The following is a 72,089-nucleotide window of genomic DNA, read 5'->3' as shown; positions in this document are numbered from 1 at the left end:
AGCTAGGATATATAGGAGATTTACAGCAAAGATCAGGTAGTTGGAACATTAAAAGATTACTTGTTAACTAAAGAAAACCAGGGGGGGTGGCAGCAGCCACTGATGACTTGATGGTTTCAGCATTCTTTGTTGACTGATATGGCTTGCAGTATTTTTCATTCACATCCACGCCCACTCCACCAGAAAACCTAAAACAATGGGCTTCTTTAAGCTACATTAACCAAGAAGCACCAGGCAGTTAAATCTTCATAGGAGTTTAAGTTCTTTAAAAGTAAAAGATGCTTTTTGACTTTGGGTTTTCAAACTTTGCTTTATTAGTGTCTTTAATGAAATGAATGCCAACATTAGTTTGTTTCTGTTCTGGATGTTCTCACAAAACACTCAGTGGACTGCTCTTCTCAAGCCATAATGCTGCTCTTTCCATGAGTGCACAACCCAACTGGCCAGCCAGAAGACAGACAAGGTATCCCCTATAGAGGTCCAGTTACCCTGAGATTTTATGCCTCCAGCACATGCAATAACCACATTCTAATAAAAACTAATTCACTACAGGACAGAAAGAGACAGAGAGGGGGAAAAAGACTTTTACACTACTTAGAATGTTTGTTTCCTCCTTGAGGAAGAAAATATTAAAGTTATTTCTGTTGCTGATCAGTCATACACAGATATTTGTGTGTGTACACACATACACACACACACTTACCCAATCTACTTCCTCATAAAAATAATCTCATTAGTCTCAGTCAGGGTAACCTCCCTATCACTTGTTTTTTGAAGATCAACTCAAATAACTAACTCTAACATAATTCTACCTAAAGTAAAAAATTATAAGAATAATGAAAATGTCTACCATGCCATGGTATCTGGAAATTCTTGAGTTTGTTATATTTTGTTGGTTGTAAGAGTTTATACAAGTGGGGAGGGTATAGCTCAGTGGTAGAGGGCATGCCTAGCATGTATGAGGTCCTGGATTCAAGCCCCAGTATCTCCATTAAGATAAACAAACAAACAAACAAACAAGCCTAACTATCCAACCCCCCAAAAAAATAAATAAACAAACTAAAATAATTTTAAAAATAAGAGTTTATACATCCCCAACATAAAAAAACTACAGAGATGTTATTATTTTTAATTATCTTCTCTTTAGAAATGAAATGCTTCCCTGTCTTTCAACAGATGAATAAAATGATCCATATTAAACTCACATTAGCTTTGCATTCTCACAGATTTTTCTTCCTTTTTGCTTCTTCGCTTGCCTTGTGGCTGTACTTTAAAAACACTTTATTAAATTCAAGGAACAGTTTGGGAAATTAGATCTTATACATCCAAGGAGCCCTCATATTGAACCCATGCAAAGAATTTAAGAAATGACATTCCTAAGGTTTTGCAAGTCTTTGGCCATCTTCATGATTACACTTGACAGCATTATGTAAACCAAAATGCTCAGGATAATGAGAAGCTCTTTTGGCTTGTAATGTTTTAACAGATATTTTAAATGGGAATGTGACACATACTATGTATAGTACAGGTACTATATCAGTATACATGTATACTTCTCTCTCTATATATATATCTAAATATGCACATTTTAAAGATTCTTTTCAGAAGGATCTTCTCTTTGTTATTTCCTTGATCATACAGAAAATACAATTTTATTGTGAACATAATAAAATCTCCAACATAGTATATCTGTGAAAATATTTTGAAAGGTTTTAGATAACATAGAACATATCAAAAATTTATTAATATCATTTCTCCTAAGTAACAGCTAGAAAGCTAATTTTCTTTCTATTTATTCAAAATCCCTTTGCCTTAGTTTCTAACCTACCTAGAGTTTTGAAGGTCTAAAATTTTAGTCCTGGGTTTTCACCTAGCAACTTCTGAGGTTTTCATGGGCTCAAGATTGTAAAGAGAAAACCTATAGGTAGATTCTCCAAGAACTGACTTCACAGGTGCATGATAATTATACAGCAGAATTTCTGCCATGGAATAAGGAAGAATATATATTAAAAACATAGCCTAGCTCTAGACAGCAACCATTGTGGAAAGTCCGCAAGCAGAAACAGGGACACTTAAACATCTCTTTTGCTCCCTCTGCTGGCTGGTTTCATAAAATAAAAGAATGGGTACTTTGATTTCTTTACAGAAATGGTGATGCATTATAAATTTCCCAGGCTTTCAGAATCTGGGTGTCAAGACTTGTCTGTTTGGTTTGCTATGAGTGAGTTTTTGTGATTGAGTTGTTATGACTGAGTTGAGTCTTTGCTTGTCTCAATTATAAATGAATGTGAAATATTGGATAAAAAGAGGTATTATGAAAACAGAAGTTCCATTAGATTAACAGTTCAGAGGTTACTGAGCATGGCACAAAAGGGAATGTACGACACCCTCATTTCAAAACAGTATGATATCAAGGAGGGTAAAGGCACTTATATATAAAATTACTTAAGGATAAGACAGTATGTAATTACAGACTAAATTGTATGGTATTGACTGCAGGATGTAGACTTCAGTGAGTGAAAACATTTCATAAACAAGAAACAAGAGTTACACTGAGACTCAAAAATGACTGATACAGAAAACAAGCTAGAGCATGATGGAGTGGTTGCTGAGGGAGCAAGATACATTACCATCAGTAATTCAATCTATTCTCCACTCAAAGACAACTTTTATTCCTATATATATAATTGCAAACAACAGCGCTAGCAATGGCAACGTGCTCATACCTGACCTAAAGAAATTACATATATTCCAAATTATAGCATGTGCATTCTCTCCCCAAAAGTGAATACCCGCAATATTCAGTCACCGCAGCCATCTCTGAGGGACTCTCAGCCTTTCTTCATCAAGCTCAGTCACAGGCCCGTTTTGATACCCTGATATCTACAGATCAAATAATAAAGTTAACTGCCAGTGATACACTCTGTGGGACAGGGTGAGCTATGAGCATCCTTCTACTCCGCCATCTTCTCCGTGGATCTTGATACACTCTTTATAAAACGCTAGAAAATGATTGGAAGGAAGATAGACTTAAGATTACCGCAGGGTTCTTCCTCAATGAGACAAATCTAGTCCTTCATTTAAGGAGCTCTGAGTCTCTGATCTGATTCAGGTCAGGCAAGTGTGGAAGGGTGCATGAATTTCCCACCACAATTGGTGGGTCACTCAGGTGACTGCCAATTTAGAGAAGTTTTTAAAGTAGGACCTTAGTAGGATATCATCAATTTCAGTTCTAGAATTCCCTCTGATCAATTAGCCACGTTCAAAGTTTTCTGCATGTCAAACTTTATTAATATCACCCTGGTGACTATTACAGGAACCGCACCACCTTGCATGGCTAATAAGTGGTACTACTTGTCCTCAGTCAATACAGGCTGCCCATGAGGGTGGTGCTTCCATCCCCACCTAGAGATGACAGCCACTGCAGCCTTCTACAAAGCTGCTGCATGCCCCTCGCCAGCGAATTTCCTAATTGTCTTGAAGGAAGTGTTTTCTATATGCTCTTAAGAAACGAAGTTGGGAAATACTAAATCTCCTTAAATTCTTCAGATTTATCTTTCTACAAGATACCAATTTATTTTGGGCATTTTAACTACTTCAGGCATATTTCATTGATGAGTCCAGGTCTGAGGCAATCAACCAAGTAATCAATTAGAACCATTTCCAGGTGCGCAGGCTAGTACACTGAATCTACATCTTTATTTATTAATACATATATTTATTCATGCATTCAACAAATATTTATTCAGTTTTCACTAGGTGTCTGACCATATTCTAAGCACTGGAAAGACAGCATTGGATAAAGCGAATAAAACTCCTTGGCTTCCAAGACTCTACGTTTGATGGGAGAGAGGGGAAAACAACAAACAAATAACTAGTTTAAAATACACAGTGCATCAAAGGTGATTAGATTAGCACTCAACAAAAAAAGCAGGGCAGACTAACTAAGGGAGACTGGGAGCACTGGGGTGTATAATTTTAACTAGGGGGATCAGAGGAGGCAACTCTGAGAAAATGACATTGAGTAGACTTGAAGGACATGAAGAAATAAGCAATGCAAATATCAGTGAGGAGAGCATGCCAGGTGAAGGCTACAGCAAGTGCAAAGGCTCTGAGGCTTGTTTAAGAACAGAGAGGAGGCCAGTGGTGCCAGAACAGAGTGCACAGGCAGAAGAATAATTCTTAGCGTTATACTGCAGATAAATGCAGAGTTTTGGAAATAAAAGTGAATACAAGTCAAATTTTCCTCACACTCCCAACTCAGCTGCAGGTTTGTTAACACCATGTGCTAAAATTTATCATTTTATATTAGCAAATACTTCGTAGCAACCAGCTTGTCACCAGTTGTGTAAAGTACATGCGTTAAATAAACAAGAATAATTCAAAGCAGTGATTTCCATCTTGGTCATCTCACAGCAAGTATATCAATTGTCTGTTGTGATTCTCCCTAATCTCCACAACTGTGGGGGAATTATCATTGTGAGTAAGGTGTGTATTACAAAGTAGGAACATAATGCTAAGACTTAAGCATCTTGATCAAGGGCAATTAAAAATCTCCTTCCAAATAAAGCAATAATCTTCAGAGAGTTTCAAAAAACCTTGCAACATCTTCTGTCTTGTCAATAAACATACACTTTTTTGGCTTTTCTATTTTTAACTGGCATGCTTTAAGGGAAACACTCAAGTCATAGCTTTTGAGTGGGGAAATTAATTATTGATTTGCCTCTAGGCAAATAAAGTAATTAAAGCTGCTTGCTAAGTGCTTGGTTAGTTTAAGAAATTGAATGGAGAAACTCATTTCCTGTTTAAAAATTTTGTGATTCTCTTCGGCTATCAAAACAGATTACATTTTGTAGAATCGATATATAGGTTATAATATAGAAAAAGCATACACTAATAATCAATAACTCCAAGAATTCCTTTTTTTTTTAACAGAGCAAAGCCTTATTGGAAAAGCCAGAGCTGCAGCCTCATGTTAATGCATGATGTCACAGAGAAATGACTTTTCCATCGACGGTTTTCACTGAGGCCACAGCTAAGCTTTTGATTTAGGACTAATCATTTATATAAAGAGGTTCCGCCACTTGCTGTGTGTATGATCTTGGAAAGGTCTGACTACCTTGGAGCCTCAATTTCCTCATGTCTTAGAGTGAGGATAATAATACCTACGTCATAGGGTTGTTAGGATGCTATCATATTGCATTTGTAAATAATTTAATACAGTGATAGGGACAGGTACACACAGTAGATTCAACCAATAAAGTGAAAAATAACTTTTTAATTAATTCTCAAACCCACTGAAATAGGGTATAAGAAGCTCTATTATTTCCATCTTGATTTATTTAATCTCTTTATATAAATGTGCATCCTCTCCCCAAAAGTGAATACCCACAATCATTCAGCTTTGTAATTATATTTGCTTTAAATAATTAAAAGTGTTTTAAAAAACATTTTAGTCTTCTTTATTTACCATATATTTATCTCTTCCGGCATACTTTATTCTTTCTTACAGATCTGACACATATGACAGACTGTTTGATTTTGTCCTACAACTCAGATGCTTTTCTGTTGTTTTTTAAATTCTTTTTTTCTGTCTGCACTTCATTTTGAATAATTTCTACTGATGTGTTTTTTTAGTTCACGAATTCTTTGTTCTGCTCTGTCCAGTCTGCTATTAAACCCACTGAATATTTTTTCAATTCAGATATTGTAATTTTCAGTTCAAAAATTTGCATTTGATTCTTTTTTAGTTTCCTTTTCTCTATTGACATCCTTCATATTGTCATTTTGTCCTTCTTTCCCTCTGAATTTTTAAATATATTTAAAAGAGTTATTTTAAAGTCCTCTTCTACTAATTCCAACATCTCTTGAGTGTGCTTGTATTTTTATTTTTATTATGAGCCATATTTTTCTACCTCTTTTCATGTTCCTTCGTGTTTACTGTGACATCAGTCACAATAGTTGAGACTGAAATTTGGTGGTATTTTCCATAGAAACAGCTCTGGTTTTCTTTGCCAGACATCTAGATTGATCTCGTCAATCTAATAAGGAGTTGAACAGGATTCGGGCTGTTTTTAGTGCACGTTTAGTTTCAAGTGTCTTAAGGGTAAAATCAAGTCTGTCCTTCCACAGGGGTTTGGGATCTAAGTACCTCATGAAATCTCCTTTTTCCCAGCCTAGCTCCTAGGTTCCCAAGCAACTATTTATTCAGCATATGCCCTGTAGAGGATTACTGGAAGGTGGGTGGATAAACTCTGTATTTGTATTGGCACCAGATTCTAATCTGCCACGACACCACATGCAATGCCATTAAAAGTTCAATTGGATTAACAGTTCCTCGATGGCTTTAAAGAAATACATTTCTTTTTAGTTCACCCAGTTTAGTTTTCTCCTCATTGTTACGTCAAAAGCAGTGATCTTTTGTGACCTCCTACATTTTAACCGGCAGCAGAACCACTAGGAAGAAATGTAAAGGACATTCAGCCAGGCCTGAGTCAACTGCAAAAGATTTATAACTTCCGTAGGAATTGTTATATAGCTAAGAGTAAGCACTTTCCTTTTAAATGAATTGATTGAACAAAGAGTAACCTAGTCTACACATAAAGAATATCTTACATATTACCAAAAGAGTTCATAACTATTCTATTCTTCAAATTATGCAAAGTGAAAAACCCCTTTAGTCTTCAACCTTCCAGATATTTTGTTGTTTTGAAACAGAGATGGATTCAATGGCCAATTAATGTCTTTTTCTGTCCTGTGGCTCTATAAATAAGAAATCTATTTCATCCAAAGCCCTGCTAAATGGTATGTGAAAGACAAGAAAGAGGTCTCAAGAGAACAGAATGAAAAAGTGAAAGATGAGAATTACTAATTATTTTTAAATAACACAAGAGGAAAAACACAGAATGATAATAGTTATCATAATATAAACATTAATAAACAGTTACCATACAGATGGAACTGTGTATGCTTCACACACATTATATGCTTTTTACTGATAGGAAATGAATGTACAAGGAAATTAAGTAACGGGCCAAAAGTTACATAGATATAGAATGACTAAATCAGAATTTGAACTGAAGCCTGTCTGATGCTGAATTATATCCTTTTACCACTGCAATGTACTGCCTTCCTAAAACCGTAATGAATCCTTATAGATAGCCTTAGCTCTACCAGTTACAATCAATGGTGTAGATTTAGAAGGCAGTGTACACACATGATATCATTTCAGTAAAAGCAAAGAGCCAGTTGATGTCTGGTACATGTATTTACACTAGCTTCACAATATTAGATTACATTTTTGTATTTGGGGAAAAAAACTATCAACTTGTCTAAGATGTAACAGTTTGTTTCATTATTTATTTTTTATCAATAACTAGACACTTTAAAGGAAGTGTTGTATAAAGTTCAAGCTTCATACAGAAAACATAACCTAGATTATATGAATTTTCCATACAAATGAAGGATAATTTTTCTAAAAAAAAAAACAAGAAAAAAATTTGGTCTAAATATTAGGGTGAAAAATCCCATAAGAAGTCAAACTTCATTGTTACTAATACCAAGGACCAGTTTAGGCCAATTAGGCAACTAAGGTAAGAAAACTCTCTTTCTCTCCTTATCCTTCACCTCCATCCACCCATGCATGACAATTCCTTTGCATCTCACCCTTCCTGCAATTCTTTCTCTCTGTACATGGTAACAATATTTCTTTAATCTGATGTCTCTTCCTCTTATCTATTCTTTATGTCAAGTTCATTATTTTTGCATGACTTTATGATTTCCTAAGTCTCCTCCAAGTCATGCTCACTCCTTGTTCAGACCTTTGATCTTTGAGATGTCTGTTAATCTCTGCGTTTGGCAGTATGCAGCTCTTAGATCAAGCAAGACTTGGTAACCATACACACTTTGAAATCTGTGCATGCAATCAGGTGAACTGGAGAGAGAAAGAAATAGATGTGTAGAAATCTAGGAGGAGGTGTGACCCTGGGGAAAATGAAATGTTCATGTGCCAATCTGTTACTCACAGCAACTTCTCCACATAACCTGGAAATTACTGCCAAAGGGTTTTACTTTATTTTCCTTGGAGATAACACTTTTGAAATTGTTCAGACATGATTTAGACTACTTATAAGTTTTATCTGACACCATATAAATGAAGAACTAATGAGTCAAATCATCATTATCATTTCTTTCCATCATCATCACAATGAGAGCTGGTAGTTTCCTGGATAAGAGGGTGGAGGTTAGGAAAAAAATATCAGGCAGTATTAGCCTGACAACAGTGTAGAGTAAAACAAAATAGTTTTATTATATTAATGACACTTAAATACTTTCCTTAAATCTCTTCTTAGCATCATTTTTCTTCAGAAAAAAAAAATCAACCTTCCCAAAACTGACTACACAGACATCAGTAACTATCCATAGTCAAGTATTCAAAGAGGCAGTGGAACAAGACAGCCAAGATAAACAGTAGTACTTACATAAATGACCAGTTTACATCTAAGTAAGGAAAGAGAAAGGTGTTTGTATTCTATTTTAATGTGGTAGTTATAAGGAAGCACAAAGAAAGGAAAATGCATTACCCTAAGCCCCAAAGTAACATTTATCACAACTTAGACACATCTTAGGTAGATGTGAGGGAAGCCAGTGCTTAAAAGGTGAGAATAACTCTTCTATTAGATCTGGCAAGTGGGTTGTTAATTTAAGAGTGCAACCCAGGATCTGTAATTGCTTCTGAAAAGAACAGGTAGCAACTGAGTACATTAACCATCAACAAACATCTGCCAGAAGTGGTAATGAACATCATAAGACTCATGGAACTCAAAACAGACATCAGACCAGCCATGCAGCATCACAGCAAATGTTTGCTGGGACATCAGATCATCTGAGCCTTGTCTAAAACTTTCTCTAATTAAATTCCCCTGGTTTATGAATTGACTGCTTCATAAAAGTATGAGGTGTCAAAAGTCCCCCCTAGTGGCTGTTTTTAAAAACTAAGGTCATTGAAATATTTGCAATCAATACCAGATGTCATGTGTCCAAAAATAACCTAGTAACAAGAAGAGTGAAATAACTGAACAGGCAGAACAGCCATAGCATAATCCATCTCCGAAAGCCCTAGTGTAATTTTACCAAGGAAACCACTCAGCATCTATTTGCTATTATTTTAAACACCTTTTGAACAGATTTTTAGAACACAGCTTCAGGGCTTGTACGTGAAAGTGAACAGTTACACTCAGAACAGAAAGAAAAGTCAGGTGACAGTCGATACTCAATCAGGAACAGAAGAAAGAGAAAAACCATAAAGAGAAGACAAAGAATACAAGTATAGGAGTTGGAGTCCACTTGGTACAAGCAGCAAACTAAACAATTTCACTAAGCCTGGTGTTTTTGTTCTTGTTTCAATTACAACACATTGGATTACATTCACATTAACATGGAGAGAATAGTAATAAGATTCTTTTAAAAGAGTGAATTTGGAAAGAAGAAACCTAGAGAAACCAGGGACACTAGATGCCGGAGGATTAGAAGGGGGAGAAAGGAGCCCTGCAGAGGAGAAAAGTGGCTCATGATCACAAGGGAGTGACTGAAGGCAATCATCCATCCCACTCCTTATGTGTAGGACACATCTTATGTTGTTTACTCTGATGGCTTCTAACAATTCCTGAAAAATCTACTTCTTCTCAGAAAGTCACTCAACTCTGTGTCACCGTCACCTGAGAATCTCAGAAACTAAGGCCCTATGCAACTTCCATGAGACTGTTTTCACATGTGCCTGTGCACATATGTAATAGAAGGTCTATAGGAAACACACAAACAAGTGTTACAGACTAGAAACTGCAGCACATTGACATGATGGCTGCATCATAATGTTCATTTATGTGTATACACTGCTTGAGTTCTCTGTTCAATTACATTTGTTACTTCATTTAGCATAATGTGTAGATTAAAAATTAGTAAAAACTCAACATCATTAGTAATCAGGGAAGTGACATCAAAACTACAATGAGGGGAAAGTATAGCTCAAGAGGTAGAGAGCATGCTTAGCATGCATGGGGTCGTGGGTTCAATCCCCAGTACCTCCTCCAAAAATAAGTAAATAAACCTAATTACCTTCCCCGCCAAAGAAATAAAAATTTTTTTAAAAACTACAATGAAGTGTTCTCCAGGATGGCTATAATTTAACTAAAATAAAATAAAGTAAAACAAAATAAGTATTGGGGAGAAATTGGATCCTTCATCCTCATACATCACTGGTGAGGATGTAAAATGGTTTTGCGACTGTGGACTTTGACAGTTCCTCAAAAAGTTAAAAATAGAATTACCATATGACTCAGCAATTCTACTCCTAAGTATATATCCAAGAAAGCTGAAAACATATGTTCATACAAAAACTTGTATGTGAATGTTCACGGTAACATTAATCATAACAGCAAAAAGTAGAAACAACTCAAATGTTCATCAACTGATGAATGAATAAATGAAATGTACATACAACAGAATATTATTCAGCCATAAAAAAGTACTGAAAGTATTGATACATGCTACACATGGATAAATCTTGAAAACATTTTGCTAAGTTAAAGAAGCCAGACACAAAAGGCTACATATTGTATGATTCTATTTGTATGAAATGTCCAGATCAGGCAAATCCACAGAGACAGAAAGTAAATTGTGGTTGCCAGGGGCAGGGGAGGGAAGCACTGGGTACAGGGTTTATTTTTCAGATGATAGAAGTGTTCTAGAATTACTGGCAATAGTTATACAATATTGTGAACATACAAAAAAACCACAGTAGGGTACACTTTAAAATGGTGAATTTTATGTTATGTGAATTTCATCTCAATAAAAAAAGAAGAAATCAGTACATGTCCATTTTGTTCCCATGCTATCATTTTCTAAGTCCACTGTGTTTAAATGCTTCCACAGATAATTAAATGCATTCAAAAAGTGAATAAATGTTCAACCCTCTCATCTGACCAGCAAGATTTCTTCTGGATACTTCAGAGCGTTTCAATTTCCAAATGAATAGATTTTACTTTACTGAACCTTATAAAGCATTTAAAGGGATATAAACCTTTAATGTTGAATGTGTTACCTACACTATAATCTACTATGTCATTTAGATTCCTTTTGGCAGAAAGCAAACTTCTCTAATATTTCATATAGTCTTAAAAATAGAGGAGAAGAAGGTAAAAATTGTGGTCTGTTTTCACACTGGTCTAATATAGTTGGTCCTTCTGTGCAATACGTTTTAAAGGAGAACAACACAGAGTTTCCAAGAATTTTCTAAGCAGGACAGTCCAGTTCCCCTTCATTAAACAGGCATTTTGTTTCCTTTAAATTTTAAATTGTCTTCAAATTTTTTTAAAAAAGGATTTTATCATTAGATTTTCTAAATCTTACCAAGACAAAGAATTAAGCATTAAAACACATCACCTTACGGTTAATAGGTATGTTTTGCTAAGAGTTTAAATTTTAGTGAAACAAAAATAGTGATCATTTAACAATTCACCAACAAGAGCCAAAACATTACCTTAGTCTGTGCTTTTGAGAGTCATGGATGAATAGTTATTCATTTCATCAAATGTATAGGAATCCAGTGTTACAAATTTATCACATGCTGGTAGTGTTTCTTCAGGATCACGAAGCTAAGTAACTTGTCCCCGTCATTGAAGCGTGACCTGCCTACATGACCCACGGGTCCGCTGGGGATGTGCTGTGTGCCATCACTTAAGCGAGGTCTCTTTTTGCTGTACACCTTCAAAATTGCTCCTCAACTCAAGTGGCAACAGAGTGACAAAAGAGTCCCTGTGTCTGACTCTCCATGTGCTATTCTGAAGGGTCTGAACAAAGAGAGAGGCAGGGGAAGAGGAGGGGACGCAGGCACTCAACAAGGCAGGAATCTACGGAGGCCAGCCCATCACTGTGCTTTTCACTTTTAAAAGAATAATCCATAATTGCCCGGGACACATTCCCAACCCTCCTCTTCAACCATCTTCTATGGGATGCACTGTATGGGTAATGCGGGAAGGAGAGGGGGCACCTTGCTCTGTATCCACAGAGTCTGAGGAGGACGAGTGAGGAGGAGCAGTGTGGAGAAGGGAAGGGAAGGAAGGAGCAGAAGAGAGGGCCACCACAGAGTGCTGTGGCCTAGAAGCCATCTCCCTCAGGGTCCCCTCCAATGCCACGTGTCTAAGTGTCAGCAGGACACAGTTCTTGGTTCAATCCCCCCAGCGTTCCATCCTCACCTTTGGGCACCAGCAGACAGTCCCTCACTCCAACCCTCATCCAGCCAAAAATGATCCTCCCCCGTGTCACATGGTTCTGGTGGGGTTGTCAATCCTAGAAAATCACATTCTTCACGCTCACAAAATAAAAGTACAATGTTCTCTTTCTCTCCTATACAAACACACATGTGGAGGTGGGCACATGAGCTGAGATCAGCTAATTAGATGCTCTTTGGACATTTCATCTCTAAAGAGGAAACCCACAAGAGTGAAAAGCAGCACCCAGAGGTTTGGGCTTCAAACCTCTGAGGCTGGAGTCCCTGCAGCCTCTGAAGGTTTGTTTCTCCTAAGGCCTGAGTTTTCAAATCTTCATTTAATTCTCTAAGCAATCCATTACATCCCCCAGATATGTCTCTTCCCTTGTTTGTTTTAGAGTCATTTTCCTTTGCTTACTGCAAAGAACCTTAACTGATGGGGCAGGGCTCACCGTTCAGAGCATTTTAAGACAGTACACCTTGAAGAAATGGCCTTGGCCTTGATTGGCTTTGGGGTTAGGAGACGTGAGGGTGGTAAAAAGCTTCTAGCCTTGGTCGAACCCCGATTCATTATGTAACACCAAGCAATCAGGACACCTCTCTGAGGCCCACGTTTCACAGCTACAAAAGAAGGACTTGCACTTAGAGACAGTTTTTCTCCAGCTCAAAAATTGGACAGTTTTATGAATGAAGGGGAATTGAGCAGGAGGACAGCAGTGTAGTATGCAACATAGACTTGCTTTGCCAATACAGCTTCATAGGACTTGGAGGAGTTTTTTGGAGGAATTGTGGGGCACTTAGCACTCGAGCCTTCTACCACTGAGAGATTCAGCTATGAGCTAAACTGTTGAAAGCAGCTGCCAAAAGGAGCTTCTGCCAATAGGACCAGCTGCCATAGTTCAAGGCCACATCCATGCTGACTGAAGTTGCTGCCAACAAGGGGCTGCTGCCTCCAATCCTTGCTGGGGTCTTGCCAACAGTTACCATTTCGAGAAAGGTGTCAGCCCATGGTGACCTTATCCAGCCCTCGCCACCATAGTGTGAATCACTCTTAAAATCTGAGGTAGAGAAGAGACGGCCAGCTTTTGCATATATTTCTTGAGGAGAATGAACAGGAGTTTCCCACCAGTAATACTTTGTGGGTTCTATTCCCAGAAAATATGTGCAAGGGAAAGCAGAGGGATCTGTGGAAGTCTCTCCAGGTCCTAAGATCCCAGGCTGTACTCAGGTGTCTCTTCTCAGGTGGCTCACAATGTGGGACCATGGGACGCTATGCCATGGGAGCACAAGAGAAAAACCAGGGATGGTATAGAAGCTGTCACATTCCCTAAAGAAGAGCCAGGAGAAATGGAAGGAGAAGTCTTCCCAGAAACTTGCTCCAACAAATAGTAAGGAACTCCTCTTGAAAATGTGTAACAGAATGGAAATAAATGGAGCAGTAATTCAGGGAACCATCTTATGTTCTGCTGACCTTGTAGCTGGAGAAACTCTGCAAGGTGAAAAGATGTTTCTGAATCTAAGACTTCTCAAGCTAACTGGGACCTCCAGAAAGTAGGTACCCAAGAAAAGGATATAGCAAATTTTGGAAATTTCTCCTGTACATTCCTCTCTTCCACTGTTAAATTACACCAAAGCCCCAACTAGGTACCACCAATGAACAGAAGGCTTATTTACAAGTCACAGATGTAGGTGTTTGTTCTCAAAGTACAGTGGGATGTTCATGTGGAATCAGGGGAATAGCCACACTTGAAGACTATCGAATCAGGTAGAAAAGACCAACTGCACAAAAAGAGACAAGGAATAATTAAACAGCAAACAACAAAGAAGAAGGACATGAGCAGATCTTTCTCTCTTCTTATTCCCAGCTACTGAAAATGGGTGCGAAGGAATAAAAGAGAGGGGTATTTGTAAATATAACCTATACATCAACACTAAGGGACGTCTAAATGTTGAGGGGAAAGCTAGATGTCATTCACCCTGGATATTCTATTTTACCACCTCAATTCAAGTTACAGGAGTTCCTTCAAATTGAGGCAGCACAGGAAAAAAGGTATTCTGCTGTAAGCGATAACCAGAATGCCATCTCACTGAGGCATAGTAAACCCCCTGCTTTGAATGCAGCTGGCAAGGAGCTCATAGGAACTGAAATAGCTAAAGCATCACTTGGAAAGCTGTGTTCTATATAAACTAGCTCACTGAGACATGAATAGCTTGTTTCACAACAACCATTCCATGATACAATAATTTGAAGACATACACTTTCTGGAGCTGTTCAATGCGCATTAGCATTTTAAAGACTTTAAGAAGCCCTGCATTCAAATGGCTTATTTATCTTTATATAAACTAGTGTTTCTATAAGTTATTTGGCCATGGGACTAGCTTTTCATATAAAAATTATTTAAAAACTCTGCAATAGTTTTCCAAAGAATATAATTCAGAAAACATACCTACAGAAAATAACAAAGTTTACCTAAAGGCTAATTTTTTAACAACTGTAGACATGAAGGTATCTTTTTTAGTTTGTACATGATACTAACTACAAGAAAATTACAAGTTCAGTCTGAGCTTTAGTAAATTTGTTTGCAAAGTGGCATCACTCAAGAAACAGAGTCTAATTCTGTTTTAGCCACTCATTGGCTTTGATACTAGACAACTTAACCTTGATGAATCTCAGCCTTTAAGACTGAAAAAAATCATTAAGTAAGATACGTGTACACGTAACTTAGCACTATATTCAGTACATGATAAGTCCTCAAAAACAGTTCGCGTTATAAGAAAATCAGTGGGTAACAAAGAACTAGGCCCATGAATAAATAAGACCTATATAGAACCAGGGCAGAATTTCTCCAAGAAAGCCCATTTCTCTAGTGCCCTAATAAAGAATTCATGTTTAACCACAGGCCTATAGGAAGGCATGCCTATGCATAATGTATGCATGTTCATTAATTTATGTTACATTCCATGCATCAAAGATTTTTGAAATGACAACGTTTTCCTTAAACAGGCCATGTTTTTTCTTGACAAAGTCTTCATACCCCAGCAACACCATGCCATGGATGGACCTGAGGACACTATGCTAAGTAAGGTAAGTAAGATAGAGAAAGACAAATACTATATGATATCGCTTATATGGGGGATCTAAAAATGCCAAACTCTTATAAAAACAGAGTAAAATAGTGGTTACTGGAGGATGGGAGGTGGAGTATGTGACAGATATGGTTTAAGGGTACAAACTTGCAACAAGTAGAAAATAAGTCCAAGAGAGCTAGTACACAACATAGTGAACACAGACAACAATATTGTACTATAGTCATCAAACTGCTAAGAGAGTAGAACTTAATTACTCCAACCACTGAAAAGAAATGATAATTATGTAATGTGACTGAAGTGCTAATTATGACCACAATGACAAAATAAAATTAAAACTAAAATTAAAAACACAGTGACAATCAACTTACAAAACATAGATGCATCAAGTTGTTTTGAATTGCAATGTGGCACACTCACTTCCCTTTGTACAGAATGGCTTCTCCTGCCTGTGCATTTGGCTTGTGCCCTCAGCTCCTTCAGAACCCTCATCTGTGAGGCACCTAACCTCTGAGGGCTTCCATGATCACCTTATATGAAATGGCAATAGTCCCTACCCACCTACCCACCCAAAACGGCAATGTCTGCTATTCTCCTCCACAGACATCTAACACCCTCTGACATACTCCATACGTACCTGCCATTTGCTTATTGTTGGTTTCCCCCACAAAAATGTAAGATCTATGGGGGCCTTGTCTGTTTTGCTCATTCTTATGTCTTCATCTCCTTGAATAGTTCCCAACCCAGAGAAGTGTCTTTCTCTTCACCCCCTCTTGTTAGCCTTCCAGGGGCCAGAGTAAAACTAGATGCCATTTTTAAAGTCATCATTATTATTCCTATGTTGCCTTTTTTTCTAAAAACATTCTCAAGTGTCAAGATTAAATTTAAAACCTTAACTTTAAAATTTCAACCTACAACATTAATATAGTATTTATGCCTTATAAATCACAAATTTATCCTCTATGCTTTTTCTTCATACATTGCACAAAGGACACACCATTAGTTAACTCAGAAACAGTTTCCTGGATCAACATACTTACCCTCACAAATTCCCCTAAATTTCTTAAACTTTAAACAGAAGCGTGGTGTGGGGCTTTGTCTTTAAAATCATTAAGCTCTTCATTCCATATAAATTCTTAATCCTGTGAATTAAGCAAGTGAATATCTATAAACAAAATGCCCAATGGACACGTTTTATTGCATTTCCCTTATCTATAGAACAGTTTGGCCTTCAACCAGGTTAATGTCTCATCTGACCTTCCTCCAACATTTCTACCCAGCTGCATCTCGCTTGGAATTTCCCTTTTATATTCTCACATCCATTGCTCACAAAACCCCACAGTGCTGGGCGCCCCAGCTCATCTCTCCAAAACTACAGCCCCAGAGGCAATAAACACAGGAAACAACCTAGACTTTCACTGTCCCTTGCAAACATAAAGGCAACTTTTTCACTATGCTGGTTTTAGAATGTATACACTTATGATGGTATAGTTTATCTGCATCTACATTGGCACACAAGGCAATTCTATTTCATGTTTCTGCAACCTAAGTCAGAATTTCCTCTAAAAAAAGACCATGTTCTGTGTGTGTGTGTGTGTGTGTAGCAAAGGGATTCTTAAAATAGCTTCAGCCTTCGTAACATCTATAGCACTCATTTATCTTCCAGTCTTGAGGCTAAATCTCTGTGATCCATGCACTCATGTGATCAATGGCTTCAACAGCTACTTTTATTAATAGAATATTTTTGTTTGTGCATTTACCAAGTGTGGATTTTAATGTTTGCCTTACTGGCAGGAAGGAAGACTTATCCAATGTATTCAGAAAAATGCAAGTGTTGGATCAGTTTCTGCTCTTAATTTTCTTGAGTAAATATTCATTGAATACTTATTAGGTATATATGTAGGACACAGCAAAACACTCATTTCTGGTACATGAAATTACTATGTCCGTAGAATTCTGCTATTAAGGAATGTTACTGTTCTTTACGACATATTAATAATGCTGCTTTATTAAAAATGCCCCTCTGCTATGGCTGAAAGGCAGAGTTTATGTGTGACACAGGAAATTCACACACAATGAGTGCAACTGGTGTGAGTCCTTAGTTACCCATTCCACAGCCAATCCTGACTCCCACGTCAGAGAGTCTATGAAATGACAAAAATTCTTCCCCAAGCTCTTTGCAGCTCCAGGTGGCCATGAGACATAATTCTGGAAAATACAACGTAAAAAAGTCTGAGCTGCTTCTGGGAAATATTTCGGCCTTAAAAAAAGAGACATGCACGTGGAATGATCCCTTTTCACCTCTTCTCCCTCTTTCTCCTCTAGATGTCATCATATTCAGACTGATGCCAGCAGCTACAGTAGCCCCCTGTGACATAAATGAGGCAAAGGACAAGGCCAACATCCTAGGCAAAAACCGAAGTGCCTGGTTTCCTGCTGGCATCACCAAGTCAGTGAACCACCTCCTACTGTCTACCTCTGGGCTTCTTATTCATCAAATTAAATATCCTAATGGTATCAGACAGCCTTGGTTTTTCTGTTACCTGTGATCAAAAGCAGTCCTTCTGATTTATTGGGCATTCATTTTCAGCTTGGAAGTCAAACAAAAATCCTTTTTGCCACGGAGGAGAATGAATTATAAAATCTACCTTCACATAATGGACTATGGAAAGCAGACAACAAAAAATACATAGACATAGATATATAAACCAAAATAGTGTTCAGAGAACTACCAGCTCAAAAAAGATATACAAAATGATTCATTAGGTTAAGCAGTCAGGGTTTCTACAGAGTATACAGGACTGAAGCAAAGTGCCCATATAAACCAAGTGACAAAGACTGTAATTTGATTAAGTTTATAACCACCACCAAAACCTTAGAATAAAGACCTGAAACTGAAAAGGGGCAATCCCAAGGTAGATTCCCAAGGGACTCCCAGGAAAAGATCAGTAGGACTGGGACAACAGAAAGAAAATGCGAGTCCTAACTGATCAGAACAGTCTCCCTTTTGACCTCTCTAGCTAAGGGTTGCTTCCGGTCCCTAGTAACATCATTGGTCTATGGAGAAGTATTTACAAAAAAAAAATTTATCTTTAAGTTCATTTATAATAAAATTAATGTAGTTATTACTCAGCTTTCAGACTCAGGGATATTAAATCCCTTAACTAACCCCAAATTCACTGTTACTGTTTCACATGGCATGGATTATATTCTACCTAATAGAGGCTGCCCAAATTTTGCTGAATGTAGTAAATATCCTTCCTCTACTTAAGTTAATGCATAAATATTAAATATATACCTCTGTTATAAATATATTTAAAATATATAAATAAGGCTAGGTTATTTCTCTTACATGTGACCACTTAGAATATCTCTACCTGGACCAAAAAGCAGGTAGTTCTCATATAACTAATTGGGAACTTCATGAAATGTCTGTTAAGTGAAGTTTGAGTAACTGTTCTCATCCCATAAAACTATATAGTTCTAGTCCTTTACCACTAGACTCAGAAAAAAAAAATGGAGAAGACATTTGGAAACATTCCATGTGATAGAGAGAGAACTGCTAATATTCAATGCTCTAACCTGTAGTGTGTCTACTTCCTTAGTGTACCAAAGCCTTAAAAAAGAGCAATTCTAGACTTTGTCAAATGAAGCTAGCTAGCTCTTCTGTGGTATTAGCTTTGTGTGCCAGTGTCCCCAATGTCCTCTCGCTCTCTTTCCCACTGCATCTCTGAGTTTGAATGTTCACATGGCAAAGCCCAGTCCACACAATCACTGTATGCACACTGGAGAATATTAGAGAGACCAAGAAAGGGTCTGACTTCTAAAATGTCTTACTGACATTTTTAACTGGAAATGAATAGTGTCTATTCAGTTAGAGACTATACAATATCCTACCCTGGGCATAATGGGCTAATTGATAACACATACTAGCCTGGTCCAGAGAAACAAGACTACAGACAAAATTTCATTCTTTCAAAGGTCTGAGGGTTTTCCATGCCAAATGTAAAATATCTTGTAAGTTCAGGGCATTGTGTATGATGTTTCTATTTCTTACATGCTCAATTTCAATATGTAATTTTGAAGTCTGAAAAATAGGCTAGGGTCTTTTGTTCTGACTCTTTTGTGTTCAGAGTAATTCAAGTTATTGAAGTCATATTTGCCACTGCTTGGTGAATTGTCCATTGTTAAAGGCGGGTTATCTTTTCCTTCTCTAGGTTCTTCTGGTCTACAATTGATGTACTAAGAAAATAAAATGTCAGCATTTTTACTAGTAAATTTGATCAAATCTAAGTTCTAAATATGTAAATTTGAGAGTATTTGATTGAATGACAAACCACAGTACATGAATACTCTGCACACCAATAATAAATAGCACATATTGTAACTGGCCTAGTGCCAGGCACTTGCCAGACCACTTCACATAAAATAAACTTATATTTTATACAGGGCCTTTCCCTCCAGACATGTCTGCAAATATTCACTTCATTTGTATTTCCACATGATAACTAGAAGACAAATATTACTTCTCTTTCATACTTGTAGAAAAATGGTGACAAAGTTCATGTTTTATTTAGATGAAAATTAAAGTAAAACTAATTACAAAAATTAAAGTAAAATTAAGTAAAAATTAGAGCTTAATGTTTCAAGGAAGTCAGGAGACAGAAGGATATCCAGTGTCTTCATATACTTCTAATTTTCCCTCCTAAAATATTTTCTCTGAAATGACAATATATTTGCCGAGCATTAGACTTCTCAAGTGCTTTTTCATAGTTTCCCATTTGAACCTCACAATCACTCTCTGATGTGTGTACCAGTATGGTTTTCACTTTGGACAGCAATATTTTGGCCCATCTTCCAAAAGTAAACATAACCCCATTTTTAAGATAGAAAACAGATACTAAAAGATGTTTAGTGACTGATCCAAGTTCACAGCCTCAACGTTGGCTTTCTGACAGGTTTAATAGTCTTTTCTCTACAGCACACCACACAAAAACTTGACTATCTTTCTATAAAAATTTAACTATATACAGGTCCCATGTCTTAAAATCACCAAGAAATTTTCACTAGACATCAGTACCCCTTTACTTCTCTCTCTTTATAAGTTAAAACTATAAACACCATGACTGGCTTTTTAGCCAGAAGACTGGAACTCATTCCAAAATGATCCTGCGAAACAGTCACCTTGAGAATCTTTTCCCTGTTACGACTATACCTCGCCGATCAAAATATTTTCAAAATGCTTTGGGAATTACTTTGAAAACCAGGGTACAAACCACAAAAGAATACCACTTTCTTTACTTAATAGTTACACCTCACTTTTTTAAAAAAAATTAGTAACAGTTTAATCACTCGCTTTCTTTACCAGACGAGACTCTGATTTCCTTGGACCTTTCCCAAATATAATATTTTCACTCAAAGTATGAAAATTTTTCACTGTTAAATGTAAGTTTGAAAGTTTGCCGTGGTCTTGCAGGACGATTCCACAAGAGAAATTCCAGGAATGACGTGTCCAAGGCAGCATTCCTGAGATGAGCATGGAGCTTGTCAAGGCGATGTCTTTGATAGGACTACCTTTCCCTTAGTTTTAAAATTTTATTTAAAAACAAGTTTTTCAAACTTTGTCGCACATCACGTATACATACGTCTGCCGCATATACACACAGCGCTTATGGAGGGATTTAAATAGATGTCTGGTGGGACAGGGGGCTGTTCCCATTACTGCCAAAATAAAGTACTCTAGAGACAGACAGTGATGTTCTGAACTAGCAATGCTCCAATTGACAAATAACTTCTATTTCTTCCAATTTAGCAAGTTGCAGTTCAATCTACCAATTCTCCCATTACGCCACTTTTAAGACAAGGGATCATTTTAACCCCAGTAAAGCATTTCGATAAATTGCTCACTATCAAAATGCAAAAGGATGTGTTATAACACCTCTTTCCTTCCGCAGAAATCATACCCTTCTGACATTTTTGACAAGTTAATGAAGCATCTCTTTCCTGTCTGAAAAAGTCAGTTGGCATTCTTTCATCAAGCAAGTAAGCTTCCAAGTGTTTTTTCATTTGACCCTCAAAACACCTTTTAACACTTTTCTTATGAGTGATGTCAACTGGTATGCAAGCCACTTGGTACATTCCTAGACCCTTTAAAAATAGTTCCATCATACTGGCTAATCCTAGGGGGTCTCTCCAGAACTAAGTGCACTTGTAAAACTATTCATAAAAAGGTTCTCTTATTTCTATCTCCACTTCCTTTAACACCCTGGTTTTATTTTACTTGGACTGAGAAACACATCAAATCTCAAAGCTTAGAATATTGGTCCATTTTTCAACAGCTTCAAGGAGTCTGTTCTCTGTACCCTCATCCTTCTTACTAATAAATTTGATTAAAGCAAATTCCCCTTTGTGAAACCAGACACCAAATTTTTCTGCTATACTCCCAATGCTTGCATTTGGCTTCAGTCTTCATTAATTAACCACTTGGATCTTTAAAAGTCCTCACTTCTTTTTCCCAGGATGTATATATTCTTCAAAAGTATCTCAGCAGTTGGTTGAAATGTTTAGTCTTGCTTGAAATTAATTTTCCACTTTTATTGTTGCAATTATTTGGCAGGTTTTATGTCTTTATAATAATTCCCCAGAACTCTTTGAACCTGTTATGCTTTTAATGTTTGTGCTTGATATGTTTCCTCAGCAACACATTAATTCTGCCAACTCTGTTCCATGAGCTTTAGAGAGTGAACATGTCCAAGATATGAACAGGAAGATGACTGTCATAGGTTTTGATGATCCTGAAAATAGTTTTTAAATAATGGTTTTGCAATCAGAACAGATACCTTTTATTTCAATCCTAGTCTTTTCAACCAATGTGCTTCCTGTATTTCTTTGATTCATTTCTACTTCCATTACTAAAACAAGTTTTTAAGACTTGGTTAATTAATAAGGTCATGGAAACATTACAATAGAAAGATTTAATCAATTCTAGGAAAACCAATAGTTTCCACAAATCCCACTACTTTAGTCAACAAGCTTTTGATACACGTAAATTAATCACTCTAAAACCTCATTATATTACCATTTAACTACAGAAATACCATCCATCCATTTATTTAACAAATACTAATGTGGCAGTGTTGAATACATATTTTTGAAATTACAGAATATGCTTTACAGAAAATGTTTCATAATTTCTTGTAGGTCTTTATACTATGCTAGTCTTTGTGGCTCCTATAGAATGGGCACTTCACTAAAAATAAATGGGATCATTTTTAGTAGTTCTCTAAGGCAAAGTGGTTAACCAGCAAATGGCTTTCCCTTCCTATACAACCTCTTTGCTGATTTAGAGGATGACTATCACTTACACTGAGACCAAAATCACTGTTAGTTTAAAAAAAAATTATTTAAGCCCCCAGGTGGTAGAAATATCATGAGCTTAGTGGCAAAAAGACCTGAGTTCAAATTTTGGCCATGCTCCTTACTGTGTGACCTTGGGCAAGTGTGTAATCTCATTCAGTCTCGGTTTTCTTATGTGCAGTCTGGATGATTACGCTAATTAAATAACGTATATAAAGTGCTCAGTGTGTAGTTAGTATTTCTTAAGTAAATATTTTAATTAATACTTCTTAATATATTAATGTTGGAAATTGGAGTTTTAGCTTCACAAAAATAGTACATATGTTAATGTTTAAAATATTATACAGTAAATCCTTCTCACCCATGAAATTTAGATGCTTGAAAATTCTAGTAGTAAAAGAATAACTGTTAAGGAGCTTAGAAGCTGACAGTAAAAAAGTGTTCAGTTTTATCCATTTTTGCTTTATGTTGAAGCTGAGCTGTTAGTTGCATAAATATTTAGTGTTATATTCTTTTGGTAAATCAATCTCATTATCAATATGTAAATATCTCTATTCCCAATAATATTTCCTATTCCAACATCAACTCTGACACTAAAATAAAGTCTTCTGGTTTCTTCTGATCAGTGTTTTCATGATATGTCTTTTCTCATCCTTTTACTTTAATTCATCTGTGACTTTATATTTCAAGTGGTCCTCTTGTAAGTGGGATAGAGTTGGGTCTTACTTTTTTGTTTGTTTGTTTGTTTTGTTTGTTTTTTCTTTGTTTTTAGATGTGATACAATTATATATACATTTATATGTTAACATGTAAATATCAGTATGATTTGGTTTTTAAAAATCTACCATCTTTCTAATAGTTTTCTATGTCCCATCTGTTCTTTGCACCTTGTTCCTCTATTTTTATTCCATTTTGTCTTTTCTGTTGGCTTATTGGCCACACCTCTTTGTTTTATCCTTTTTGATGGTTGATCAGGGTTTACATCAGGCCTCTTTAACCTTTCACATGCTAACCTTACATCATTCATCACTATACGTCCTGTAGAAAAGCTTAGGGCAGTACACTTGCATTTCTCCCTCCCTCCTATCTTCATGTTGTTACTGTCATGTGTTTTACTTCTACATGTGTCATAAAACCCACAATTCACTGTTATTATTTTGACTTTGAATAATTAATTATTTTTAAGGATTTTTTAAATAAAAAAAGTCTTTTGTGTGTATCAACCTTTTACCACTTCTAAAACTCTCAATTCTTTTTGCCCTTCCATACACAATCCTATGAACAAAAATTAAAATTATAGAATTTGTATTCAGACTCAGAATAAGTCAAAATCTCATCAAAATATAATAAGGTATAACATTGACAGTTGTTCGAAATTTTCAGGCTATTTCCAGCCTTTAAAGTAAAATCAGTCAAAACAAGAAATTTGCTCACTTTAAGTTTAAATTAGTTCAAAACAAGCAACCATGTATTTAGGACTATTTGGTCAAATCTCGCATTACAGGATCGCTCATCTACTTTATCTCTGAAAGAGCAATGGGAAGCAGGGCCCTTTTCATCTCCAAGGGAATTCAGTTTGCTTATTCATCTCTACTGTTTAGAACAGCATTACACCCCATAATTTCTAATTCTAAACTCACAGCTCATTGACAATTTTTTTTATTATCTTCATAGAGGGACAAGGATGAGTCTGACTTCCTGTGTCCATCCTCTTTTCTAAAGTTTAAGAAGTCAAAAATAAAAGAAAAATTTTTTTGGTTTTTCTTTGGTTAGCCAAACTATGAAATGAAGCAGAGATTTCTGGGAAATAGTATCTTGATCAGCCAAATATATTGACAAAATTAACATCTGTTAATTGGTCAGAGATTAATGTATAATATACATTTTCATTCAAGTCCAGATATTATTTAAACATTCACTGCCAAGACCAATTTTGCTTTCTGCCCAGAACTTAGGGTGTTAAAAATAGTCACACAGATTTCGCTAAATAATCAATGAAATAATAGTAACTTAGTTATATCCTGGTGAAGTCTGATCATGTTATGGTAGAAAATAAGTTGGAGGTTCGGGTGAGGAGAATCAGTTGATAAATACAGAAACAGCGCACAGTATTTCTGGTGCCTAATTCTACTGCAAAGACAAGACATATGGTGTCTGATGTTTTTCAGTCAATAATTATTGACTCAGAGCCCACAGTGTTCTGGGTGCTGACCTACACCAGTGAACAAAACAGACCAAATCCCTGCCCTTATGGAGATATTAATTCTAATTTTTATAAAACACAAATGCAAATCCTTCTCTCTTTGCCGTCTCACAATATGTAATGGAATATCACCAGGGTAACCATGTCCTAGTCTGAAATTTCATTTGGTGTCACTTAGGAATCTTGACATAATGAAGAGGAATAAATCTTTTTAGACCAGTGCTTAGATACATGGACAAACTAGATACCCAACATAGTAACCTCCTTTTTAAACCATTCACAAATCATAGGCCCAATTAATGTTATTTTTTTCTATTCCACTGCATGGGAAAATAATAGGAAAGCTGTTTCCATTACTGAAAGCTCAGCACATGGATTAGATTTAGGGCCAATGGGAGTGTGTAAGTGTATAGAAGTGTGCTAGGGGGTTGGTATCTGAACAGGTGGGCATCTAATATTTTGATGTGGTGAAATGGAAATATCATGGTACTGGGAACCAGAAGATCTGACACATCTCAGGAAAGTCTCAAATCTTTGAGTTTGCATTAACTCATTCCTTTAAAAAAAAGTCCCGAACTATAGTCACGTTCGGCTCTAAAACTGTTCCTTCGTGATTCCCCAGGCAAAGCCTAAAGCTACAGCTCCTGAACTTTACCTACAGTGTCCAGTCTTATATACGCTAAGAAAGGAGTAAACAGTGAAGTATAAAGATCTACAGTCTCAGACATACTTTTCTTTCCACCACTTAGTTCTGGAGTCTGATCAAAAAACACATTGTAGGAATAGAATGCGTAGGGAGGATGAAATGAGGAAGTAAGGGAATTAATGAAGGGGACGTCGTGACAGGGAATCCTTAGAACTTTGGTGACGTAAGTGGAAGACTTCAGGGTACAATGAGGGTGGGGACAATGACACTATGAGAAAGACAGACCCACAGAGCAATGATATGAAATAAGAAAATGATTGCTCTTATCACAGCTTCCTCACCTCACTCCTTTCTTATTCTCCACCTGTTGAGGCTCTGTAAGCCCTCTTGCCATGCTTCCGGGCTCCAAGGCTTCCTTCCAGTGACTATTCACTTGTTGTCTTCCAACTGCTATTAATTCTAGTACCTGCCCTTCCCTAAAAGGTTTATCTGGGGAAGAACCTAATTAGTTAATTCTCACTAGGTATTACATATTAATTTTATTATCAATCCTAAGAGGTTGTGCATTTTAACAGGCATTACCTTCACACAAGGGGTTGTCAGAGATGGGAAGGACCTTAATTTACAAAAAGCTGAAACCAGACCCATCTTCCTCCCTCTCCACCTCATTGGCCAACATGCTACCCCCAGCCACATTGGTGCTAATACTGTCTGTATCAGTCCCCTTGTACTACATTGCCTCCAGTGGACAAGTTCCCAGCACCAGGAGAGGTGTTATAGGGATATTTTTGAAGCAATAAAGTCTTTCCAGTACCCTGAAACAGCCCCTGTAGGTCATCATCTTCTTGATTCACACGTTAGGCTTCTCTGAGAAAGCAAACAGCAATATTTTTAGCCCTAGACATAATCAAAGAACTAAATAAATGCAGAGAGATTCCATGTTCATGGATAGAGGGACTCAATATTGTTAACATGCCCATTCTTCCCAACTTGCCCTATAGATTCAGTGCAATGCCTGCAGATGAAGAGAAAGGACAGAGAAAGGGCTCAGGGCACTGTGGGGCATAATAAATATGCTCACCACCATCACTGTACTGATGATTTCACAGGTGTATACATATTGCAAAACCTATCAAATTTTATACTTTACGTGCAGTTTGTTATATATCAGAGATACATAAAGCTTTTTTAAAAGAAATTTACATAATTAATCTTTCAGGGTCTAGTTACAATCTAATAGAAACACCACTTAGCCTGTTTCCTATGATAATATATGCAACTTTATTAATAATAATTTAATACCAATAGGAAGTAATCTTTGGGAATTTTAGAAATAGTCATGTTACAATACCTACAAAGAAAATGTGTTTGAAAATTGACTCAGATGAAAAAGAGACCAAGGTTAGAAAGAGAATGACTGGACACATGACAAATTTCTAGTCAAAATTCTGCAACATAAAGCTTAGTTACTACAGGACAGCAAAATCAAAACAGTCCCCTAAGTCACTGAGGTCTTGGAGCACAGAACTTCTCTAGACATAAATGTCTAAGACCTTTGGTATGCATTACAGTGATCATTATAATTCTGTGATTGGGGAAAACCACCTCACTTTCACATCTCCACAGCCTTCTGGGAAATAGTTAATTAGCAAATATGTGGGAAATGCATCCTTAAATGGAATTCTTACTAAACAATTTTAGTGTAATTACTTTAAAAAGTAAGAAAAGCCAAAAAATAAGTATTTAATTCAAAAGCATAGCTTTTATTTCTTTCCTTGGCCTTACCCCTATGAAGAAAGTTAGGATGTCAGAATCAACTCCAAACACAGTTCACAGAAAAGATCTATTATCTTAAGTGGTCATTTCTAGAGACTGACAAGTAAAGTCCTGAAGATTTATGATTGATATTGTTGATCTTGGTGATTTCTTACTCAAGACATTAATCACTTAAAATATTTCCAGTCAACGGATAGGTTATATGAACATTTCTGAGTGTATCAACATCTGGTGATTAATTTCTCTTCATTTAATCCATTAGGAGAACTTTATAAAATAGTTTACATTCCTATCTATGAAGGTGATTCTAGTTTCAAGTACATGCTCCAAAATAATTTTATACAAATACATAGGAAATAAAGCACATTCATCGGAATCATGGCAGTCTTTGTGAGTACGATCTAATTAACAAAATTCCGATGTGTAAAACAACATATCTCTGTAATTGAGCTTAGTTGCTGGATGACTGAAACTTCAGAGTTTTCTTAGTCAAGTGAGGCATAAACTCAGTCAGTCATGCCACATGGGGTGTCTAGTCATGGAAAAGGGATGAAGGTGTCTGGAATTAAGTCAGTGATCAGCCTCTTGCTGGATCATCCTTCCGCTCCAGCAACCTCTGAGGTGCCTTCTGTGTCCACATGTTCTGCAGCCACCCAGCCTGACCCACTTCCTCCCAGGCATCCTCTCATCACAACTGATGGAACTCTTCAGGGACTACTGGCTTCTAAGTAAATCTTGCCTCCTTTTGAGGGCCCAGTAGTCTGGTACCTTGATTATATGACAATGTCATCAGGCAGAGTTCACAGTCATTTATTTTCCCAGACCCCAACAAAGAGGCAAGTGAAGTCCTCCAGCTTCTCATATTCCCAAATATCTTTTTATCTGGTGGGAGTACAAAGAGGCCTGGGGGATTTTATTGTCCCTCTGAGATTTCTAGCATCTGAGAACTTCTAAGAACTACTCTCATGCTTTTGAAACTTCCTCCTCCTACCCCCTTCCCTCGGCACTGAGAGTTCCCATCTAACCCATTAGATGTGATTTATAACCAAGGTTGTTTTTCTGACGTCATCTATAGGAAAGGTGTTCAATAAACAATACTTGCAAACAAAATGTGCACAGTCAGAATGATTAATGCCTTAATCAAAATACATTCAGAGCAAATACCTGACTCATTCTGCCATCGGTCTTGAAAAGCACTGTCAAAATGACTAATTGCCATTATATTTTTCTGAAAGAGTTATTACCTCTCAGTAAATTCCACCAGTTTTAACTTTCCTAGATAAAAGTATAAACACACTATGTTTCTCTCTTTTCACACAGTGCCTCACACAAGGTAACTTCTCCACAAATGATTCCTAGATGAATAGCTTTCTCTTGAAGAAATTCTTTTGAAATAATTTATCATGATGTTCCACTCGAACTTCAACAAATGATAAAGTAATTTCTGACAGTGTTGCCACTACAACATGTAACTATTTTGGTTTGTAGTCATATTGGATTCAAAACAATTTGGTCCCCCAGGTAAACAATGCCATTGGTTCTGAGGTGTGGACTCATTTTGTTTAGACCTGGAATAGAAATGAAAGACTGAGCATTTCCAAAACTTCCAGGTTTTGCCAAAAGAGGGCAAATGGAGAAGATTCTGCTGTTATCCTAAAAATATAAGACCTTTAGGAAGCACTTTTTTTTTTCATTTTACTGTAATACAAGCTATTTTGCCACATTACTCACACAGCCAGAAATTACAGGCAACATGAATTGGAATCAGCTGGGTGCCAAATGAGGTACTTATGCCCACACTCCTATTCACAGTGGTCTTGGGAACTATAATCCTTTCATTAGCTGTTTAATTGTCCTGGGAACATCCCGAGTCAATATTTTTATTTCCTGTTTTCACCTGCCAGTGGTGAGTATTCTTCTCCATTTTCTGAACATATAACTAAATTTAGCATGGCAGTTATAACAAGACATGCAGGAAGCTGCCCAGGCCAGATGAACTGAAAAACCCGAACAATTTAAAATATGCTTCTCTATTTTGAAGGAAGTCTTAAAGTTCTGAAGATCCTTCCCCCACCATGCCCTAATTTCACCGTGATGTCACAATTTATCTGTAAATATTTCCAAACATCTACAAAGTTAAAAGCTAAATCATTTCAATTGTGTATTATATGATTAAGACAAAACATTTTATGGATTTATTTATTTATAAACTATTATAAAACATCTGTGGTATCAGTCCCTTTTTGTGTTAGCTTACTGAAAGCAACACAGGCCAGCTAAACTCTAAATGAAATCATTTTGTTATGCAATCCTGAAATTTATTTTTATATAAAGAATCTTTGAAACTTTTAGTTTGTTTCAGCATGTTTTTATGACCTAAAGCTCATTATATTCAGGAAGAGATATTATGCCATTATACATATATTAGCTCTAAGAAAATTATTTTTATCAATTCAACAACACTTGATTCTTTTTATCTGAAAATAAAACTTTGTTAATATAAGAACGACATGAAATATATTGGTTTTCATAATCCATTTTGCATTTCTTTGTTCTTCTTTTCGAACGAATAGATTTCATAAAATGCATGCACAAAAGTGAGTCAGAATATCAACCAGAAAGTGTACCTGCTGCAGACTGAAGACCGAAGCTTGTCAGAACTGAGTGCAGTGTAAGAGTAAAGAGGTCTCCATTTTAATGCTTTTAAAAACATCCATAATGTAAATGAGCTTGCTGCCCCAGTCAGAGTAGATAGAAGAAAAGAAATAGCAATGAAGAGCTGGTTCAACAGGAGATGGAGGTTTGGGAGGGATGATGTCTGAGGGTTCCTCTGGGAATAGACAAGCACATGGCAGTGAAGGAGAAAATACAGGTGTAACTTGGGCAGATCCAGGGCCAAGATGGCAGAGTATGAAGACCTTGAGCTCACCTCCTCCCAGGGCCACACCAAAATTACAACCACTTACAGAGCAACTACCTATGAGAACAACATAAAGACTAGCAGAAAAGATTTCCCACAACTAAAGACGTAAAGGAACCACAATGAGATGGGTAGGAGGAGTGGAGATGCTGTACAGACAAGACCCAGACCCCTGGATTGGTGACCCACAAGTGGGAGGAATATCATAATCACAGATGTCTTCCCCAAGCAGTAAGGGGTAAAACCCCATGCTGGGCTCCCCAGCCCAGGGGTCCTACATCGAAAACCTGCAGGGCTTACATTCAGGAGAGTCAGAGGGCTTTGGGATACAAGACTCCACTCTAAAGGGTATTCACAGAAGCTCACAAGCTCCAAGTCCCAGTACAGAAGCACTAGTTTGAAAGGGGCCTGGATCAGACCTATTTGCTGATCATGGAGAGCCTCCCAGAGAGGCAGGAAGAAATTGGGATTCCCCTGAGGATGGAGACGCTGGCAGCAGCCATTGGGAGGAGTTCATTCCACCATAGTAACAATGTGCTAGAAAGTGTCATTTTGGAATCCTCCTTTTAGCCTATTACTGCTGGGGCATTACTGCCCACCAGTGGGCCAGCAGAACACCTAAGCTACCCCAGGTTCTGCAGATAGCCACACTGGGACCTGGCCCTGCCCTCCAGTGGGCCCAGAGCCATCTCACAAAGCAGGACCTCACAGCTAACCACGCCCACCAATGCACCACGGTAGTCAGTCCTGCCACATCAGAAGGGTACATGCAGCCCACAGAGGGGGTACCCCTAGAACAAACAGCTTAAGACTTAAGGGGCACATTCTGCTGGACCCCACAGGACCTCTCCTACAAAAAGTCACTTCTCCAAGATTGTGAAATGTAACTAACTTACCTAACACATAGAAATAAACACAGAGAGTTCAGCAAAATGAGGCAATAAATAAATGTGTTCCAAATGAAGGAATAAGACAAAGCCCCAAAAAAAGAAGTAAATAAAGTGAAGATAAGCAAGCAACCCGAAACGAGGTCAAGGTAATAATCATAAAGACACTCACTAAACTCAGGAAAAGAATGGATGAACACTGTGAGAGTTTCAACAAAAAGTTAGAAAATATAAAGAAGAATTAAACTGAGCTGAAGAATACAATAATTGAAAAAATACACTAGAATAAATCAACATTAGATTATATGATACAGAGGAACGGATCAGCAAACTGGAAGGCAGTGGTGGAAATCACCCAAACTACACAGAAAAAAGAAAAAAAAAGAATTTTTAAAAGTGAGAATAGTTTAAAAGACCTCTGAGACAACATCAAGCATACTAATATTTTCATTGTAGGGGTCCCAGAAAGGAAAGAGAGAGAAGGGGGCACAGAACTTATTTGAGGAAATACATAGCTGAAACCTTTCCTAACCTGGGAAAGGAAACAGACATCCAGGTCCAGGAAGCACAGAGAGTCAAACAAGAGGAATTCATAGAGGGTCTAACAAGACATATTATAATTAAAGTGACAAAAATTAAAGAGAGACTCTTAAAAGCAGCAAGAGACAAACAACCAGTTATGTACAAGGGAACTCCCATAAGACTGTGAGGTGACTTTTGAGCAGAATCTAAAAAAATAAGGAAAACAAAATGAAAACAGACTTCGTGGTTGCCACAGGGGAGAGGTGTGAGGATGAGGACAGGTAGGTGAAGAGGATTACAAGGCTCAGACCTCCAATGAAATAAGGAATAAGCCATGTGGATGTAATATACAGTATAAGGGATACAGTCAGTAATACTGTAATCATTGGGGACAGAGGGTTACTATTGTGGTTTTTTCATAACATCTGCAGAGGCCAAACCACTATGTAGTATACTTGAAATTAACATAATATTGTACATCAACTATATTTCAATTTAATTAACTCATTAATTAATTAATCAAGTGTAACTTTCCAATTGTGTAGCAGATAATCTGAAGTCATTGTAGTTAACAGACCTTAAGTAACAAGGGTATCTAGAACAAGGGCTTCTGACACTCTTGAGTTGTGACAGGTTCTCTTGCATTGCTTGATTTCATTAGACCTAATTCCCATCTACATCCGTCATAAAGCGCATGGATGAGTGTGTGTGTACCCTTTTCTTAAACTTTACTCAGTTTGAAGAACGATGCCAAACACATCGTTCTAGTTTTATAAATGGTCATGTAGGTATCTGAAATAACTTCTCAACACAGTGGAAAACTGAGAAATTAGCCAGATTATGCAATATTTTAGGGCTTTCAAAAGCGTTTCTATGTAGTATATGTAAAAGCTATGCAGCTCTGTAATGAACACATGCTCATAAAAAGATTTCTCTGCTATAGAGAAGTATTTTCACGCTCACAGTAATAATTTAGCCAACAGTCATTAAGCACTACAAGATCCCAGGATTGTTCTACATGTTCTAGACATATGGTCTCAATACAGACAACAACTCTCTAAGCTGATCCTATTACTATCTCCACAGAGCACAGAAACGTAGAGCACTGTGTTCTAGGTTAGCCAGCTAGTAAATGGCGGAGCCGGCATTCAACACCAAGCAGTCCGGCTCTAGGGTACCGACTCTCACCACAACACAACACCACACCTGATCTGATCTAGTTATATAGGCACTATTATATCAGGAAATTAAGACGCAGTGGGGTTAAATAAGTGGCAAGTTTATTCTGCTAACGTGATGGACACTTTCTGATTCCAAAGTCTATGCTTATAACCATGTATGAGCTCATAATACCACTACAGCCTCCTAAATACAGGACCCCGGTGTAAAATGTGGAAGTTACTGTGACCATCAAATACCACAGAAGCAGAAGTGAACAAATTGTAGCAGTGGCCTGATTTACACCATCTCATTAGGGTGGTTCACTCTTAGATGGGACTAATTAGATGTCCACTAATCACAGGACAACAGTCCCAGGCTAAACCTCCCATCTGGCCCAAAGCTACTATTATCATTATACTATTAGCATTAGAGATGGCCTTTGTTTTCCTCATCTTTATAAATCCACAGTGCAGTTTCTCTGCTTCCAGGAATGGCCACAGGGCTATCCAGAAGGAAATTCAACCCAGGGAACCAAAACTGGATTCAAAGCAGAAACCACCCACAAGCCTGAGTCAGAAATGGTGTTCCCACAGAGCTCTTTGGTCTCCCCCAAAAGGGGGAGCCCAGTGACACAAAGGAAGAGAGAAGTGGATCACAGATGAGAAGCCCTTTGCCACTGGAGGTGTTTTCCTTCTGGATGAGCCTTCTGGACTTCAGAGTGGCTGCTTCCTGCTGCGCCTAGATGGGCCTGGCCCCTGTCCTTGGACAAACGTGAAGGAGAATTTTGAACTCAAACATAAAAGCACAGCAGCAGGCCACAGACAGAGTCCACAGCTCAGGCCTGCTGGGAGGCCCAGCCAGTTCATACACCACATGTGCCCTGCTCATCCATCCGGTTTAACGGACAAGGCCAAACAAAACGGTCTTGAAGTCCACACTGACCTCACCTTGCAGAGTTCTTCTGTAAATCATCTGGGCTGTAAGCAGTGTGATAAAAAGTATTAAGAGCCCAAGCTATGCCAAGCCTTGAAAAGGGAAGAAAAGTTCCAAAGTTACAGCTGATTAGCAGGCCAACTCCTTATGTCAGTCTTTCCATTTACCAATATCACTCCATAAAGTAGAACCTGAAATTCAGTGAGACCATGGGAACATGCAGTTTAGCCACATGTGAACCCAAACCAAAACAATCACAACTTATTTGACCACCACAAAAGCCTCTGCATTATTAAATTATTTCTTAGACTGAGGATTGGGCTCACTAATTTAAGCAAAACTCAAACCAGTATGTTTCAATGTAATAAGGATCTACAATCTCTGAAAGGTCATTATTCTACATCTTAATTATGCTTTATGTAATTTCTACTTTGATTAACTTTAGGTAACTTTCCAAAGCTAATATATCTCTATGGCTGACTCTTTCATTTAAAAAAAAAATATATATATATATAAGTATACATATATATACACACACATAAATATATATATACACACACACACCATATATATAATGTATATATAATACATATTTATGTATGCTAGATTACACATATTACATATTTATATGTTATATTTTTAACATTTTATATATATGTATAAAGTCAATTTCAATAGATCAAACATTAGCCTTGGTCTATATCCAGTTTCTTAGATTCGGCATTACTGACACTTTGAACACAGATAATCTTTGTTGTGGGGGACCATCCTGTGCATTGCAGGTTATTTGGCAGTACCTCTGGCCTTTGTAAAAACCCAAAATGTCTCCAAACATTGTTAGATATCCCTCAAAGGCACATCAAAATCATTCCTGGTTGACAGCCACTGACCTATATGATACTGACAATAAGTTCTGAATATTGATCAACCCCTTCTCATTTACAGGCAATCACTGAGTAATTGCTATTACTCTAGACTAACAGTTCAAGGTAATGAGTAGACCTATTACTGAATTGTTTAATCCAAGTCAATCATTTTTCTTAATTCACAAAATGATTTTATCACGGTTTTGCCTTTCTGAATATCATGAAAATCCAATCATACACAAAAGGCTTTGTATTATGTAAGGGAATGAACATTCAGCTGTCTTTTGAACAACGTGGAGGTTAGGGGCACCAACCCTCTGTGCGGTTGAAAATCCACATATAATTTATAGTCAGGCCTCCATACATCCAGTTCCTCCCTATCTATAGTACCACATGCACAGATTCAACCAAGGATCATGTAGTACTGTAGTATTTACTACTGAAAAAAATTCACATGTAAACGGACCTGCACTGTTCAAACCTGTGTTGTTCAAGTGTAACTGTACAACAGACATACATATGCTATGCAGCCAAATCTTAAAATTCTTAAAAACCAAGATTTTCCAAATTGTACTTAAGCCCACTGATAAGACTTCAGAGTTCACTAAAGAAGAATACGTTTTTTTCTCAAATCAAATAAAGTCTACAGAAACTCAAACGTGTGTAAATTAGGTAATTTTTAAAATACATGTAATGTCAAAAAAAAGGTCAATAATCTAAGTCTTTAAAAAGCTGTGATTTTGTCTTTCTCACTATATTGGGCTTGATGAGAAATATTAAGATGAGTCATGCCAACATGAGCCTTTGCTTGAAAAGGCATGTAATGGCAAAAGTGGAAAAAAAGAAAGAAAGAAAGAAAGAAATTACTGCCAGCATGTGGTATTTAGAAATCATTTCTACATAATGGGTAAATATGAAGCAGAAAGTTTTGAGAAAAGCATCAATCTAGTAACATATACGGTGCGTTAAGACAAAGAATACTATTTAATTAGTCTGAATTATGGAATTAGAGGCTGTATGCAAAGCAAGCAGGTGTAGGAGATGGAAGAAGACACAATAAGGAAAAGTGAGAAAATAAGTTTTAAAAAAAATAGTAGAAACCAGATTATAGAAGGCTTACATGTCAGATTAACGAGACTGGTTTGTTTCATAATCAATAGGAAACAACTGAAGAAAATGGATCTGAGTTAGGTGTTAAGAAGATGCATTTTTTCCTTTATCTCAAACATTGCACCCATCTTCCACCTACATCAAAACTACTTGACCATCATCACCAATAGGTAACACTCAGTCCCTTAAGGAACTCTGGTCTGATTCTGAGACCTAGGATCAAGTCACTGTTGTGACTTAACTTGCCTCTCAGTTTGGGCCCAAGGGCTAAAGACTGTTTATCTTATTTTAAGACCACATCCATCTTATTCTGAATTCTAATAATTAGGCCCTTGTTTATTCCCTTTATTACAGTCCTACTGGCACCTCAGGACATACAGGGTAGAGACTGCTGAAACAAACCCCATCCATCATGGGAAGCAAGATCCCACCTGCTGTGGCTATGGCCTGATGTAGCAGACATGACTTCTGCCATCTGCGTGCATCGTCCAGGATGATTGCCTGATCTGGCTTCCATGTGGCCATGCTCTTCCAGCTTCCTGACCATCAGAGTTACTTTGGGTTGGCTCTCATTGATATCCAATAGCTGCTGTCAAATGGCTCCCTGTTTCCTTGCTCAATGGACACTGAATTTTGTGAGATTCTTCCCCTAGTCCCTGTACCACCCAAGTGGGCATGTTTTTTCCAGACTCAGTACCAAGTCCGCCTTGCCTCACTGAGGTTAACCCTCCATGCACAGCTAGGGTATGTGATGACAGATAACTGGCAGGCAGGAAGGATGGACAGAGGGAGAGAGAGAAGAATCAAGAAGATTACTAAGGAAACTGTGAGCAGTACTGAGGGTGGCCTGAACCATGCTAGTAATGTTCCTTAAGAAACCTACAAAAATATGTTTTAGTGCAAAAGCAAACTATTTTCATAATGTGTTTTATATGAAAAGAGTCTTTTCACAATTAAATAGGGTACTTGAAATCCCCCTTTGTCTGTTCTAAACTTGCTATTTTAACCTAGGACCATTTTTAGTAAAAAACCTCTTATAATATCACTTTACTTTAATCCTCACAGTCTTTTTTTTCCCAGATGTTATATTTCTTTAAAATAACTGCAAAGATGTCAAATCAAATTAGCCCTTTCATTTCAAAAGTGAAAAGCTCCAGTGAGCAAAGACAAACTTTTATGGCAAATTGGTTAACAAAGTGCTGTCTCATGAGAATTGGACCTTAAACTAGAAAAGTGACTCTAAATGTTTAACATCTCCTCGGCAATCTGAATTCTTCCTGCAGTCACTGAATTTTTTTTTTCATCTAACCACAACTCTTCACACTGTACGCATTGGAATTGTTTCTTTACACCCCTATTTAATTAAAAACTAAACAAACAAACAAAAACTACAGGCTCTACTAAAAGAATCCAGCTTAGTTCTATCATTATGTGTCGTTATTTTACTTTAACCTCAGTGATTATATTTTCTTGCTATTTAGCCAGACTGTAGTGGTTCTCAACACTGGCTTTCAAAAAAAAAAAAGTTTAGAAATTAATACAAAGTGCTTAAAACAGTGTCTGAAACAGTGCCTTATACAGTAAAAGCTATTTAAGTGCTAACTATTATTATTATTATTATTATTATTAACAGCCCTTGGACTCCTCTTAAAACCAACTAAATCCAAACCCATGAAGATTAGGTGCAGTCATCAACGTTCCTGGGCTCACACACTGGAACGTTTTCCAAAGCTCTCCATGTGATTCCAATGAGCAACAAGTGTTTCTCAACACTGAGGCCTAACCATGTGCCAATGAAACAAATTCTATGGCTTAAATCTCAGAAAAGCTAACCAGTCCCATTCTATGCTCTATTGATAAGAAAAAAATCTACTATTTACCAAGCACTGTGAGTGTCAAGGAAGACATAAAAAATGAGTAAAACAATCTCTACGCTCAAGCAACTAGCAATAACCAAATAAATACAGAGCAATTCTTTAAGGGTAACAATAGTGATATTAACTAAGAGTGTGAGTCAGACAAAGAAAGGATTAGCCAATTCTACTTGGATAAAGCAAGAAGACTCCCACAGAAACAGGAACTTGAACCGGCCCTTTAGGGATGAATGGGATTAAGGTGGGTAGAAACTAGGGAAAGACATATGTCTAAAATGTACACAGGGGAGAATGGCATGAAGTGTTCAAGGACCTATGAAGAAGTGAAAAGTTAAAGGAGAAAATGCGCTGAAGGCAAAGCTGAACAGATTGGAAGGGCCTGTAGAACCTGGGCAAACAACTGTGACTTTTCCCTGTAGGTGAAAGGAATCCAAGGAGGCATCTTAAGAAAAAGAGTAACAGTTATATCTACAACTTCTGTCTCTCCTGTCTTCATACATCATGAGCGGCAGTAAACCTTCACATTCGACTTGGGCTCTCTCACGGTCATGCTGATATGTTCAGCTGAAACCAGCCTCTCCATTATGCCCAAGCTCAGTTCGTTTGAGAGAGAAAGACAAGATGTTTTTGAAGTTGAAATTTTAATCATCATCAGCCAAACTAAGCTCAGAAAGTTGTTCTACGAGTCTCCTTTTCCCCATTTCTTTCCATGGAAACAAATAAAGGAAATGTTTTTGTTTTTGTTTTTGTCTTTGAATATAAGCTTCTATACTAGATCCAACCAAGATTTTATATAAAATTGGACTGCAAAAAAAAATGAGAAGAGGAAAATACAGACCTCTCAGATGAAAGAAAATGACTCCAAAGGAGTCCACATTTGAGGAGGGCTATCTTGAAGTTATACATTTCTTAACAGAATCTATTAACAGAATTTTTCTTTCAAAATAAGACTACATATTCACAGAGTGAATGTACCACTTAAATAACAACAGCAAGTATTTATTGAGGGCTTAATATATGATTAGAATTAGGCTTACTGTCCTCAATACAAATAGGTCTGTACTGTTTTTAAAGTCTGCTTTACAGATGAGGAAACTGAGGATTAATACTGTTAAATAAGTGTCCAAAACTGCCAAGGGTCTGATATTTTACCACACTTGAGAGCTAACAAGTTAACCTGCTCCAGTCTCATTAAAGCTTGCAGAAAGCAGGAGACTTCTGGCTCAGAGACAAAGAACTTCATTACTCCGAGCACGAGCAGTAGACAGAGTATCAGCATTTTCTTTTGCTGATTTCCTCAATCCCAGTTCCCATAAGGCAACTCAAAGAGGGCCAGGTGAGACCTGTACACACATAGACTGAGTTACAGAGTATGCATAATGGGTTCCAGGAATTTTTATAAAGGACATTAATATGCCTGCCTTTTGCTCCAGGAGACACTGTGTTTGTCTTTAAAGGGTAGCTGCCAAACAAACATGATAGAAACAAAGTCTAAAACAAAGGTAGTCAGTGCCTCTGCTTGAAAGATGTGAAGACACACCAAGAAAACCATGGAGAACTGTCTCCCAGCAACAACTTGCCCACACTCACATAATTAGTAAAGACAGAACCAGGATTTGAAACTATGCCCATGTCACCCACACAGCAGAGCTCTATACAAAGGTATCAGAAAGCAACACATGAAGGACACCCCAAGCTTTGTAAAACTTGAGAATCTAGATCCTCTCATCATTTCAGAAGAGGATGAACCAAAAAAGACTTTCAAGGAGCCTCGATTGTCAACACTGGTTAAGATTTTCTCCTTTTAAAGGTAGAAACATGAAAAAACACATCCTCTGGAAGATCTTAGATCTCTTTATGCAGAGAGGAAAGTTAAAGATGTAGCAAGCATAATAGTGCCAGAAAAAAAATAATAGCCTAGGATATTCTTGGATGTTGTCTCCAGATGCTGAGTTTTAATTTAATTCCAGCCTGACTTAAAGAGTAGATGAAAGATATTTAAATACTAAGTCAGTAGTGTAGTTGAATATGCTCTTTTCCTACCATTCACTATTTTAGACCATTGGGCACTCTGTTGAGGAGATATAAAAGTAAGATTATGATTTGTGTCTTCTTCAATCTTCAGGCTCAGAGAATTTCATTCTGCTATTCAGAGGGGAACAAAACTATTGGCTTAAATAACAAAAGCTGACTGTGGAGGAGACCGTTGCTGCAGTCTGGGATCTAAGTCAATGAAAACACTTACTACCTACCAAGGTCCACATGTATGGACACGCAGACTGTTGATAACCATAGATGGATCTTCACCTGTTCGATACCCAGACCTAATTTTTGATGATTGCAATGTCCACTGCTAAAAGTAAATACTGTTTACTTACCTCTTAGAATAGCAGTGCTGACTTGGAAAAAGGAAATAGTTTCATCTGGTCTTAACGTGTAAACAGGGTAAGTCTCAGCGGGAACGCTGGCTTTGAGAGATTTGGACAAGGGGACACCAAAGCCAAAGACTCATTTCTGCACATTGCAAAGGCTAGTTTCCTGCTTCGTGCCCTGTACACAGCTGTCCTGCTGGAGAGCTCTCTCTGTTTCAGAGAAACAAACTGTAAAGTCTGCCATGGGTCAGTGAAATCACTGTTTGCTGTAGAGCGTGCCCAAGGGGGAGATTGAGTCTCTCTTCCAGGATTTGAAATCTGTCCCGAATCCACGGCCCATACAGATGCTGGTATGCTGCTTGGCATTTGGGGATTTCTTGCTGATGAATATAATACAGCCAAAGCCTTGCTTGGCTGCAAAGAGAAACCAGAGAAAAATAAAGATGTGCTTTCGTTGGTAACATATTGTGGGGTCGGGATGTTGTTCTAGTGACTCACTTGAAAAAAAAGATGTGGTAGGAAAACTAAACTCAACCCCATGACAAAGCGCTATGGCTTTTGTTGAATAATAATTCCAGCCAGCTCACTGGCCAGGATTCTTTTTATATAGGCTGGGTCTACATGATTCCAAAATATCCAGTACATTTAATTCTAAAATCTGCTCTAGTAGCCTGGCTATTTTGCTTGTGAAATGTTAAACTTGAACACTTTTGACCAATAATATATACAATGCATACACTGAGTGACTAATTATTTGATTAATTAATAGCGTCCTGAAAGTTTTGGATGCTTTGGTGTTTTATAGACAGATTTATAGAGCTCACTGCTCTTGGAACCCACCATCCTATTATCATCTCTGCTTTTTTGGCTTCTAGGTTAGACAATATACTTCTCAACTAGAACAGCCCCTCTGTCACTGGAGCGGAAGGGGAGATGGGCAGGAGAGTGTGACTGACCACCTCGGGTCTATGCCTTCCATCTCTGAGGCACTCTGCCAAGCACTCAGCCTTTTTGTTTCTTTAACCCCTTTATTACAGTCTTTGTTATAGTCTGAGTTTTTTCTTTATATTAATGATTCTTCCATAACCATAATTCATAACATACACATTCCTGCCTAAGCCGTGTTACTTTGTTACATTCATGTGGAAGAGAATTTCTTCCTGTCTTCACCTTTCAAATATTGTCTATACTTTAAGGTGGAGTTCAAAGCTATCCCTTCTGTAAAAACAAGTGTGAATCCCCCCTGTACCATGCATTGATGCCATAAAACTACATCTATAGTTTTATTGCAGGACACTCTACCTTGGGTTATAACTCTGTGTGTCCATGTCTGTGTCACACTAACTTGTTAGCTCCTTGAGTTCTACACTCCTATTTACCCTCAAGATTCATTCTTCTTCCATTTCATTTCTTTATACCCAGCTCAGTTATTCACCCACACTAGACAAGCGGCAAATGATTTTTGAATTGAATGATGCCCACATCCTCCAAGTAAATACACCAGATGACAAAGTGGTAGGAGGCATGGGGTGAGGGGAGGGAGAGAAAGCAGGAGGCACAACATCAAATTGGAAATCCGGCCTGATTTAACATCTAATACATAATTATTCATATTGACAAATACCATAAGGAAAAACTCAAACATGATCGCTCTGCATTTTAAAGTCCTTTATTTTTTCCTTTAGTATATTTACTCACACACAAACAACATTTATTTTTCTCCCGATTGAAACATGAATGTTTCTACTTGGCTTCCTTTTGGACAAACTGCTTCAAGACAAACCAATTTTGACAATAAAGTAAATTTTCTCGCTGCCCTTGACCAACAACCCCATTCTTTGTTTTAAAACAATAATTTGATGCCTGGATACTGCCTTTCCCTCAAGGCAATGAAGGGAGAAGACAAGAGCCAGTGAAAGTTAATATAAAACAGCATCACCATTTAGAATACAATTCACATCAGGGTGGCAATGGCTGTGAGTGGCTGGTTACTTCTACAGAAGAAAAGGACATATTCAGAAATGAACTACCTATAACAGAGAAGTATATTTTTTTCATAATAAATTGAAAGAGGTAATCCTATCTTAAATTCACTCCTTAATAAGATTTAGTATTTGTGGGGAATTCATGAAACAGATTGTTTTTCAGTCAGTCATTGACCCCCTGGGAATTTTATTTTCAATTTTTATTTTCAGTGTTCACGATTCATGCTTTCTCATCTATATTGATAGCTGACATTCTTTCAAATGGATGACCCTGGAGGGTTGATGGTCCTGGTTTGTTTTTTTTGTTTTGTTTTGTGTTTTTTTTTTATTGAGGCATAGTCAGTTTACAATGTTGTCAATTTCTGGTGTACAGCACATTGCTTCAGTCAAACATGAATATATATATATATATATATATATATATATATATATATATATTCGCTGTCATATCCTTTTTCAGCATAAGCTACTACAAGATATTGAATATAGCTCCCTGGGCTATAGATTGTCTTGCTTTTTGAATAGAGATTTAAATGGCCCCACCATTTTCATTTGATTTTATTATTAAAAACAGAGTCTAGGGATTTTACACTATGCATCACAAATCGTGAACCTTTGCTCTCTGCCAATCCTGTAGCTGAGATTTCTAACACTTAGCAATTTTCTAACATTGTGGTTGAAGTCATCTTAGAAAGACCTACATTTATATTTTCCCCTTGTGATGCAAAATCAATACTCTACTGCCTGAGAAAAAGTGAGGCACCCCATTCATGCTAGACTGCTGAGTGAAAATTTAATGGGTAGGCAGCAAATCTCTGCATGTTAGGGAAACACAGAAACTAATAAAAGCCCTGCTGATTGCTGACTTTCTTGTTGGAAATATTAAATTTGTTCAGGTTTCAGGGTTTTTTAATGTCATCTTTCTGCACTCTTTTTTTTTTTGAGGAATTTCATAAAGAGCATGCAGAATGACTGAAAGAAACCTATGCTGTTCTTGCAACATTTCACATAAAAATTTCCATTTAACTTTCCACATGCTCTCTGCAGTCATTATCTTTTTTCTTTCTTTCTTCCTTTCTCCCCTCCTTCCTTCCTTCCTTCTTTCTTTGTTTATACAATCAAATAACATTCAGCATATATCAATGAAAATACTTGTGATGTGTTAGAAAACCAATAAACTGAGATAATGTGGCAAAGAAAACTAAAAATAAAGTGAAATCTCTAGCCTCTAGGATTCTCCTGCAAAGTTGCTCACAAGGTGAAAATATTTAACTTCAGGTGAAGTGTAGAGAAAATTAGCTGCAACTTACACAGGAGAGCTGGAAGATTCAATCATGTGCTGGAGTGCGTATGTCTGGCATAAAGAGCAGCCACACTCTTACCCACAGGGGACTCTTCCTCTCGCTGCCCGCCATTGGACACCACCTTCTTAAAGTGCTTCCTTTTCCAGTAGTGGTTCTCAGACTTGAGCAAGCACCCGAGTTCCCTGGAGGGCTTGTGAAAATGCAGACACTGGGGTTCCCCCCACAGCTTTCTGACTCACTAGGCCTAGGGTCTGGCCAGAGAATTTGCATTTCTAACAAGTCCCCAGGGGCCGCTGACCCTGCTGCTCTGATGACCACACTTTGGACACCAGCCCTAGGAGGGAGTAGCCTGGAGCAGCTGCGAGGCCAGCATGGGGGTGGATGGAGTGAGTAGAAGAGCTGGGAGAGATCTGTGGAAAGGACCAAGGGGCTACCCTGACAGCCAACCTGTGAAGGAGAATTACGGTCTTAAAAATGTTCCATGTGGTCACACTGAACCAAGGGACACGTGAATCATGAAGACGTTAGAAAAACAAAAGAACTGCAAGAAAAACATACAAGGGAAAAGGAGAGGTCACAGACAGACCAAGCTCTTCATAAAACGACAGTAACTAAAGCAGATTACAAGGAAAAATATATTCATCTTTCAGAACTCCCTTCATCCACTCAAATGGAACGCGGTGGAACTTTCCTTCTACAAGAAAGCAGAACAGGCGTGAATCTCAGTCCACTGACTGAAGTATACAGGAAACACCATCTTCCCGATCATCCGGTACTCAGTTGAATTGCCAAATCCAAGTTCTATGCCAGCTGGGTAAATGCAACCTTGGTCATATGTGATCTGTCCCGCTGACTTTCGGGTTCTGACACTGAAAGTCCAAGGATGGTAGGCTAAGCCCAGGCAGGGCACAGAGTTCAGTGCTTTGTGGTCTTCAAATATCGGGCCTCAATCCACGTAAGTCATGGTCACGATGTCACGCACCTTGCTCCACAGCCCTATTTGCGACGCCATGCAGTGCAATGCTGTGAGGAACTTCAGCGGCTTTTTTCCTGCAGACCAGTCTGACGGAAGGCCCCACAGAGCCACTCTCCTCCACACTCCTGTCACCCCCTCCCAGGTGCGGAGCTGTCATTGCTCTGAGGCCCACAGACTGTGAGCTCCTCTCCTTCCCTCAGGCAGGAGGGGAATCTCTCTCCAGTTTGTGGTTGGGAAACAAATCCCTGAACTCCCCACCATTCACACCTACACTTCTCTGGGGCCCATGACCCTTTTCCCTCACTTTTACTTTCTTCACAGCTTTTTCTGTTTTCAGGATTGAAGTCCAACTGTCTGAGAGTTCATAACCTCCAGGAGCCAGAAGTGTAATCAGAGAAGCAGATCAGGCATACACAACAAAGAATGATGGAGAGGGCTATGCACTGGACAGGCAGCCAACCTTGAAAATCATTAATATTAATTTTTTCAACTCTACTGGCCAAACAGCACGCATATTTGGGCCAATGGTACAGCAGGCTTCTCGTGTGTAAGAATGGCTCCATTTTACAGAAAACAGAAATGTGATGTCTATTTCTTCTTTCCTCTTGGCTCTTCCTGAAACACTGAATACAGAACAGGCACTGTTTCCTTGAAGGCAGAGACTTTTGCCTGTCTTAGTCACTGCTGTCTCTCCAGCAGGTGGAACAGTGCCTGGCACACTACAGATGCACCCAGTAAATATCTGCTGAATGACTGACTGCGTGAAGAAATAAATGAATGCATAACAGAAACAAGTACAGTATTGTCTTAAAGTATTATGCAGCTCTGTTGTCCTTAGTCTGTACAAATCACACTACTGGTTAAATGTCACCTTGTACAGAAGAGTAGATGGCATAGGGATCAAATATAAGGGACGCTGACAAGTCTGTATATTTCCATGAGAGCCGAGACCTTTTCTTTGCACCGCCCACCATTCCACTGCCTGGACATGGTAGGAAAATTATAAATACCTGATGAAAATAAACAACAAGGTCCTACTGTAGAGCACAGAGAACTATATTCAATATCTTGTAGTAGCCAATAATGAAAACAAATACGAAAAGGAAGTTATATATATATATATATATAACTCTATATATATATATATACTTTATATATATATATAAATATATATACTTTATATATATATATATATAGAGTTATATATATATATATAAAACTGAATCACGATGCTGTACACAGAAATTAATGCAACATTATAAACCAACCATATTTCATTAACTAAATAAATAAATACCTGATGAATGTATTGGGTTAAAGCTAAAATTAGGTAAAAATATCTGACTGTGGCCTGCGCGGTGGCTAAAATAAAACAGAAGTTTGAATTATATGAAGTATTGTTATAGATTCTGGTGATTTCAAAGAAAGTCAAGAAACAATCTGAGGAACCTAAGTTCAGAAGCTGAAAACCTGATCTGAACTAATCTGTGCTGTGCATCTCACATTCTCTCAAAAGCTGCCTGACTTGATTCGCCTTTGGGAAAAAGGATCATTGACTTGCTACCATCTATTTGCCTGTCCGCTTCCGGCAGTCTCTGGAGTTCACAGTTTTCTGCCACAGCTCCCTGTTTGAGCTCTAAGGCCAGTCTATGAGACCCTGATCCACTGGAAAGAAGGTTAGTCATCTCTGATCTGCATGGCAGCTTCCACCCATGGGCCGCTCCCCTTGGTGAAGCATTTAGCACTAAGCCAGGAGCGCATGAGCTCTGATGGAACACTCCAGAAAGGATTTGTTACTGTAGCTGTTTGTTATTTGCAAACCTCTGTGATGTTTGTCCTGTTTGTGTTGCCCAGTTTGAGGAATACTTTGGAGGAAAAAAGACTATTTTGGAGTCCACGTGTCCTTAAGCAAGGGTATCTGGGAACCCTTGTTCATTCCTACTTTGTGGCGAGGATCCTCTCCACTTGTTTGGGTCCCCCGGTCTCTATTTCAATTCAGTGCACATTACAGGCTACTTTCTCATGGACCCACGAATCCAGGACTTGTCATCACCTGGCTGCTGCTACTGAGGGGCCGTGCAGAAGAGCTGCCACTCACAGAACAGTGCGGTAGAAAAGTCATGAGATGCAGGGTTAGGAGATCCGGGTTGGAGTTACAGTTCCACCACTGAGCCCTATGGATCTGTGGAATCACCAACCTCTAAAACATACATCTTAGTGAAGATTTGTGGGAAAAGGTTGCAGGATGGTTGTGAGGTGCACATGTAAGACAAGTAGGAGGAATCATGTTGTAAGTAAATGACAATAAAAATCAGTTAGACGTGGCTGTTGATGGTATTAAAACTATTACTAAGAATGGAGTGGGAAGCGAAAAGGAGGATGTGACTGGGGAATCAGCCGTGGTGGCAGCAGGAGAGAGAAGTGCAGGAGCTCCGGGGTCTGTGATAAATGGCAGTGAGGTGTGGACGGATGTTGAAAGATCAGGGAACCAGAGCTGACTAACTGTGCATGAATAATCTGCTAGTCACTGCCCCATAAAGAAGACAATAAACAACCTGGCCTTCAAAAGGGAGGGGGGACGGAAAAATGAGGCACACACTGTGAGACCTTAACAGTCTGTGTCATCCTTCTAACACAGCAGACACCATGATTATCACTGGAGGTGGAGGAAGAAAGAAGTCTGAACATAATGTAAGGAAGATAAATAAGCCTGAAGAAAAAAATGAATTCAACTATGATGGCTTTTCTTATAGTTTATGGTTGATAACAGGGAACACTTTTCAATCCCTTCTACAGTCAGTCAGCTCAGATTCAGAGAGACCTAGGCTGGGACAAAGACTGTCAGGAGCCCACATGAACTTCTGTGCCCTCACACTGCCCCCTACAACCCATCTCAGTACCCTCACTTTTCTGCTGGGTATACTGCAACTCAAAGTAGCTGGGAGTAAAGCTACCTTGACACCTGGGTGTGCAGATGAGATGAACTTCTGTTGGTGACATCCTTTAAATGGAGCTCAGATGGGAAGGTTCCTTTCATGCTGTTGTGTCATACTTCCTTTCTCCGGCCAGCTACAATGGCATGATGCTGGACACCCGATCTTCCAGTAGGCATGTGCTATTTCTTATGTCAGTCATAGCTGAGTTTCCATCAGTCCATCTACCTTTGCTCAAACAGCATCCCCCAGAAGACAAGAGTTCAATGATGATAACCATAGTGCCAAAACCAAGGGAAACATGAGCAGAGGGAGCCTTAATGACAATGTATATTCTGAAAAATAGAGCTCTTGCAAAGATTTAAGCTGTAAAGATAAGAGAAGATGGAATCGATAGGAGACAGATTACTCTACAAGAGAATTTTCTAGAATCTAGACGTTAGACTAGGCATCACGCCTAACAAACATATTTGTAGACCTACAAAGCAATACTGCAGGAAAAAAAGAAATGGATCTTAAGTCTAAAAACATGGAAGACCTCACCCCAGACAGTTATCTACTATAGGGCACAGAAAAAAATATCTGAGAAAATGAACCAAATTCATCTTTCTTTTTTTCTTTGCTGTTGTATTGTATTGCTATTGCTGTTGGTGCTATTGTTTTTGTGATGGCATCCTCTAGAAAATACAAAGAAAATAGGCTCTATGATACAGAAAGTTATAAGAAGTGCAAAAGCTAAGCTATAAAAACCTCAAGATGAGCTAAAGATAAAGGAAAGAAATTTCAAAAAAATTAAAAGTAATCCACTGGAAAATTTAAACCACATCAGTAGCAGTAAACAGTAAAATAAATATTAAGTATTGGAAATAATGTGGAGGACAAATTTAAGAAGCAATGTAGTATGTAGAAGATGACGAAAAGACCATGAGAATAAATGAACTCAATGGAGTTGCGAAATACAAGATTCATATACAGAAATCAGTTGCTTTTCTATACACTAATAATGAACTATAAGTAAGAAAGCAAGAAAACAATCCCTTTTAAAATTTCATCAAAAAAATAAAATACCTAGGAATAAACTTAACCAAGGAGGTGAAAGACCTATACTCTGAAAACTATAAACACTGATGAAGGAAACTGAAGATGGTACAAAGAAATGGAAAGATATCCTAATTTCTTGGATTGGAATTAATATTGTTGAAATATCCATACTACCCCCCAAAATTTACAAATTTAATGCAATTCTTATTAAAATATCCATGACACCTTTCACAGAACTAGAAAAAATAATCCTAAAATTTATATGAAACCACAAAACATCCTGAGAAAATGCAAAAACAATCTTGAGAAAAAAGAAGTAAGTTGGAGGCATCACATTCCAACTTCAGACTGTCCTACAAAACTACAATAATCAAGACAGCATGGTACTGGCACAAAAACAGACACAGATCAATGGAACAGAATAGGGAGACCAGAAATAAACCCAAACACTAATGATCAACTAACTTATGAAAAAGCAGGCAAGAATATACAATGGCAAAAAGACAGTTTCTCTCTTCAATTAGTGGTCCTGGGAAAACTGGACAGTTACACATGAAAGAATCAAATCAGAACATTTCCTCACACCATATACAAAAATAAACTCAAAATGGATTAAAGACTTAAATGTAAGACTGGAAAACTTAAAACTCTTAGAAGAGAACATAGGCAGAACATGTTTTGACATAAACCATTGCAATATTTTTTTAGCTCTGTCTCCTAAGGCAAAAGAAACAAAAGCAAAAATAAACAAATGGGATCTAATTAAACTTAAAAGCTTTTGCATGGCAAAGGAAACCATCAACAAAACAAAAAGACAACCTACTGAGTGGGAAAAAATTTTGCAAGTGATTTGACTGATAAGGGGTTAATATTCAAAACATATAAACAGTGCATACAACTCAATTTCAAAAATAACAATCTGATTTAAAAATGGGTGAAATAGACTTGAATAAACATTTTTCCAAAGAAGATATACAGATGGCCAACAGACACATGAAAAGATGCTCAACATCGCTAATCATCAGAGAAATGCAAATCAAAACCACAATGAGACATCACTTCAGCTCCGTCAAAATGGCTATCTAAAAAAGCCTAAAATAACAAATGTTGGCAAGGATATGGAGAAAAGGGACTCCTAGTGCACTGTTGGTGGGAATGTAAATTGGAACAACCACTATGGGAAACAGTATGGCGACTGCTCAAAAAGCTAAAAATAGAGCTACTATATGATCCAGCAATTCTACCACTGGTTTTATATCCAAAGAGAATGAAATCACTAATTTGAAAAGACACATGCAGGGGTAGGGTATAGCTCAGTGGTAGAGCTGCTGCTTAGCATATACAATATCCTGGGTTCAATCCTCAGTGCCTCCGTCAATAAGTTAATTAATTAATTAACTAAACCTAATTACCTCCCCTCACAAAAAAATGAAAAGACACATGCATCCCAGTGTTCACAGCATTATTCACTATAGCCAACAAATGAATGGACAAAGATGTGAGATAGACAGATACACACACACACACACACACACACACACACACACACAAGAATATTACTCAGCCATAAACAAGAATGCAATTATGCCATTTGCAACAATGTGGACGGACCTACTGGTATTATGATTAGTGAAGTAAGTCAGACAGAGAAAGACAACAATTCTGTTATCACTAATGTGTGGAATCTAAACTAAACTAAACTAAACTAAACCAAATGTATATAACAAAACAGAAACCAACTCACAGATACAGAGAACAAACTAGTGATTACCACTGGGGAGAGGGAAAGAAATGGAGCATGATTCGGGTGGGGGATTAAGAGATACAAACTACTATGTATAAAATAAATAAACATAAAGTATATATTGTAAAAGGAAAGTGAAATAAAGGAATTATTTTGTAGTAACTTTAAATGGAATATAATCTATAAAAATACTGAATCACTATATTATAAACCTGAAAATAATAAAACATTGTAAATCAACTACACCTTAATAAAAAAAGAGACCAATAATGATACATCATGTCTCCCCTTTTTTTGATTTTAGAAAAACAAGGGGATGTAAAAGAATCTAGGTAGAAAATATACATGTCACATACAAAAGCACAAAAATGAGACTGACCTTTTATTTCCCTCTAAAATATCAAAAGCTGAAAGATAATGGTAAAAACCTATAGATTTAAGGGGGGTGTAAAAAGATATAATCCAATAAAATATTTACCCACCTAAAATGTACGGAAAGATATTCTGCTATATACAAATTCAAATCAATAAATAAAGAAGGAAATTAATGTTTTAGAAAATAGGGACCCTAGACTTGATAAAGAAATCTAAGCTTTTGTTATTTGGAAAGGTCAGAAAAGAAACAAAATTCTAGAACAAGTAATAATTTAAAAGATGAAATACAAATGCACACACAAGAAATGAGAAATGCCTTATAAACACAGACAGAAAAACTACAAAAATCTGAGATGCCAATATGGAAAACCTGGTTGAATTGTGTAATTTTCTAGATAATTACCAAAATTAATTCAGGAAGGAAAAAATAGACTGATATCCATGAAAAACAATCAGTTATCAAAATGTACCTCTGAAATGGCCACTGGGACCAGAAAGATCCATGAGTAAATTCAACAAAATCTTCAAGAAATAAATAATTTCCAAAAGTTTAAATTTTTTCAGAATGCATAAAAATATTTCAACTTCCGTGTCTTTATATATAACCAGCACAATTCTGGTAGTGAAACTGACATCAGTAGCTCAAAAAGAAACTGTGGCCTAATATGTCAGAAACATAGTTATACAACTCTAAGTAAATGATATAAAATCTATTTCAATAGAATATTTTTAATTTTTAAAATAATTAACCAAAGAAATATATGCCCACGGTAGAAAAAAATTTAAATAAATAAACCTATATTGGCCCACCTAATAGAAAAAAGAAAAGAAAAAGAAAGAAAAAATGGCAAAATAGTTCAGACTTCCAAGTTAAGACAGTAAACAGTGAGAGAATCTGCCTCGTCCAACACCTGATGAAAGGAACAAAAATACATGACATAGATTTTAGAAAGAGATGGCCAAGCAAATAAATAAAAGATGCTTATTTGGTTCAGGAAGTCCTTTAATCTTATCTGCATCTCTCAGAAGAGATGATAGGGAAAGTAGATGATTCAGCCAAGTCCTCAAAAGTGTACTAAGATTCCAAAAAATAGAGAGAAGCTGGGAAAACAGGTTGCTGGCAAGAAAGTCCAGGGAACATCTTTGCAAACATCTCCACCAAAGGAACTCATGGAGAAGAAAACTGCCAGAGAAAGCCACCCACCCTCTCGCAGCTGGAGAGGAAAAGAGAGAGGGCACGGAAGAGCTCCAGCAATAAACTACAGAAGTGAAGACAAACAAGCAGATAAATAAAAAAAAACAAAAACTGCAAGAGCCCAAAGTTGAGAGATTAAGAAGAAGGTGAAACCCTTCTGGGTCCCCAGTTAACATTAGAGCGGGGCTAAAACCCACAAGAAGTGTTATTTCTTCCTACTCTGACTGAGGAGGAGGGGGGAATACACAGAAGACTGTTGGGAGAAATGTGTGAGTGAAACAAGGAAAACGAAAAACTCAAAGGAACTCTCTACGGGATGAATCGGGGCTCCACCCACAAACCAGAAACTGAAGAGCTTTGGAAGAGAACGCATCCCCAGTGAGATGGAGCAGATTGTGAAATGAGAAATTTACCCAAATCAGAGAAGGAAAAACAGAAGTTTTCCACCTTCCTCACTCTCATGACCTGAGGCTAGAGAAAGACTAAGTGATGACCACACCCGGGCCAAAGAGTATAGCTCAGAGAAAGGCGACGTGGAGACTGACCTGGAGAATTCACACGGTGAAAGTGCACAAGACAGTAGGAGAGGATGTAGAGGAAGTCTGCGGAGACAGGCTGAGAGGGCAACACCAGCATGGGAACCTTACACATCTTCTGATAAATTAGAAAGAGCAAGAAAGAAGAGTTAAAAGTCGTATTAATGGGGTAGAGGATAGGCTTGAGATCGTATTAATATCAAAAACAAGTTAGAAAGAAGCTGGCAGAGGGCAAAGCCAGTGTAAGGGGAGGATATTTTATGCTCCTGTACCTGTGATCAGAAAAAATGAATCAGAAGAAATAGTCAGAAATATTAAAAAGTCCTTGAAAGGAAAAAGAAGCACAGATTAAAGGACAGACCTTCCCTATGAGGATAAAGACACAGAAAGATGAACGTTGTAAGATACTCTGGTGTTATCAAGATTCAAGAACAAAGAAAGATTTTTTTCTGCCATCCAGATAGAGCAAGCAAATCAACTAAAAGGAGAGAATCAGGCTGGTTGCAGATTTCTCCACAGCAACATACTAAGCCTCTGATACCCTGAAGGAAAAAAATTATAATATATCAAAATATATTACAGCCAGACATATTTCAGAATATGGGCAACAGGCAGACATTCTGAAACATGAAGGAACTTAGGAAATACAATACATGAGACCTTCCTAAACCCAACAAGAAATGAATGGGGAAGTCATAGTGAAACGACTAGTTCAATACTCAGTGCCATGAAATAACAGAGCAATGTCAAAACAATTCAAGGCTGAAGTTGCAAACTTCTAATGCCCACAAGAATGGGGCAGGACACATAAAAGTGATTGGATTCAGTAATTGGAGAGCACACACAATCAAAACAAGATAGCTACAGCCAATTTTGCCTTAAGGGAGTAAGAAACAGTCAACAGGATATTGTATTGCCAGATCTTTGGTATTTTTAAGAAAATCCAGAAATCCGAACTTTTGTCTTAATTCTCCCAACATTTAAATTTCTGCAACAAAATCAATTGTATTAACTATTACTGAGGAAAACAGATGTCTGTTAGGGTTGGTTGGTAAACTGGATCCCATACATGAAGAGATAGACCACTCTAGATTGGTAGGTGGCAGGTTTAATAAGCAAGGAAACTTACTTACGAGGCTTGTCTTGGGCGGCTGCAAGATGAGTAGATTTCCATTCCCGCCCACTGGAATCTTGAAAGTTTATATGGAGGCCCCTTAACTGGGGTCAGTCACACACTTGGTCCAGATGGTCTCAACAACACCTTACTCACTCAAGGCCCCTTCCTTCAAAAGGCTGCGAGCACCAGGACAGCAGGCCGAACATACATTCCAAGGACTGTGAGAGGGTAAGGACTCTCTGATCGCCTGGGCCCAACTTGAGGGTCAACCAGCCAGCGGCCATATCCTCTCAATGACCTCCTCCAGTAGTTAGCTGGACTGGCTAGTAAGTGACCAGTTTATCACCTGTGGAAAAGAAATAAAATAAGACCTAAGAACAGTGCACCCAGTCATTGTGATCTTGGAGAAAGGCTGACAGCCTTCCCTGTGAAAGAATTCATGAAATAGTAGTACTTATGGACCTTCCTTGAATATACTACTTGATGATAGAAAGGGAACAATAAATAAAATAGAGAAACTGTTAAGACTGGTAATGGCCACTGAACCAATTTAAATATAAAACTAATAACTGACTATAGGAATTATACTTACCAAATAACATAACATAAATAATATAAATCTTGACAATTCAAAAGCAATATATAAAACAGGTGAAGGAGAGCAAGGTGGGGAGAAGTATAAGACATATAATGTATAAGTTTTAGAAAGATAACCCAACATTCTAATGTTTTTACAATCCTTTTTTCCTAACCTCTGACTGATTGTTTAGGAATTAGAGTATCTTTCAGTAAAGAACCTGTTATGGGCTGAATTGTGTTCCCTCACCCCAGTATTCACATGTTGAAGTAAGTCATAACCCCCAGTACCTCTGAATTTGACAGTATTTGGAGACAAGGACTTTATAGAGGTAGTTAAGTTTAAAGATGCCGTTAGGATGAGCACTAGTTCAATATGACTGGTGCCCTTACAAGAAGAGATTAGTACACAGAAATGAAAGAGAGGACAACCACATGAGGACACAGGGAGAAAGTGGCCATCTACAAGCCAAGAACAGAGGCTTTAGAAAACATCAAACCTACTGACACCTTGATCTTAGACTTCCAGCCTCCAGAACTGTGAGAAAATAAATTTCTGTTGCATAAGCCACCTAGTCTGTGGGATTTTGTTATGACAGCTATAGCAAACTAATACACACCATATTGTGATATTGAATAATCTATTTAGTTTCAATTTATTCTCTTTTCATAAATGTCAAAATATTTTTTTAATTTTAAATGGCTTATAACATATGATTACAGCTTTAAAAGTATTTTTGGCCAAATATTCTTGTATTTATATGTATTTATATGTATGTAAGAGATATCTGCAATGATGTTCATTTACTGCTAGCAATGGTTGCTTCTGTATTAGGATATTAACTGTACTCTTGTTCAATTGATATAAGATATTTATGAGAATTTTTATTAAGAAATCTATAATGTCATTTTTCTAAAAATAATAATAATAAAACAAAAATATAATCTCCATTCAGGTGAGGAAACCTCATTGATAAACTCCAATACAGATCATTCTAAGTATATACACACAGACAGATACATACACACAAACACAGTCACATAGTCAAATACACACACACACACACACACAAACACAATTTTTTAATGGGCTCATCCCATACTTACTACTTTTTCACCAAATTACATAAATATAAAACATATTCAGAAATACAGTTTTATAACATCTTTATATTGTCTGCCTAGTCTCAATTGGAGATACATGCTTTTATTTATTTAACCAATATCCTAGTTTTAAACATTAAGGTTGTTTATAACTCTTTGCTTTCTTATATACTGATGCAATAAACAACCTTGTAGCTACATCTCTGTCTACATTATTGTTTAGGAGAAAGTTCAGCAGAATATTAAAAGAATAAAAAACCAGAAACAAAAAGGATTTATTTAGAAACATATTTATGACTTAATATAAAGAAATACTTTAATCAAATTTATCATATAATTAGATTTAAAGAATATGATTAAATATGATTATTTTATATGAGCTCAAAAACCACTGGCTTAACACTGATATCTAAACCCTTAGTAAACAAACAAACAAACAAACAAAAACACTTCCTCAAAAAGTATCTATCTTAACTATTATAATTAACAAGTCAAAATAACCAATAAATAACTAATAAATAAAAACATAAAAAGTAATAACTTTTCTATATGCCAGCAATGAATATATAAACAACCCAGGAGAAAAAAGATGCCCTTCACAATAGCAACAAAGTATGAAATAGCCAGAAAAATTTTAATAAGAATGTGTAAGAATAGAGAAAGAAATATTAAAATTTTGCTTATACATTTAAAGACGAGTTGAATAATGAAAAAACATATACCACGATCCCAAACGGCAAAAGAAACATGTGAATCATCTATGGAGAAACAACCTGAAATGTATAGAACCAGAAGCTAATCTGCAGAAAACTCTTCCAATAACCAGGCCTGTAACATTGCCCACAGAGAAAATGGTACTTCAGTGGGACTCAAACAGAAGTCCTCTCCTAACAGAAACACACTTGATGGCAAAGAGCAAATAACCACACAACTTTTTTTTCCCTTTTGTTGGCAACCATGAGAAACAGAACTTACCAGACACAAACCTAGGAACACAACTATAAGCAGGAAACACACCTGCATATGAAATAGCCTGTTTTATGCATCTCAACTCTCAGTGATCAAATACAAATTTCATTCAGCCATGTTAGAGGAAAGATTGATTTACCCTTTCTACGGAAAATGCCATTAGAAAATTGTTGTCATGTAAAGAGGCGATCAGATCTTTAGAAACTAAACATACCCTTATCATACGATCCAGCAATTGTGCTCCTTGGTATTTTTCCAAAAAAGTTGATAATTTATATCCACATGAAAACCTGCACACAGACATGTATAGCAGCTTTATTCATAACTGCCAAATACTGGAAGCCACCAAGATGTCCTTCAGTAGGTGAATGGATAAATAAACTGTGGTAGTTCCAGACAATACTACTAGGCACTAAAGGAAATGAGCTATCAAGTCAAGAAAAGACACGGAAGAACCTAAAATTCATATTAATAAGTGAAAGAGGTCAACCTGATAAGGCTACATACTGTATTATTCCAATTGTATGATTTTCTGTAAGGACAAAACTATGGACACAGTGAAGTGATCAGTGGTTGCCAGGGGATGGGAGAAAGAGACGACTGGGCAGAGAACAGAGGCTTTGAAAAGGGCAGTGAAAAGAATCTGTATGATATTATAATTATGGATATATGTTCTTATACTTTTATCCAAACCAATCAAATGGACAACACCAAGAGTGAACCCTAAAGTAAATTATGGACTTCAGGTGATTATAATGTGTCAATGTAGGTTCATCCTTGGTAAACCACTCTGATGAGTGATGCTGATAACAGAGGAGGCTGTGAATGTGTGGGGGCAGAAGGTACATCAGAAATCTCTGTACCCTTCTCTCAATTTTTACTATAAACCTAAAACTGCTCTAAAAACTTAAGTCTTAAAAAAGGAGGGCAATCAGAGATTATGCAGCCAAAAAATAATAAAAGGGAAAAAAGAATTATAGAAATGTATCAGGCAGTTTATCAATACAAATATTGTTATTTTTCTGAATTTTATTATGTTTGTGGTAACTGTCAGCTCTTCCGATGCGGTTTTCTTTCCTCACTCTAAATGAGTAGTCAATTTTGTACTTTATATTTGTAATTTTGCATTAGTTCCTTAAAGAGGGCTCCAAACATTACAAGCAGTGAGTTTCACAAAACCTGCATCTGTCTTTCTTTGTTCAGAAGAGGCAGTTTTAGACAAAAAAGTGATCTTATTAAAACAATGCATAATATTATTGAGGACCATCATCAATTCACCAACATCTTTACATAAAAAGTGCCTAGAAGTAAAGAACTTCAGAAACCTAGGGTTACTTGAGACCCAGGTGTCAGCAGGGGTTTGTATCTGCATAGCCTAAGAGAGGTTGAATCCCAGGTTTGGCCTTTGCCCCCAAATAGTTCATGGATTCCTCTTCTAGCCACCTACTCAACATAGACAGATCACTAACCTCTGAACCACCTCCTTTCCTGACAATGTTTGTGCAGATTTCTCTTAAGCACAGAACAACAGAGACATCAGGACACAACCCAGCTTGTGTACTGAGTTCCATGCATATTATCTATTCTTAATCATCTTGTCCTCTTATCTTTGTCCCTCTTTCCCCAAAACATAGCAGAGTAACATAGCACGTTTCTTCCATTTGCTACCCCTGTGACTGCCTCTTTATCATTGCTCCCCCAGCTTCACAAACCTTTAGCAAAAGCCTGGAATGTCTGGGTTGGCTTTCTGTCATGGGAGTTGTATTTAGAGGAAATCATAGGCAAAGCAAGCAAAGTAAGCCATAAACATTTGCCAGTACCCTGCAGTCTGAAGCAAATGTGAATGGATTCCTAGCCTTCACACTTTTCCAGGTTCTTAGAGTCAGTCTTGGGACAAAAGTACAAACTTGGGCAGATCTAACTCTAATTCCTGATACAGAAGCCAATAAGCTCAACTTGTGATACCCATTCCCTAATTCTATCTCCTGAAACGACCATCCAAGTGGTAAATGACATACTGCTGCACAATATATATTATATAGATTTCCACAGAGAAGCATTTTGTTCTCAACTGTATTTCTTACCACTGTTCCTTTCATCATTCAGGCAAGGATTTTGCCCAATTCATTATTCAAGGAGTAGGAATTTCAAGAAAGAAACATAGTTACACAGCAATAGAATTATGAAAAGTCTCTCACCTGTCGTTTTCGTTTCTATTTTTGATTTTTTAATCCAGGCGTACAACCAACAACCAAGGCAAGAAGAATGTGATAAAGGATTCAGTATATTCAAGAACCCCAAGCCCGGTAACTTCCTCAATGTATGCCACTATTTCCATAAACACTGGAAAATTAAAGGGATTTAAGATTTGAACTAATAATAGAAATGGCCAATGATAAATAAACTGATCAAATTTTTAAAAATAAAGATAGCATTTGTTGAAAGGTTTTTGGCTTCAAGACATAACAGGAAGTCAGTCGAGAACTTTCTAATATAGATACTGTTATAATGCCAAACTAAATATCAGACATAAGAATGTTGCTTTGACTATGCACTGATACAGGAAAGCTGGTTGCAATTACTTTAATGTTTTCCAGGATTTTAAAAAACCACCATTAGAGGGAAAAAAGTATTAGTGTATTTCTAAAGTGTCAACATATAATATTTCCTAATTCTTCAATATATCTCTAGCAAAATATTCTTGGGATTCTCTTATACCAGGCTATATAAATGTCTCAGCTTCTCTTTGGTGTATTTTTTTTTCCTTTGGTATATTTTTAAAACTATTTTCTATTATTCGATTAAAAGCCATGTTATTATCTAAAAGACATACATGGACATCTTAAATTATTGTATCTACAATTTCAAAGAATGTTTATTGGTGAGGAAGCCAGTCAATTATACAGGTTCCAGGACATGAAGTTTCTATTTGGGGTTGTCGAGTCCACCCCTCTAATTCAAAGAGCCCCAGCGCTCATCACCAGTTCAGAGCAGAGGACGATGAGCGGCGGTATGCCTGGCTAGATACCGCATCAGGAAGCTAGCGCAGTTTTGAAGGTAGCTCTATCCTTCAAACAACATTCAAATATTGATCGGGCACCTTGCTGGGAGTTGAAGCTAAAGATATATAAAGGGGATGTAGACGTGCAGTTAGTTGGACCCGGCTCTGCCCTTACAACCTTAGTGGCTGGGACAATTTGCTCAGCCCCTTAGGGTCCCAATTTACACTTCATAAAATGCAGTTAACAGTATCTAGGGGAGAATGTTGTTGTCACAGTGAAGTGAATGATGTAAGCATTGGCCAAAGAAACCCTCACAAATGGCTTCATTTATGTAAAAATTTCCTCAGCTGTGACCCTAATAAGAATCAGACTCAGCCTCACTTTTAGGGTGTCTCCAAGAATCCTCCAGAACAACACCCTGAGTAGGACCCAAACTAAAATTGACTTCAGAAGTTGAGAAGAGAAAATGACCACAGAGAAGCACAGAGAAAAGCAAAACGTGGTTGGGGAAGAGGGAGAGGGGAGAGGCCAAACATTTTCTTTTGTTCCTTCCAATGCAATTTCACAGCAGAATACACCTCCAAATATAGAACGTTATTATGATCTGAAAAATCTGGAAGGGGAATTTGTAGCCACCCTCTGAAGTCTATTCACATCCTGTGGTAAAGTGTATCTATCTGTATGGAAATTACCACAACTTTTTTGAATGTGCTCAGGTTTTTCCTTGGAGTAAATGCTTATTAATACAAAAAAACCTGTTGAAAGATCGTGAATATCCACATATAGCTTGCATAGACTTTGTACGCCATCCACAGCATATATTAAATTCAAGCTGGCTTTCCCCCAGCAACTTACCACAAATATGGCAAACCAACAACTAACTAGCTTGTTCTCGAGAAAGAGAAGTTTCAACATCAGCACAAAGCCAACGACGCTAAAAGAAGCGTTACAAGATCAGAGAGAAATGATTTGAGAATTCCATCGTTTGTTTTATCTGGGCCACCATGCTCTTCCCTTATTTGGATAACAAGAGTTGTCACTAAGTGCCCTACTTCCCTCTAATGCCACAGCACAGATGACAAAGATTACTGCAAAGACCAAAACCGAGAGACCACCTATGGGGACACGGAAAGCCCTGAAGTAGTCCTTTTGCCTTTGGATCTCTTGAGACTACATGTAAGTGTATGTGGATACAAATACCTGATGTTGTAAGAGGGTTTCCAAAGCGCTTCTGAAACTTTCTAAGGTCTATGATTCAAAAGAGGGTTAAAAACTGTGACTTTTTATGGATCCTGAGGTTTTAGCTCTTCCTTTTTTGATTCTTGATTACCATAACCAATTTGATGGAGCTTTTTAATTTTGTTTTACTAGTTGTCCTATAAGTCTATTGTATTTTCAGAACTAGATTTTTCAAACTGTAAAACAAGAACATAAAATATCACGTAATTCAGAATCACACAGAAAGTATTTATTGCCTACAAAGGAAATCAATGTAATTTTTCCTGGAATACCTTGAGAAGTTATTTGAGCTTGCAGCAGTTCATGTGTCTTGTTCATAGCACCAAAAGCCCTCAAACTTTTATTAAAGGAGCAAAAGCTTACCCGTGTGATAGCACAAATTTTATAACTAAAAATCATCCAGAAATGTGGTACTATTTCTAGCCAAATCTGATAAGAAAGCAGAGGACAGACCTGAAGCAATGGTGAAAATAGCTCCAATTTGCCTGGGGGGGAATCTCTGGGCCAGAAAGTCAGAAAGCATACTAAGTAGGCATTACAATTTTCATCTTTGGTAAACTGAGGCCCCTATAATTTAAATGAATTTCCCCAAATCAAGATTACTTGCTTGTGACAAAATTATTATAACTATAACTCAATTTCCTTTCTTCTAGCTCAGTAATTGTAATTTAAAATATTAAAATAAAATATAGCCAAATATAGTGCATCATTTATTAATGACAAAGGCTAATAACTGTTAAATTCACTTCTAATCAAGCTTGCCAAAATCTATTTCCTGAAATTACACTCATAAGTACATTCTCTATTCCAAACCACCCAACTCAGAAAACGTAATATCTGAACACCCATCTTAAGTTTTTCTAAACCAAGAAATTTAAGCCTACCAGCTACTGAGTCTATTCTTGTGACCTACTGCATGGATTTTCTTTGGCAGCCCAATAAAAACCTCACATGTTGAAATAATTTATTTCTGAACCTAATATGCCTCCACAAATTCTTCCCTTTGATTAATTTTTTTTCTCTTTATCATCTCATAGACATTCTAGCAGAATAGGAAAATGGCTCATTTACCCTATTATGAGAATAAATCAAATGATGGAATTTGAGAAGAAGGGGTGGGGGAGATGGAGAATGAATTTTTGTAAATTTCTTAGACATAATACATGAAGTAATTTAAAGATAGCTTCTTGGAGATTTTAATCTAGTTATAATCTATTTAAGAATATGTTAGGTTAAAAAAAAAAAGAATATGTTAGGTTCTGAAAAGCTGTTCCTCAATCTATTTGCTTAAACTTTCAAAGTAACCCCCCCACAGGCATCCCCGATGCCACTGGGTGGTGGGTGCTAGCAGAGTTGAGGTCCTTTATGCTGGGCTTTGCAGGGTTTTCCAAATGTATAAACTTTGCAGGTTACACATTTGTAAGAGAGAAGCTTTTTTCTGAGTGCAAACAAGGGACAAAGTACAGAGGCTGCTTGGGTTGAAATTAAGTGAGTTACCCAGGAGCAGACACAGGCATGGCTCTCCCTCTGTCCTTGACTCCCAGAGGTACTTTTCTACCTTGGGAGAAGCTGGCAATGCCTTGCACAGGAGCTGCTGATTTATCTTATCTTCATGGTAGCCACTCTAGAAAAAGAAGCGAAAAGAAATCTTCTGCAAACTGTCCCCCATTTCTCTATCTCTCAACACCACCAGCAGTCAGGTAGGAAGTGACTAGCAACAGAGGCACTGCTGAGACCCAGATCTGAGCATTCCATCTCTCCCAGGGCACCAACAGAAGAACTGGGTCCTTAGCACCAAGTGATTAAGTATTGAATGGAATCAACTGACAGTTCTGAAAAGGGAGGAAGTGGGTCATAAATATTCGATGACGTTAATGGGAAACTCACAGAAAGAGAAGCAAACAGTGTTGCAATATGCACTGGTAGACACACATGCCTCCGGAGGCATTTTCCACTTAGTTTTGCCTCTTAGTACCTTGGGTGCTAGGCATCAGGTCATTTTTTTTTTCTGATTACCATCGGTAGAAGGTCTGTTTCACTGTTTACATTTCTAGCACCCACAAGCTTGCCTTTACCTTTTTGTGAGAAACCAAAACCACATTTTTTCTATGTCTCCAACCCAGGATATATCTACGGAGATTTTAAAATCCGTGTTTACAAAGGTACATAGTCTGCATAGGACATCACCTAAGCAACTATCATGTAATCTGATCCTGGAAAAGAATAGATAATGACTATTTACTCTGCCACATCCCACTTGCATTTTTGAAAGTCCGAAGGGAAAGCTCTATTGAAAACAGCACTGAACCCCAGTAGGTAGCTTGGTGGTAGTGATGACTTACTGTGTTGCTCAAATTTAAGGAGAACTTAAAAGTATTTTAACACATTTCCTTTACACAAGAGAACTTTAAGCTTTATAAAGTCTGCAACAATTATTTTCTATCATTCATCTAATTGTACACATAAGAAATATTATGCTGACACAGGGTTTACTGTTCCTTGCAAATCTAAAAACCCAGGATCTATTCCATCAAGCACATTCAAAGGGCAAAGCCAGGAGAATATAATACATGGGAGGCCTGTTCAGACATCCAAGTTTTGGGTAATATTGACAAGACTCATAAATTTGGAGGGGAAATCCAGAATATTCCCTGAAAACTAAATAAGTTATTTCCAAAGACCTCTTTGGAAATGACTGAAAACAATATTAGTGCAAACTACGATCTAATATCAAGAATTAATCAACCAAAAGAAAATAAGAAATTCAGCCAAAGTAAGCAAACTAACCTAGTCTGAAATTCAGACAACCCCATTTAAGAAGAAAATAAAGAAAACAGACCTAAATTCAGGTTCAATCTCTTTATCCAACTTCCATTTTTTATTTACACATTGAAAGCTCTTCAACTGTAAAACAGTAAAAGCCCAGCAAAAAGATGAAATTGCCATAAGAATGCTGGGAGGAACAGTCAGCAAGGGGCCTTTTGTACCAGTCATGGGCAATCTGGAGTTCTAGAAAACAGACAAGTTCTGACCAAAGCTCAGCCTCTGATCCCTTTGGCGCCTTGCTGACACTTCTTGAGGAACAAATCCAATTGTGTTGCATGGGGTTTTGCCAGATGAACAACAGCTCCACACTAAGATCACATATGCTGTGCTTTAGATGCCAAGTGTCCTGGAGTTTTTATTAAGTACTTCAAATAGCCCAGAAATAACTCTCAGTTGCCACAGTCTCTAACAGCACTGTGCTCTTTCTAAGTTACAATGCCCTGGGACATTTCCAACTTCTCTGGAGAAAGTTCTAAAGGGTAGAAATAAAGGTAACTCCATGAATAGCTGATGCTTCAGCTAAGGAATTTCAAGGTGAGAATGGAAGTGTCTACATGGAAAATATTGGCAGTTCCATTGTTGAGTTTATTCTGAGTGATTCTGAGACAAGAGGGAAGGGAATGGAATACAACCATTAAAAGAACGACACAGCCACTGAGTATACAACATCAATTAGTTAGAACCCACTAGACCCAAGATGACAGAAGATTTGACTCCCACTAGACCTTGAGCCTCATATGTTCACTGTAATACATAAGCTGTTAAATGACACACCCACGGGTGCCATGACAGTTCCCAGGCTGGCCATAAAAGGCCAAAAAGTGGGCAGGGGCCCAATTCCTGGAAATCCCCACCCCTTCCCCAAAATAGTTGGAATAATCCTCTCACTTGTTAGCATATGAAATTATCCAGCTCATAAAAACTCACCACCCTCACATCCCCAGGCCACTCTCCCTTTTGAGAGGGACTGTAGTCTATCTCTGGAATGTGTATCTCTCTAAATAAACTTGCTTTCACTTTACTATGGCTCGTTTTTTAATTCTTTTCTGAGCAAGACAAGAACCTATTCTCCCGTAACAATTTCAGAGCAAAGCAAACAATTCATTGCCAAAATAATTACACCATTACCTTCTTTTCCCATGAGGAGATACCAAAGCCATGAAAACCTGGGCAAATGCCCTTTTTTTCCAGGACCCAGTCATTCATACTTCTTACATGGTGGGCAGTAGCTATCTTCCAAAGCCCCTCTGCCCTGGCTACCAGCATATCACAAGCCATGCTATGGGAGCTCCAGAAAGAACGTACTTGGAGAAGAGCCTCGTGTGCCCGTGGACAGTTTTAAAAGCGAGTTCCTCACCACCCAGCTCTAGTCAGAAAATTCAGTGTTACATATGACAGTGAGAATTTTCAAATATGTGAACATCCACCATTAGAAAAGCTGTCATATCTGCTGCCCCTTGCTCCATATCACTCTTTAGCCCCTTATTCTGCTTTGGCACTTGTTAATCACTGAATGTTTAAGATGCCTTTTGTATCTATTTATTGGCACAGCAAAGGCTTGCTTTATCCACACTGCGTTCAAATAAATTGAGTTCACTGAACTCAATGTGAATAAAACTCATCCAGAAACTAGATTATGCAAGATACATATTAGGTACTCAATATATTGCCTTTGAATAAATGAATATAATAAATTCATATTCTCATTTCTATTTCATAAGAAGATGAAAAAAAAATTAAACCCTGCGGCTCAGAGAGGTGAAGTAACCTACTCAAGGACACACACACCACATGCTTTTCCCCAACTGTGCCAACTTTAGCTACTGGTAGAAAAACCTGTTAAGGTTATATTCTGGGAGAATGCATAGTCTAGATAGCTAATATTCACCACATATTTTATATTCATTGAGCACTTCCTCAACAGGAATGATTTGCAGGAAAATTCTAGAACTGACTTTTAAACCTTTATTTTGTGTGCTCTCTGAAGTAAACGCAGGTTAAATACCAACAGGTTATGACAGGCTCACCATTTGTTTGGGGATGATGGATGGATGGTGATGACAATGACAAGGATGACAGCAAACACTTGGACAGCACCGACTGTGGATGCACCGCTGTTCTAGGAATACACACTTGTCACAAACTCATCCACACAGAAACCCTACAAGGAATACACTATCACCTTTACTTTACTTATAAGGAAACTAAGGCACAGAGAAGTTAAGTAACTTGCTAAAGGTCATACAGCAGATAGTATGTAGTTGAGCCCAGATTCAAACCCAGGCAGGCTAGCTTGAAAGTCTGTGCTTAAACATTGTACTTTGCTGCCTTGGAAAAAAAAAAAGGCAAAGTGTATCATTATTCAGCCAGTCTTGGTCTCATAGGTAACATAAGAAACGTAAGTTGAATTAAAGCAATTAGCAAGCCTTATATTTTGTATGTCAAGGACTACTGATTGATGAAACAGTATCACCCCAGAGGAAGATTCCTCCACACATACCAACAGGTCCCTTTCTGTTTTAATACTTACATCACTTGAATGAATACACAGAAGACTCACTCATTCAGTTTGCTAATGACAATTGAGGGACTCTGCAAATGCGTGGGATGAAATAACTTTAAAGTCATTTATGGCGCTCACCCATTGGAAGGAGAGTGACAGGAAATTCTGAGAGCAACACAGCCCTTCTCAAATTCTCTACCAGCCTCTCTCCTGTTCTCTCTCCTCCTTGAGCCCAGCTTCCTTTCCTCTACTTCAGGCTACAGCCTGCATCACGGCCTATTGACAAATTGCCACTTGCAATGGGTTTGCTGTAATTCAGGGTTACCGATGGTGTAATGATGATGGTGAACTTTGTGCCCCCTGCTGCCTTCTGAATACGGAACAGTCTCCCCATTACCTAGGTGGATAAAAATGAAACAATTGAGGCAAAATATCTTTCTAATTCCCCACTTTCTCATGAGACTTTTGAAAATCACTCTGTTATAGTTACTTGGTAAGCAGCATACTGTTCCTATGTTATCCTCTGAACGCATTAACATCTAATGCTTGGTCGATATAAACGCATGGAGTTGCAATGAGCACGTAAGAATTCTTGGTAGTTTCCATTTAAAAACAAAAGATGACTCACCAGGCTTTCCTGTTCCTGTAAACACTGCTCGGGGCAAAACACTTGAGCCTTGTGTGTTTTCACTGTCTCTGACTTTCAGATGTTCCTACCTGACAGGAGCATCTGGCTGAGACTCTGGCCAGCATCCGGAAGCCGAGATTACACTTCCGGTGAGCCGGTGGCCGCCCCCTTGGCTTCCGGCCGCAGGGGCATGCGCTCTCTGCTAGCGCTGGACCTGCTCCGCCCACCTCCAGGGCTTCCGCATCCACAAAGGGAGCTGGAGGGCGCATAAAGTAGCAAGTAAGTGAAGGAGAGGCACCAGTTAATGAGTTCGGAAATTCTGCCCTTTCCCTAAAAGAGTTCAGCATATATAATAGTACTTTCTCTCCCTACATCTACTCAGCCCGCCTGAACCAGGTCCTGCAACGTTAGGAAAATCACACCCGCGAGTCCCCACGTGAACCGCAGAGAAATTTGCTAGAATTGGTTTTTCACTAGGTTTGACACTGACTTGAGGGAGTGGAGCTGCTAAGATACCTTTAACAAACAATATCACTTAATGAACGCTTCTTCGTGCCTAAAGGAGTTCGTTTGTTACAGCGCTTGGGAACACCGCCCTTGAGCTCGTTTCTACAGAAAAAAAAAAAATGGAGAAGGAGGAGGAGGCCACTGGAAAATGTTTCCTCCTGGACGGACACGCTGATGAAAAGTTGTTTGGTGCACGTCCAGATTTCTGTCTCCTGCCGAATTTTTAATCTTGTTTCTTTTGGGTTTGACCTTTGATACATGCACAGGACTCATTCTCTTCCGAAACTGTACATTTTGTTTGCGAGGGGCCGACGCTGCACCTGGAAAAACTTGCTGGAGAAACACTGGTATTGTTTTATGAACTCCCTAAGCAGTTTCTATTCTGTACAGCTTGCTTGAGAAATTGTGCTAATAATCAAACACGTTTTCAGTGAGCAATTACAGTTCACAGCCTTTTCCTTGCTTTGCTGAAAAGGTATTACCTCAAATGAATGCCAAATAGCGATGGTGTGCATTCAAATAGGAAAGGAAAGCTACATGTTTTAGAACTATCTCAATCACTCTTGTAATTTGCAGCGCCAAAGAGGGAGTAAATGTCCTCATGTAAAATTCAAAAGAAATACTGGGACAATATCTCCCATGGCAACAGCTGTTTTAGAAGTTACAGCATGATTAACAAGCGTCAGTTTCATCTTTTCCTTTGTTTAAAATCAGACCACAGCCTACTCAATCTGCAGGTCAAAAAAGTGCCAAGACTGTCACTGAAGAAAAATGTGATTACTATAGATTTGTTTTCTTTTTCTGATGAGTTCAATTATCTGCCATATTATTCATCCGCTAACCCTGATGAAATGATGAAGCTGACTGTTTTGGAGATTCAGAAAATATTAGTAAGATCAAAATGCTCTATCTTCATTAATATTGACATCGATTAATTGACCAGAATAAATGTCAATGTAGTGATAGCTGCTAGAATGTACATACTGTCAGTATTCAATGCCATGGAGACATTTGACCTCTGAGTCAATGGGCAGATTTCACAGCTCGAGTTCCCAGGCAGCACCCTCTGAGATTGGAGGGTTTCTTTGGGATCAAGGCCCTGGGGAGGGAAGAGTGAGCAGGAGAAAAACTGAGCTGCACTGCAATCCCAGCACCCCCAGCACCCTGAATTGACCCCCCAGGAACTCCGGAGCCAGAAGGCCCTGCAGAGATGCTTGGGCCTTCACACCCTATGCTGCTCAGCGATGGGGTGGCAGCTGCTCAGGGCAGGAATTTGACATAGCCCCCAAAGAGGCTGATAGCTGATGGCCTTCTTCCACCATCACTCCTAGTCATTAAGAGAAATCCTGTAATCCAGACGAGGGAACTGAGTGGCATTTCACATAGTCTATCAAGCATGTATGAATAAAACGTAGCACTCATAATCTTTTCAATAAGAGATACAGAAATTTAAAAATTTAACCGCAAAACCAAGAGCCCAGACCATCAGTGTTTTACAAAAATGATTAATTATGTCTAAGCTAGTAATAAATATAGCTCAATTACAGTATCTACAAGTTCCTTAATAGATCTAGAAAAAGAACAAATTTAAGTTTATTGAAATCTCTTAAAAAATAAATTACCACTTCTGAGAAGGAAAAGATATTAAAATATAATTACTCAAAGCATATGGAAATTAAAATATTTCCCTGTGTCAGTTTCTAAAGTAAACTCCCATGCAAAGGTTATTTTTCATTACCTAAAATGCTATAATTGTGCTTAACTTGATAAATGTACCTTCTGTAATTGTCCTGTGTTGATGCAAATGCCAGCTACATTAATTATCATTTTAGAGTCTGGCTCTGATTAAAGTGTATGTGTATAAAACACAATTTGGAAATAGAAACATTCTTTCTCATTATGAATATTTATAGACAGCATTATTTGGCAATTATTTGTATCTTTGACCACAATAAAATGTAAACATTCAAAACTACTAGGAACTAATATACAGATTTCTTTCTATAAAGAAGCATTTCATAAAAGCTAAGCATATTTTGAATCACTACATACTAGAATCAATCATTTATGTGATATCATTAGGAACATATATATACAAATATTATATTGAAAAGTCAATTATATGCAATTAGTGTATAAATTGTGTTGCAAGATTAAAAAAAAAAAAAAGACATGAAGGAAATACGTGACTCTCTTTCCTAAGCTCTGCTCACCAGTGAGTCTTTGGGCCTTAACAAAGCATCTGGCATATAGCAGGCCCTCAGTAAAGATTTGGTGAATGTTGAAAGGGTTATAAATCTCAGTTTTCAAAAAGGTAAGTTGATACTCCTTCCCAAACATGAAGGAGCCTGTTTATTAGTTGTTTTCAAATTCAGATGAAAATAAATATTTTTAAATAGTAAGTTTCGGCTTACATATTCAGGTTGATAATAGTCTATTTATTTTTTTATTTTTTTGTATTATTTCACAGGCCAGGACAAATTCTACTTTCCCTTAAATAAAAAAGATTTATTTCCATTTGCAAGAATATAAGAATATAAAAATTAAACCCAGTTCCAATCTTCTACCATGTTACCTAGTAAACATACTAGACACAAAAAGCTAAAATGTTTTGGAGAAAGAGGTATGGACTGTGGTCAGCAAATTTAACAAAAACAACATCTAGAAGTTTTACATATTTGCTCTACACCTGTTCATTTCCAAATTTCCCTGAATGTTTTTAGAACACAAATGAATCTCTCCCAAAAAAGTAGGAATAGTTTAAAGGAAAAAATATAAAATGTGTATTCAAACAGAATTGCCAAAGTCCAGCCATGTTATTACAAAGCACCAAGGTAAACACAGAATATGAACATGACCCTGAAAAGTTGCAAATGAGTATGTTTTGCTGATTTGGAAGTACCAAAATCCAACCACCCCCAGGACCTCAGTACTATAGTTACTACACTTTTCTCTAGAAATAGAAACATAGCCACACTATATTTATGTTCTATTAGTGGCTGAGTTTTGGAAGTCATGCCAAGAGGATTCCAGAAATTAAAAAAAAAAGATTTTGTATGAATCATCTGTTATAATCCTCCACAAATCTACATCATTGCTATATAAATACCCAAGAATTGGAACAGAGGAGAGGAATGGGGTATTATGTCAGAAATTAATTAGTTCTAATATGGTAGGAAAGCCACATTCTCCTGAGAGTCCACGAAAAATGAAAAGGTTTTTTGTTTGTTTGTTTGTTTAATGGTATGCTGACTTGTGCATAAGGCTGATTTAGGAAAAGATCCATGACTCTGGTTGGCACCCCATATTATGACCACATCAGTGTGTGGCAATGTGTTTCATCTTTCCCCTAACCTGCATCTCCAGGCTTAATTTAAAATGGTCAGTACTTTTAGGGTATATGTAGGCAAGAATATCATTCATTCCCATCATAATCCTCAAAAGAATAACTGTATTAATTTTTAATATGTGTTGATCTAATTTTCCCCTAGGAATTTTTCAGCCAAATTATATACTCATTACAACCCTTTTAGATACAAATAAATATGTCATTTCCTTGAGTTTGAAAGTGGTTAAAAGTCACTCAGAAAAAGACATAGCTTGATATTTTTTTCTCATATTTTACTTCTAATTTTATTAGTTTCATAGGTTTTACCAAAAGAAACCTTTTAGAAGAAACTGCTCTAAATATTCAGATAGTGATATTTTATATCATGCCCCTAAGTTGTGACCCAGGACTTAGATCATCTACTAAAAAACTTACTCTGCACAAACACCTACCACAGCATTGGCAACTGTTAGGAGCCCAGTAAATGCTATGTCAGAATATAAGCAATTCCTGCTAGTAGCCTGGATGAAAACCTAAGTGGGAAAGAAAATTATTTCTGTAACTAATCATCTAAAAATGTGTCACTCTGAGACAATTTTCTGAGGGACAGGCATTTCAACAGAACTCACTAACTCAATTCTAAGACCAGAACAGTTAATGAAAATCTGATAGAACCACATATAAAAGAATGGTTTCACAATAGATAAGATTGCATAAGATTGAAAATTCTAGTCAAGACCAAAAAAAAAAAAAGTGCTGAGCACTGTATATCCATACATAAATTCTGCCAAGAACTTCATTTTAAGGATGGTAAAATCAAGATTTAAAAGAGTCAGGTAATTGCTTATGAGCCCACTGCTTTTACGTGGTCACCCCACCCACACTCAGGCTGTTTGAGTGTCCCAGAGCCCACCTTCCTAAACGATAATTTTGTAACAGAGAGAACAACACACTCATCTGCATCGTATCACCCATTTTTATTCAATTTATTCTGGGATTCTAAAAAATAGTAGGCAAAACTGTCTTTTCATTGGCATATGCAATTTTTTAGAAGGAAGACTCTACAAATATGTGGAACAGTTAAATAATACAAAGTGCTGTATGATTAACGTCCATGCTGAGTATTATAGACTAAGAACTACATGGAGGTTGGAAAACAAGGCGATAAAATGAACTGGAATAGCTGTTAAAAGCTTCACAGAGACAGTGGACTTGAACAGGATCCTGAGATTGAGTGAGAATTGGACAGTCCTGTATGAATAAGGGAGGTTATTCCCACTTGGAAGAAAATTACCCAAGAAGCTTTCAGCACGATAAATGAAACACCTTAGTTACATAAAACACAAAGAGCACATAAAGTTGCATAACACCACATCATTATTTTGAATAACACCAATACATAAGTTAAATAATAATGTTTTGAATACTGTATGATTCCATGCTTATGAAGTTCAAAAATAGGCAAATGTAATCTATTGAAATAGATGACAGATTAGATGACTACCATTAGGCAAGAGGGCATGGACTGGGAAGGGGCGCATGGAGACCTGGAGTGCTGGAAATATTCTATGTCTTGATTTGGGTTGTGATTACAGATGTATATACAAATTCATAGAGCTTTACACCTAAGATTTGTGCATGTGCTAAATTACTACGTGTGAGTTATACCTCATTAAATAAGTAAATAAGGGTAGTATCTGTGGTAGAACACAGGGTTACTTAGTAGAATGTAAATTTAACATTAGAAAAATCTTTCAAGATTACCTATCTCAACTCTGTCCTTCAGAGATGAAGAAACTGGCACCAAACAGATTCAGAGATGGGCTCTGAGTCACCAAGACATTCCAGGGCTGTGATGGTACCTGTTGAAAGCTTTTCCATTCTTTGATAATGCCTCCAAAATATATTTCATGTGCCCTGCATACCTAAAAAGAAGACCCAGATGTACCGTGGAATTCTTCATAATATTTATTTACCATTTTCCATGTTATTTCTCCCATTGGTCACACTTATTTTCACTCATTATTCTTGCCATCTCTAAACTAGATTATTCAAATCTTTCCTCTATTCTTCTTCTTACCTTTCACACTTAGAGTCAATCTAAGAAGGTGCTGTCTTACACATACAAATCTAATCTTCTCCGTTTCATAGAGATACAGTAACTGTACCTGTCCTTAGACTTCAAAGAAATCCCCTCCATTCCCAAGGAAGATCCTTCACCAG

The 72,089-nt window shown here is 37.5% G+C and overlaps 1 long non-coding RNA gene across 1 annotated transcript; it reads right to left on the bottom strand.

Moving 5' to 3' along the window:
- Window positions 1-40,234: 40,234 nt before the first annotated feature.
- LOC116281639 (uncharacterized) lies at window positions 40,235-66,149 on the bottom strand. The gene is made up of 3 exons (XR_012074794.1): window positions 66,032-66,149; window positions 53,197-53,530; window positions 40,235-40,392 (listed from the first exon to the last, which is right to left on the bottom strand). It is a non-coding gene; the product is annotated as an uncharacterized lncRNA (long non-coding RNA).
- Between the last annotated feature and the right edge of the window lie 5,940 nt (window positions 66,150-72,089).

The sequence above is a fragment of the Vicugna pacos genome, chromosome 8 (assembly GCF_048564905.1).
Source record: "Vicugna pacos chromosome 8, VicPac4, whole genome shotgun sequence".
Classification (NCBI taxonomy): domain Eukaryota; kingdom Metazoa; phylum Chordata; class Mammalia; order Artiodactyla; family Camelidae; genus Vicugna; species Vicugna pacos.
This window is presented reverse-complemented; position numbering and strand designations above follow the sequence as displayed.